Source organism: Thalassophryne amazonica, chromosome 19 (genome assembly GCF_902500255.1).
Source record: "Thalassophryne amazonica chromosome 19, fThaAma1.1, whole genome shotgun sequence".
In the NCBI taxonomy this organism is placed as follows: domain Eukaryota; kingdom Metazoa; phylum Chordata; class Actinopteri; order Batrachoidiformes; family Batrachoididae; genus Thalassophryne; species Thalassophryne amazonica.
The window spans coordinates 46,174,823-46,233,150 of NC_047121.1; the positions used below are offsets into that span (position 1 = coordinate 46,174,823).

General features: G+C 40.4%; 1 protein-coding gene across 1 annotated transcript; it reads left to right on the top strand.

The window, feature by feature from the left end:
• The first annotated feature begins 10,392 nt into the window (after positions 1-10,392).
• spred1 (sprouty related EVH1 domain containing 1) lies at positions 10,393-50,662 on the top strand. The gene is given in 8 exon segments (XM_034195099.1): positions 10,393-10,410; positions 11,846-11,962; positions 11,965-12,004; positions 12,007-12,071; positions 27,244-27,412; positions 34,784-34,830; positions 48,846-49,001; positions 49,122-50,662. Coding segments are annotated over 8 exon segments (1,308 nt in total). The 3' UTR covers positions 49,818-50,662.
• The last annotated feature ends 7,666 nt before the right edge of the window (positions 50,663-58,328 follow it).

Here is a 58,328-nt window from a genome sequence, read left to right on the forward strand (position 1 = left end):
CACCTCCCTGTGAGTGTCATGGTTGCTGGCATGTGTGTGATGGTAGGTCTGAGGGGTCAGGCCCTGGTCATTGTGCCGTGGTCATGGCTGAGCGACACCACCGCCTGCCTTCTGTTCACACCAGGGACCCCTGACTGAGTGACAGCCCCTCCTGCACCCATCACTCTCATCCTGTATTGGGGCAATAGCGGGGTGCAGCAGCGCTAGTATTCTATTAGTTATACTGTTCATAAATGCATTGTTCAGATGTGACAGGAGATCATGTATAAGGATGCATCTTATTTCTATGTTGTAATCAGAAAGGATCCAGTTGGGACATTACTAAGGGGAAGATGGTCATGGCAGTTGTCCATGACTTTGAGTCAGCCCTGCAAAATGTCATCTGCACATTGCAATATGATCAGCTTTTATTCAGTGAAAGACCCATACGTTTTAACATTTCTTTTATGCAGTCCTCATATAATTTTTAATGACATCATTTTCAGATGTTTACAATTGGTAAGTTGCAGTAACATTAGGCACGATATCAGAAATTGTCCTCGAAGTTCAGTTGGCACAGTGGTTGGCTGGCTGTAAATAGACAAATATGGACAACATCAACTCTCAGGTTTTATAAAAGTTTCTTGATTTGTTTTCCCCCCAGTATGAAATACAACAGGATATAGAGATCAGTATGTCCATTTTTGCTTGTTTGCGCGATATCTTATGAACCAGTTCACCAATTTCATTCATATTTAGTGTAAGGTTATACTTGGGTGATCCCCCAACACCAGTTTATTACAGTGACCTTGGGGCCAATTTTAAGGTCACAGCGAGATATTCAAGATATTGTCATTGCCACCCTTGTTAGTGTGATATCTCAAGAACTAGGTGATCAATTTCATTCATATGTAGCATAAGGGTGTACTTGGGTGATCCCTGATACCAGTCAGTTATGATGACCTTGGGGCCAGTTTCAAGGTCATGGCGAGATATTCAAGATATTGTCATTGTCACCCTTGTTATTGTGACATCTCAAGAACCATTTTACCAATGTCATTAATTTTTAGCATAAGGGTGAACTTTGGTGATCCCCTGACACTTTGTATTATTGATTTGTGGGGACCGGGGGATATGTCATCTTCTGATGACTTTTGTGAGGAGTAGGGCTACACGATTTGGAGAAAAAGTAATACTGTGATTATTGTGGGAAACATTGCGATAGCAGTTTGGTAAACGTGTGCTCTTGTACTATATTGCTGCAGTCAGATCCATAAGAATTTTACCAGTGGCACATGTTTTGTCATTTTACTCTGTACACCACCACATTAGAGTTAGAATGAAACATTCATGGTGTGCTTTATAAGTGTCGTCTATCAGCTTTAATCCCAAGAATTTAACAAAAGTATCACGTTAACCATTTAGGAGCTACAGCTGTTTTTCTGGAGCCATGATATGGCATCCTTCACGTGTGTGTGTGTGTGTGTGGTGTGTGTGTGTGTGTGTGTGTGTGTGTGTGTGTGTGTGTGTGTGTGTGTGTGTGTGTGTGTGTGTGAAAGACATTAAATGCCGCAGTAAGAAATTCATCATTCTTCACCAAACATATATTGAAGGCTGCAATATCCCATGGAGGAGGGAAAATAAATCTGCATTGTAATGGTGCCTCCATATAGACCACAGCAGCATATACTCAGTGCCGTCCGTGATTATTTATTTATTTATTCAAATCAGACCCTTTGGCGGTTATATAATTGCAGAGTCTGATATTGAGATGTGATTAATAATAATTAATAATTTTGGCATCATGGATATGATGAGATTTGAATAGGGTTGGGGTGACTAATAAAAATCATTAGTCAACTAGTTGGGTACGATTAGTCATTGACGAATCAACAAATTTGCAATAAATTAAAAAAGTAAAATGAACTCTATGTGCTGTTGGGCCATAATCTGGAAGTGGAAAGAACATCATTTCATTTCACCAAAAACTGGCCACGACCAGGTTCTCCTTGCAAGATTTCAGACAGAGGAGTGAAAAGAATTATCAGAGGAGGTGTCAAAGAGCCAAGGATCACTTCAGAAAGACCTGGAATTAGCAGATGCAATTGTTTCAAAGTAATGCACTCAACCACCATGGCCTGTATGCATGTTCACCACACAAGACTCCAATGCTGAAGAAAAAACATGTTGAAGCTCATTTAACCCTCTGGGGCCTACGCCGTCGTATACAATGGCTAATACCAAGCTTTACTAAATTATACATAACCTTTAATGATATGAGATAGAAACTTAATCTTTTTGTTTTTTTTTTTTTGTTTGTTTTTTTTTGCTGAAATGTTAACTCCGCAGACTTTCGAGCCAGATATCGTCTATCTTTGTACTCCTCATAGCTGTGTAATGACGTACACAATGTAAGTGTCCAATTGGAATTGGTTTTCACGTCACATGGTTTTCCAAAATCCAATCGTAGGGCAGATTCACCTCGTGAAAAGCCAAAGATCGTTTTTCAGGAGTGATATGTTACTAGTTGGCCCGTTTGAATAGCCCCCTGGGTGCTCCAATGAGTACATACTATTGGGCTCCAAATGTGCCCTGCGCCATTACACACTGCAATCACTGAAAGCAGACGGAGAGCCTCTGATGACAATTTCACGTGCTCAAACAAAGAGTGTGTAACTATCAGGATTGGTCCACTAGTTTGCATGCGAATGTTACTGGATAACTCTTTTGCTTTTACCATGAAGGCAAAAAAAACAAAACAACATGCATAGACCATTTTGTATATATTGTTCAAAATGTGCATTTGTGTTTATTGTTTGAACCTTTTTGTTGTACAGTCTTTCACACAAGACCTCAAATTACCTTTATAAAGTGTCAAAACAGTTGTTTATTATAGTTTGCTGTGTATTTTGAATAAATGTGTGTGGAAAATTATTTTCCCCTTTACTTTTCCTTTCTTATTTTTGATTGTAAACCTTTATTACACTTATAAAACACAACAAAAGCATATATATTATGAAAGCACAGGTTGTCCTGAAAAAGGAGACATAAAACTTGATTGTGGGATGCAGGAAGAGCTGTTAACAGCAATAATAAAACATGCCCTCGGACCCCAGAGGGTTAAAGTTTGCTGTACAACATTTAGACAAGCCTGTGAAATACTGGGAGAATATAATCTGATCAGATGAGACCAAAACTGAGTTTTTTGGATGAAATAATACACACCATAAATGGCACTGCACATCAGCGCAAAACACCATACCAACAGTGAAGTTTGGAGGTGGGAACATCGTGGTGTGGGGCTGTTTTTCAGCATATGGCACTGGCAAACTTCATACAACAGAAACAAGGATGAATGGAAAAATGTGCAGAGACATTCTTGATTAAAAAAATAAAAATACCAGGATGATGAAGATGAATGAGGGTGGACATTTCAGCAAGGCAGTGGTCCCAAACAAAACAGCTAAGGAAACTCTCAATGGTTTTAGAGAATGAAAATAAAGCTGCTAGAATAGTCCAGCCAATCACCTGATTTGAATCCAATAGAAAATCTATGGGAAAGAACGAAAGATCAGAGTTCATAGAAGAGTTCCACAGAACCGTCAAGTTTGAAGACTGTTTGTGTGGAAGAATGGGCAAAAATTACACCCGAGCAATACATGTGACTAGTTCCTCCATACAGGAGGTGTCTTGAAGCTCTCATTTCCAACCAAGGCTTTTGTACAAAATATTAAATAAATTTCAATAAGCGTGTTCAATATTTTTGTTGGGAAAGTGTAGTGACACGGACCCACAACAGGGGGCGCAAATGAACGGTCAATAGATGAGCCAAAATATAACAATTTAATGTTGTGAATGTGCACAAGGAACATACAGACAATCTCAGAATATCATAACAGTCAATACACAAAGGTGACGTGTGGGCAGGCTCGAGGATAAAAGACGTCTGTCCTGAGAAGAGCCGGAACCACACAATTTCCGCCGCCGCAGAACCTGGTGAATACTGGAGCCGCCAAGTCCCGAATTCCCAGGTGATCACCGTCCCGACTGTCGGATCTGGTACTGCTGCCGAAGAACAAAGACAGTCAAGTGTGGGTGTGTGTACACCCAGTAACAACAACGGTGGGAATGCCACCTCACCTCTCACTCAATAACTTGCAGAGTACTGAAGATTCCTCAGGGAAAGAGTGCCTTCTAACGCTCTCTCAGCTTCCACTGACAGTGGTACCGGTACTCCTGCAAACACTCACAATATACAAACAATATTGCAAAACGGCTGAGGATATTACCTCCAATGAAGTATGATATCTCGGCAACGAGGTGGAGATGACGTCTGGTCTTTATGGAGTGAGATGATGTTGAGTAGATGGGTGGACAGCTGTCAAGAGGTAATGAGCGACAGCTGTCACCCCCCGGCTGTGTCCATGGCTGGCAGCGCCCTCGCGTGCCCTGAATCCAGCACTTCAGGCAGGGCGCCCACTGGTGGTGGGCCAGCAGTACCTCCTCTTCTGGCGGCCCACACACAACAATTTTTCCCTGTTTCATTCCATTTTATTACACATAACTTAATTTCTGTACTTAATTGTTTTGGTTTCTTTGCATCTTTAGAATACTTGGATTGTTATAGACACTAGACACTTGGTGAAAATGTCATGTCAGTAGCACCTTTAGGAATATATTTACTGAGAAAAACGGTCAGGTGTTCAATACTTACTTTACCCTGTGTGTGTGTGTGTGTGTGTGTGTGTGTGTGTGTGTGTGTGTGTGTGTGTGTGTGTGTGTGTGTGTGTGTGTGTGTGTGTGTGTGTGTGTGTGTGTGTGTGTACTTAAAAATATAATCGCCTAACCCTAACACTTTAGTTTGTGATAGCATTTTTTTATGAGCTGAACTCAAAGATCTAAAACATTTTCTGTATACACAAAAGAACTATTTCTCTCAAGTATTTTTCACAAATCTGTCTAAACCTTTGACCACCATTTGCCTCACACAGTGCAACACATCTCCTTCGCGTAGAGTTGATCAGCAGCCAGACACAACTGAATGTGAGCATTTGTTCACTCAAGTCAGTTACGACGACGAACTTCAGTCAGGTTGAGACCCCATTGAGGAGGATGAGCATGCAAATGAGCTTCCCTGAGATGGTTTTTGATAATTTGTGCAGAAATTCTTTGGTTCTGCAAGCCGATTGTTGCAGCAGCTGTCTAGGTGGCTGGTCTCAGACGATCTTGATGGTGAACATGCTGGATGTGGAGGTCCTGGGCTGGTGTGGTTACATGTGATCTGTGATTGTGAGGCCAGTTGGATGTACTGCCAAATTCTCTGAAATGCCTTTAGAGACAGTTTATGGTCAATTCATGGACAACAGCTCAGGTGGACATTCCTACAGTCAGCATGCCAACTGCACGCTCCCTCAAAACGTATGACATCTGTGGCACTGTGCTGTGTGAGAAAACTGAACATTTGAGAGTGGCCTTTTATTGTGGCCAACCTAAGGCACACCTGGGCAATAATTGTACTGTCTAATCAGCATTTTGATATGCCACACCTGTAAGGTGGGATGGATTGAAGTGCTCACTAACACAGATTTAGACAGATTTGTGAACAGTATTTGAGGGAAATAGGTCTTTTGTCTATATAAAAAATGTTTTAGATGTTTGAGTTCAGCTCATGAAAAATGGGAGCAAAAACAAAAGTAGGGAGGTAATTTAGCAATCAGCTTGTCCGTCTGGCCAGGAGTCTTTTTCAGGCAATTCCTCCTAAACTGGTGGTGGAATTCAATGTCTCTCCACCATATGAAGAAAAAATTTTGTTGGGGTCTTTAATACAGAGGTTGACAATTTCTAAATCGGGTATATCATCAAAAAGATTATTTATACCACTGATATGTAACTCATGCAAGCAACAAACTATGGTCAGGCCTATCATAATGCAGATTTTGGTGCCCTTTTTTTTTTTTTTTTTTTTTTTTGAGCACTAAGAAACCAAATCAATAACCAATGGACTAACAATTAAACCAAATGTGAAATACAAGCTTAGGAAAATAGTAAGCTTTCCGGAATGAGTGAAAGGGTCACAGGATTGTCAGTACTTAAAACAAAAAAAAAAAAAAAAAAAAAAAAAAAATACCTATATTTTTATGCCTCTATATACACTCACAAAAATATAAACGCAACACTTTTGGTTTTGCTCCCATTTTGTATGAGATGAACTCAAGAGATCTAAAACTTTTCCACATACACAATATCACCATGTCCCTCAAATATGGTTCACAACCAGTCTAAATCGTGATGAGTGAGGACACTTCTTCCTTTGCTGCGATAATCCATCCCACTCACAGGTGTGCCATATCAAGATGCTGATTAACACCATGATTAGTGCACAGGTGTGCCTTAGACTGCCCACAATAAAGGCCACTCTGAAGTTGCAGTTTTTTATCACACAGCAAAAATGCCACAGATGTCGCAGAGATTTGAGGGAGCCTGGAATGGCATGCTGACAGCAGGAATGTCAACCAGAGCTGTTGCTCGTGTATTGAATGTTCATTTCTCTACCTAAGCCGTCTCCAAAGGCGTTTTCAGAGAATTTGGCAGTAATCCAACCAGCCTCACAACCGCAGACCACGTGTAACCACACCAGCCCAGGACCTCCCAATCCAGCATGTTCACCTCCAGATCGTCTGAGACCAGGCCACTCGGACAGCTGCTGAAAACAATCGGTTTGCATAACCAAAGAATTTCTGCACAAACGTCAGGAAACCGTCTCAGGAAGCTCATCTGCATGCTCGTCGTCCTCATCGGGGGGTCTCGACCTGACTCCAGTTCGTTGTCGTAACCGACTTGAGTGGGGCAAATGCTCACATTCGCTGGCGTTTGGCACGTGGAGAGGTGTTCCTTCACGGATGATGCGAAGGAGATTGTGTTGCACTGTATGAGGCAAATGGTGGTCACACCAGATACTGACTGGTTATCCCCCCAATAAAACAAAACTTCACCTTTCAGAGTGGCCTTTTTATTGTGTGGCAGTCTAGGCACACCTGTGCCTAATCATGGTGTCTAATCAGCATCTTGGTATGGCAAACCTGTGAGGTGGGATGGATATCTCAGCAAAGGAGAGGTGCTCACTATCACAGATTTCGACGGTTTTGACAATATTTGAGGGGAAATGGTGTGATATTGTGTATGTGTGAAAAAGTTTAGATCTTTGAGTTCATCTCATACAAAATGGGAGCAAAACCAAAAGTGTTGCGTTTATATTTTTGTTGAGTATATTACAGTGCAATCAAAACCAGATCAGACAAACTTTGTTTCACAACAGTTTTAGGGATGGGTATTGATAAGATTTATCCTATCGATCCGATTCCTTATCGATTCCCTTATCGATACCCTCGTGAATTTTGTACTAAAAGTAGCTTTACCAGGTTTTTCTATGGATTTCATTAAGTCTTAAAGTAAATAAATATGAAATTGGTCACTGTATCCTTGATCTCTCGACATAAGTAAAATAAACAAAACGGTGTTTCGCTTTGAAGTTATTAATTCAGACTGGATTCTATCGGTTCTAACTTGACTCGTCGGAGAGCCGTGCAACGTTTGGAGCTGTGTGAACAGAACGGAGGACGATTCTCGTTTCCTTCTCGCAACAAGACAGGAGTCCCAGTTAGTAACTTTAATCCGCCACAAAAGTGACACATGATTGACATATTCAGGGATGAAAGTGGTGAAAAAACAAGAAAAGCTGAAACCCAAAATTACCCCCCCAACACCACCCGCACGAAAATGTTTCAATTCTAGAAGCTCTGAATGCAATCTGGGACTATTCCAGATAGATAAACTGGAGTGAGTGCAGCATCCATTTAGTGAGGGGGAAAAAAAAAAAAAACTTTCCTTATTCAAATTCATTTCCAGTAGTATTTTGTTCTTACTAGATGCAGCAGTTTTCTAGTTGGCAGGTAGTTCTGGAGGAAATCACTGAAGAAATGAACACGTTGAAAATATGGTTTGGACCGAAACAAACCTGTCATTAAACTTAAATAAGACAGGGATAAATGGAGGTGTGAGTCATTAGGTGTTCACAGGAAAACACTTATTTACTTTCGTATGTATTTATTTATTTTTTATGTATGTTCATTGTTAGTTGCTTTATATTTTCTGTGTGTTTCTATTCAGGTTCTTTTTGTCTCTTTCTCTAAAATTGTTATAATAAGTATATATTGTATATAATAATCATAGATTATTAATATATAAACAAAAATAAATTTAAGAAATATTACAATTTGAAAACCAAATGCACCGAATGTGATGACCTAGCTGCAACTGCTTAATGCTAACTTTTAACATTGAAAATGCTATAGACATGCTAAAGCGTTAGCATCGCTCCTGTTTTTAAGTTATAAAATACATCTATCAACTGTTCAGAAGACTCATAACAGGTCAGTTTAACATAGAAAAGGTAAATAATACTCACAGACGTATGCTCTTTAGGGTTTTAGCGGGGGAAAATTAAGTGAAAGAAGAAAGAATAAACGAAGCAATAGATCGAAGCATTGTTCAATCTGCAAACCACTGCTCAATTGGTTTCAAGGTTCAAAGCAAAGCCGCGCTGCAAAAAAACTTGATTACGGACCCGCTGCAGGTCTGTAATCAGTGTAGAGAAAGATCATTTTCCTGACAAACACCACCCCCAAAACAACGGCCACTCTGAAGGAACGATAACAGAACGTTAAGCACAAAGCTTATGATGTCGGTGGATCAAATAATTTCTTAATGATACCCGAAAGGAAGGCCGGTTCTCGATACCCATCCCTACAAACAGTTGCATGTTTCATAAAATTTGCATGATGGATTTTGATTCAAATTGGTCCGGATCATTGTTGAATTTTTTTCAGCCCTTAACGTCAATTTGGGTTTGTGTTTTTGTTTTGTTTTGTTTTTTGCTATGTGTTCACAAGGTCAGTAAAAAACAAATATAAGCTGTTTTCTTTGGTCCAGAAGCAGGTGTCAAAGTCCTGTTTGTGTGTATAGGATTTACCTGTGTGTTTGAAGAGTTGTTCATCATGCGGAAGTTTGTTTATTAGTATTTAAAGTCATCAATCTTAAGAGGGCTCTTTAGCTGCAGGGTGAGTTGACAATGGATAGAGACAGGGCGGGGGTTGAGACAAAGGAAAAAGCTAAACTTCAGGATTATGCTCACTGGCTCTTACATTAATTACTACCAGTAATCTGGGCATAAAGTTGGCTCAGGGGGGGAAGGTAGAGACCAAAGGTTGCCTTTGTTTAGTTAGGTCAAGATTTAGAAAGGAAGGGCAATATAAGGAAAGCACAGCCATTTGCAGAAGCTAGCCTACTACACAGTGTGTCATGATTTTATCATTAATTTCAATACTACAACAATTGTAGAAGGCCAGTAACTTACATTTCAGAAGGTACACTTGAGTCTGTGTGGGTTGCTGAAAGTTTGGTATTGAAACATTCCTCCTACAAGTTATGTAATTTTTATATGGTACTTCAACACTACAGGACCTAATGAGTTTTGTTTGCTTGCTTGTTTTTTCTTTTTTTTGTGGGGTCAAAAGAGGAAGAGAGCTTTTACAATTTGCTAAGAGAAAATTGCAAATCCTACATCTGTTATAGAAGTAATTATACACAGTCTCTGAGGTCCATTGGTGCCGTTGCTTATCTGATTCTTTAGTGTGGACACTGAGTCTGTGACTCCCCCTGGATGTGATGCTAGTCTTGTTAGGGTTAGGGTCAAGACCAAGGTCTTGACTGATGGTCTACAGTTACTATGGTGGCCAAGAGATCTTGGTTCAGATCCGCATCAGACTGCAAAGTCTGGATCCCCTTGGACAAGATCCTTAATCACCAAGTTGCTCTTAGTGTGCAGTTGAGTGCTTTGCATGGCAGGACCCTGATAATAGTGTGTGAATAAGTTACTTATGGGTGATTTTTTTTTTCTTACAAAAATTGTAAGCTATGTACCTGTCAAAAAAAAAAAAAAAATGAGGCCTGACATATTGTCATGATCAGATTTTTGTTTGTAATATGTTTACACAAAATGCAATGTAAAAACTTCAGGCTAATATTCAGATGTAGTCAATCCTAAAACCAGTTTGTTAAATATTTCAGGTCATGTTATTCCAGCATTTTCACTTTTAACACATTAAATCTGTCAATTAATATTTACACAGGTTGACCAGTTTGCTAATTATGATGTTTCATCAAAAAGATTTATGACCACGATATTGTAAATGCAAAGTATGGCAGAGTGTGAGGATCATTCTGTGAGCTTGATCACAGACCTTTTACTTTGTTTGTTTGTCTATCCTTATTCTTGGCTACATTGCTCTCCCTTAAGCACAATTTAAAGTTTAGCCACTTGACACAGATGAAACATTTACCCAAAAATTTGTGACCATGATTTCATCTCCATTGGTCAGTCCGCACATTGACCAGTTTCAGCAAGTGTGTGCGTGACACAACATCCTGCAGCCACGTTCCTACACTCTGACCAATTATGTCAGATTTTCCACAGTCTTAATATGTTAGCCAGAAGGGATGTGCAAAACGTAGCCCTCAGTACACCCTGACCTTTGTCGGTTCCGGTGGCACAGTACCGTGTCTCTTATCTAATCATGGAAACATCTAAAGTAGGGTCAGAAAGCCACTGAAGAGGTGTAGATTTTGAAAGAAACTGGATGAACGAGACGCAAATATAAATAGACATTACTTTGACATTACAGATTATAGGCAGCGTACTGTAACCATGACACGGACAGCTGTCACAATACACTAGTTTGTCCACGTATACACTTCCACCACCCGAGTCCAAAATACAGCAAGTGGCCTTGAACCGATATACATAACTGACTTTACTGTTGCACTCCTGTGTCCTTTGTTGGTTTTTTCGATTTTGTATATTTCCTTTATTGAATGGTTAAAAGCTGACCAGAAACAGAGAGAACGAGATATCTCACCCACAGTATTCATTCTCAAAAAGTCAATACTTACAGTATTTTAGTTTGGAATGATGGACTACTATTGTGTAAAATACAGTGTCAATTACAAAACACAAAACTATTATCACAATATACCAAGTATTTTTATTTATTATTATTTTTTTATTTAACCAGGTTAAGAGATCGAGACCCCTTTTGCAAGGGAGACCTGGACAATTATAGAGTTTCCATTTCACCTAATCTGCATGTCTTTAATCCTCTTCAGCCCAGGCAAAATTATAATCTTTTTTTTACACATTTTACAAACTTCATGTCCTGACAGTAGCAAGGCTCCCATTTTGACTTAAATGGGAATTGGTCAGTAATTCATGCAGATACAGTTTGTCCACAGTTGGTTCTGTGATGAATGATATGTGCACAACTTAATCATCGGTCTTATCAGACAGTTTCACCATGCAGCAAAGTACAGAAGAGTTGGGAGGGAGAGGATTAAATATGTAGTAAGTACAAAGTTTTTAGCATAGCAGAGCAACAGAGGCCGAAAACGTAGTTTGGACAGATGGTGTCCTTATCATTGGCTGGCTGATGTGGGTCAAAACTTCTGTCTGTTTCACCATTATGTGGACTGACATTTCATATAAAGCTGTGTAATTAAATTACGCATGTCTTTACCGAAGATACAAGATGGAAACATACTTGAAGGAAATGCAATTAAACATTGTGCATCATTGTCAGCATAGATAAGTCGGATAGCAAATACGCTTCTTAATTTATATGTTGGTTTTATTTTTCCGTTCCACCCATCCTCTGCCTCCTTCCTTTCTCTCCAAAAACCCTCCCCAGTGACAGTTCATGGGCGGCCGTGTGAGAGCAGTGGTTCAGTGAAAACCCTTGTTCGGATGGACTCCTAGGCGGTGGGTGGCTTTCCCCTCGGGGGAGGAGGCCTTAGCTGTATCACCGTCTACAAGGTCAGAGCCGGGCGGATGACAGCAGCAGTACCACACAGTGGAGGCAGCGGAGGAAGCAGCAGAGCAACCTCAGCCCGTGTAGCACCAGTCCTAGTCCCAGCCCATTCCCAGTCCCACCCCCACTGCTGTGGAGTTCCACATCAAGGGAGAGAGACTTAAAGACAAATTGGTAAGGACATGTATAGCATATGTGTGAGTCCTGTCAAATTGTAATGCATCGGTTACACAAAATGAAGGCTTATTCACGTGCCACGCATAATTGCATTTAACTTGCTTGTTAGTGTCCGCATTGTGAACGATTTAGCCATTCCTTTTCTCTCACATTCTATGTACTTTATTTTGTACAAATTAGAGATGATGCATTCTCTGCAATGAGATCACCCTGACCTCCTATTGCTAGCCCACTCTTTCTTCGTCTCACTCACACAGGAAGTAGTTGTTTGGCTTTCTTCCATGGAGCAGGTATCTGAAAATAGGAGCGAATTGCGTGATGCTGTGATGCATGGTGACATCATCAGGCAGAAGGGCAGATTAGGCAGGAGAAGAGAATGTGAGATGAGGATTGTAGGAAACATGCATGAAGCTTGGCAGGGACTGTAAGACTATAAGAGGGGTTGGGTAATCTGGTTTTCCACAAGTCTTGCATGAGTCGTATTCCACAGCATTTTTATGTATACATGTCCTGTTAATTTTTTTTATTTGTTTAATATCAAAAAAGCACAACATGCCTGAACATAACACACCAGGAAAATCTGTTTTACGTCGTGATTCTAAACGTGAGACTGAACGGCAGCTGTGTTTGTTGTATAGCCAGTGGTGTGCAAATATTATTGTGCTGTAATGGTAAATGGTAAATGGACTGCATTTATATAGCGCTTTTCCATCTGAATCAGATGCTCAAAGCGCTTTAATCTAATAATCTTGTTCAATTAAGGGATAGCTGCATTTGTGCCTTGTAACATATTTAATTGCACCTCTGTTCTTGCATTTTCATTGTTTTGGTTCAACGTCAAGTGGAAAAATGAGCATTTAACAAATTGGAAACTCTTATCCCTACTGATCATATCCTCAGTTCATGTTTGTTTTGAATGTCACAAAATGTCTTTTAAAATTACGGTCCATGCAACATGTTTCTGCATGTTCCCTGACCAGCCAGCTCCCCATAGCATTAAAGGTGTAGTCCCTTTGATTTTCAAATTTGGCAAATTTTTCTTGTTGAAATCTAGTTATTATAACGTACTTTACTTTGGTGCCATATTGCAAAATTACAGCTATATTTGTTGCTGATAAAGTATGGTTTTGGAGGGATTCCACTAGCAGATATACCAAGTTTACGCCAGGAAACTGAAAGGCATGCACAGGTTTGAAGTTCATGCTTCATTTGAAGGAAACTGGTAAGTCGGATTTCAGAGTTACAAAATAGGAAAAAACGCATGTAATACAGCTTTACAGAACAGACTTTGTATCCCTATTGGCTCATTTGTGACAAGCCGATTAAAAACATTGTAATTGTAAAGTTAGTTTTGTCAACTGACACAGTGTGATCTGTGTCCAGCAAAACAAATATTCTGATTTCTTCCCAACAGGATCTCTGGTAACCCATGTTTACTAGGTTGTGTCAGCTGAATGGCATTGTTTGCCAGCACACCCTTTAAGGGTCAGAAAACGTCCCCCCACATCATATGATGGCACCACCAATGAAACCATTTGATGAGGTCTTTTTGGCTAGGGTGTAACCCATGGGAGTCAAAATTTTGTATTGTTTCAAGACCAGCGAAGGTTGGTCACATTGGCAAATTTGATGTAAGATTGTGAGTCATTTATTGTGAATACTAAGGAACAAAATTACAAGGAAATGCTGAAAAAAAAATCATGAAATGACTCAAGTGGTAAAAAAATAAAAAGGACTACAACCCTATAATCCTGCAACGTTGAAGTTGAGAAGTGGGCTATGTCCCACTCATGGGTGGTCTTGACCATGTTTTTCTTTCCCTCTCAATCTGATTCAAAGTCCTATGAGATTGAGTATTTCCTACATAGAAACCTTGTAAAATATAACATAACACTTTTGAAATTTAAAGTAGTTTCCTGCAAATTTCTTAGTTTATTGGACTTTGAACGAGAATTTTTCCCAGTTGGTTCGTTCTGAACAGAAACGGTATTTTAACATTTCTGGTTTTGGGTTGCACAACTAAATTGATGTTCCTAAACCAGTTGGAACAAAAAAACTATTGTTCCCGAACCAGTTAATAACATTACATGTCAACTGTGGGACACTGAAAAGAGTGTATATGCCAGACGTGTATGCGGCGCTGTAAGGCTCCCATGAAAAAACGGAGAAGACAGCACTGCGTGCTGGAAACTGGGTAAAATAAAGCCTTTTAAAAGAAAGAGGATCCATGCTAATCACCTGAAATAGACTTATTGCATATTTAAGGTGAAGCAGTGTGTTTGTGCATTTTTAAAAGACATGGAGCTGTGTTGCCCTCGGGGGTACCAAAATAATGACTGGTTTTAATATTTGAAACATTCATACACAGTAAACATAAAGTCTTAATCTGACCTGTTGCATTGTTTCAGTTGGATTCATCACCACAGCCTGACGATAACATCAGGTGATGCCTGGTAAATACTTTAATTCCTTGTCGTGAAAATTACTGAAGAAATGCAGCGTTTTTAAAGAAGTCCCTTGTCACATCACTCCATTCAGGCATCCATTGCCTCAAAAATAAATTCCATTAATGATTCGTCAAGACAACAACAACAAAAAAAGCAAAATAATACCAATAAGCTCAGTGTTTTTAAAGAAGTCCCTCGATGTTTGTGTGCTTCAGGTGAATTACTCAGTGTGAAACACAGGACCGACAACAACCAAAATAAATTAAGTCAAGGATCGGAAGTGAACCTCACTAGGTCACTGTAAACAGAAACCTTTTCAAGAATAAAAAAACTATTAACCGGTTACCATTATTTTAAAATAACGATTCTGTTCCAGAACATAAAATATATATATATATAGCTTCTGATTTTGTTTTCATTCCTAACAAAATTCCAAAAGTTTCTGGTTTTCTTTTTTTTTTTTTAAAGTCGCATGGCAGCAATTACTGTATTTTACAGAATATAAGTTGTGTTTATTTATTTATTAGTTTTGGAGGCCCTGCGACTTAAACTCCGGTGTGACTTATACAACCCCTGGCAATAATTATGGAATCACCGGCCTCGGAGGATGTTCATTCAGTTGTTTAATTTGTAGAAAAAAAAGCAGATCACAGACATGACACAAAACTAAAGTCATTTCAAATGACAACTTTCTGGCTTTAAGAAACACTATAAGAAATCAAGAAAAAAAATTGTGGCAGTCAGTAACGGTTACTTTTTTAGACCAAGCAGAGGGAAAAAAATATGGACTCACTCAATTCTGGGGAATAAATTATGGAATCACCCTGTAAATTTTCATCCCCAAAACAAACACCTGCATCATATCAGATCTGCTCCTTAGTCTGCATCTAAAAAGGAGTGATCACACCTTGGAGAGCTGTTGCACCAAGTGGACTGACATGAATCATGGCTCCAACACGATAGATGTCAATTGAAACAAATGAGAGGATTATCAAACTCTTAAAAAAGGGTAAATCATCACGCAATGTTGCAAAAGATGTTGGTTGTTCACAGTCAGCTGTGTCTAAACTCTGGACCAAATACAAACAACATGGGAAGGTTGGTTAAAGGCAAACATACTGGTAGACCAAGGAGACATCAAAAGCGTCAAGACAGAGAACGTTAAAGCATATGTCTCAAAAATCGAAAATGCACCAACAAACAAATGAACGAATGGGAGGAAACTGGAGTCAACGTCTGTGACCGAACTGTAATGCTGCGTTCACAAACCGGGCGAGATCAGACGCTACAATTTGCGTGGGGTCGCCAGGTGACGGACGCGCCTCCTTCGCCCGGTGTGTTGCTCTGCTTGGGTGGACTTTCGCTGCGAAAATTTGCCCCGGTGCGTCATCAAATAGGAGGAGCTTCCATTCCGCTCGCCGGCTCCGGTTGTCAGTCAATGTAACATGACAGACCTTGAGCACACAGAGCGAGTTGCTGTGGAAAGCTCCCAATACAGAGAGTATCATTATTGTGCTGCAGGAGCTGGGTCTGGGTGACGGCTGCTTTCAGCGTCCTTCCACCTTCTGCGGGAACCCAGTTTGAGGATCAGCTGTCCCGTTCGCATTGCGCACATGTAAACAATTAAAAAAAGAAAAAAAAGAAACTCCGTTGCTTGCTGCAGCTGGGCTCTTCCCCCAAAAAATTCTGTCATAATTGTGTTTAGAAACCAGTCACCATTTGCTTTATTATACAGCTGTGTAGTTAATAAGTAAAATAATCTCCAGGACGATTCGCGCGCGCGCACGTAAAAAAAAAAGAAAAGGAAAAAGCTCCGCTCCCGCTGCTGCAAGTAGGGCTGCTGCTCGCTCCAAAAACTCTGTCATAATTGTGTTTAGAAACCAGTCACCATTTGTTTTATTATACATCTGTGTAGTTAATTAATAAAATATTCTCTACAGACGATTCGCTCGCGCGCACGTAAAAAAAAAAAAAGAAAAGGAAAAAGCTCCGCTCCCGCTGCTGCAAGTAGGGCTGCTGCTTGCTCCAACATCTCTGTCATAATTGTGTTAGAACCAGTCACCATTTGCTTTATTATACAGTTTTGTAGTTAATAAGTAAAATAATCTCCAGGACGATTCGCGCGTGCGCGCACGTAAAATAAAATAAAAAGAAACTCTGCTCCTTGCTGCTGTGGTGCTGCTGTTCGCTCAAAAACTCTGTCATGATTGTGAAATAAGGACAAAAGAGACATAAGTCCTGCTCACAGGCTGCTAACAGATACAGGACATGTTCACATCTTCAGTCAAACTCCAGACATCTCCACTTCACTACATATTCAGTTCCTGATTGGTCATCGCGGCGCGACGAGACGAAAAAGTTCAGATTTTTAACTTGGGGAGGAGGGCAACGCGATGTGACGCGACGCAATATTGCGCCACAAACGCGCAAAACGCTCAAAATCGCTTCACTCGCATTGCTTCACTTGCGTCCATCGCGTCACGCTGCGCGGTTTGGCGCCAAAAGGCGTCCTACATAGGGATTACATGGCAACCTGTGGCTGCAGTCGCTCTCGCGTCGCGCCCGGTGTGAATGCGGCATAAGAAACCGCCTAAAGGAAATGGGAATTTACCATACAGAAAAGCTAAACGAAAGCCATCATTAACACCTAAACAGAAAAAAACAAGGTTACAATGGGCTAAGGAAAAGCAATCGTGGACTGTGATGACTGGATGAAAGTTATATTCAGTGATGAATCTCGAATCTGCATTGGGCAAGGTGATGATGCTGGAACTTTTGTTTGGTGCCGTTCCAATGAGATTTATAAAGATGACTGCCTGAAGAGAACATGTAAATTTCCACAGTCATTGATGATATGGGGCTGCATGTCAGGTAAAGGCACTGGGGAGATGGCTGTCATTACATCATCAATAAATGCACAAGTTTACGTTGATATTTTGGGCACTTTTCTTATCCCATCAGTTGAAAGGATGTTGGGGATGATGAAATCATTTTTCAAGATGATAATGCATCTTGCCATAGCGCAAAAACTGTGAAAACATTCCTTTCAGAAAGACACATAGGGTCAATGTCATGGCCTACAAATAGTCCGGATCTTAATCCAATTGAAAATCTTTGGTGGAAGTTGAAGAAAATGGTCCATGACAAGGCTCCAACCTGCAAAGCTGATCTGGCAACAGCAATCAGAGAAAATTGGAGCCAGATTGATGAAGAGTACTGTTTGTCACTCATTAAGTCCATGCCTCAGAGACGCAAGCTGTTATAAAAGCCAGAGGTGGTGCAACAAAATAGTAGTGATGTGTTGGAGCGTTCTTTTGTTTTTCATGATTCCATAATTTTTTCCTCAGAATTGAGTGATTCCATATTTTTTTCCCTCTGCTTGGTCTAAAAAAGTAACCGTTACTGACTGCCACAATTTTTTTTCCTGATTTTGTTATAGTGTTTCTTAAGCCAGAAAGTTGCCATTTGAAATGACTTTAGTTTTGTGTCATGTCTGTGATCTGCTTTTTTTCTACAAAATTAAAACACTGAATGAACATCTTCCAAGGCCGGTGATTCCATAATTTTGCCAGGGGTTGTAGTATGACTCATCTGAAGTCGATCTGATTTGTGATCAGTAACATTTCACTCCGACAGAGAAGGATCTTTACAACGCTTAAAGTTACTGAAATTTAAATGCTGTTTTAAACCACAGAAGTATGTTGGTGTGGTTTGATGTGCTTTTAACACAGAAATTGAACTAAAACAGTCAGTTAAAGCGACTCTGCTGTCACTCAGTGACATGGCCCTCTCCCTGAGATGGCGTTATTTTGATTTGTGAACAGAAACAGGCTCTGCGACACAGATTGCTCACCGCTGCCTGCAGATCTGTGTGAAAGAGCAGAGATGAGTTGAAACACGTTGTTATACATGCTGAATAAGCAAAAGGATATGGATTTTTTCTGTTATGATCCCCCAATAAAAGAAGCCACTATGTACAATTTGTCATCAGAGCAATAGTTTTTGAGTTATGCGAACAGACACACTGGGTCATTCTCAAGAACAAACCATAAATTGTTCTTGTAATCTGTATGGCATTTCCTGCAGTTGCTGTAATGCTGGTGACTTTCTTGACACATGCATTCTGTGTCCTATTTCTACCAGTGATGACATCAGGTGCAAAACAGATCCAGTAGATGCACTGGGATAATCCTGGGCCTGTGTAATGAGAGTGTAAATCTGCAAGCAGGGAGAGAGTGAGAGGGAGGGAGAACCATCTGTCAAAACACAGAGGAGGAGACCATGATGCACAGAGTGCAGTAGTTCTTTGCTACCTCCTTGATACTAGCGGCTCCTTTCAACTAAATCACCTTTTTAATCGTCTTTACAGAAATGATCGCTTTCTGTGTTTTACCGCTTATGTCAACATTTGTTTTCGCGTTGCTATCCAAGTGTGTTTGGCACAAGAAAGGGTGTGACGGAAACGCTGTTATCCAGACAGGGCTCAGAGACCCAACAAGTGCTCTGGATGTGGTAGAAACACCACAATCCCCACGCAGAGTCCCTGTCCCCATCCACCACAACACACACCCAGGCATATGTATGTCTGCTGGGATACCACCCAGTGTCAGGAGAACCGGCGTCAACCACAGTGCCACCGACTGTCTGAGGGCATCGGAGGAAGGGAGAGAACGTTCAGAGACTGAGTGATGAGTGCAAGTAAACACAGCAACACACAAAGCCACATAAGGATACGTTGATGCACGGTGTTGTACATCACAGTTTTGAGGGATAATGAAAGACCATAATTAAGTTGTGTGAATTATGTTGAAAGCAGAAAAAAATAAGGCCCCAGAGAGTTTACAAATGTTTGAAAATCTGTTTGGTTTGAGCACTGATATTTAACGTAGAAAGGTATATTTTTGGTCATCTTTATGTAATTCAGTGTTTTGGTTAAAGCCAGAAACAGACCAGAAAACACACGTCTCTCTCACTCACACACATGCACACCCTCCCTGACAGGAAACTGCCATCAGAGAACTAGAGATGGATGGAGAAGGAAAAAAAAAAACAGAAATGCTGTTTATTATGAAAAGAAATGGCATTGTTTTTGATCATAAGAAAAAGAAAAATCTAAGATATGGCAGGAATTGGGGAAAGATGTGTGTAGTGAAAGAGCAGGGGGACAGGTGGAATCAGATGGAGACAGGAGAAGAGAGGTGGAGGGGATGTGTCTATAAGCGCAGTGATGCGGCACAGAGTGTACTGGTGATGACTCAGCTGGGTCTCCATATAGCTACCAATCACTTTGCTTCTCTTTGCCTCCCTCCTCTCGCTCACTCTGATTCTCTGACTCTTAAAAGCTACGCATCTAATTGGTTGACGATTACTTACCATACTGGCTTTTGGATTATGACAAATCTTTGGCTAAGCTGTCTTCCCTTCCAGCTGTGAAGATAGTATACTAGTTCAAACCAACTCAAACTATTGCTGCCTAATGGCTAAACCCATTCGATTTGGCTGTTTTCACTGATAACCTTGTTTTCACTCATTTGCTGTTGTAAACTGTGATTTATTAGCTGTATAATGTATAGATCATATTAATAGATGCCATTCAAAAATTCAGCATTATTCTGACCTGATTGTCATGTATGCTTTGTATCTATAGTCTTGATTTTTAACTTTTCCAGCTATTCTTCTCCTACACTAGTAATAACCATAGATATTGTACAGCAAAAAATAGGTGAATGAGTGACTTTGTGGATTAATCTATCCCAGCTAGCTTGTGTAAGCAAATGCTCAAATGCAATATTCACCTTGTAACTCGCCAAATTAAGAGCACATGAGGATGAATTACGATACGATACGATACGATACACTTTATTGTCCCCTCAGGGAAATTTGTCTTGGACTCATGCTAGGTGCCTTACAAGAAAAGAGAAAACAAACATACAGATAAAACACACCACCTCCATAACAAATTAACATGACAGGACTAGACTTTGTTTTATTGTGATGCACCAGATCACGTTCAACAACTTTCTTTTACTTATGTAATATCGCATGCACGCCACCTGCTGGATGGTTGGAGGATTCTGGGTGAATTATGGCAAATTGGGAACAGCTGTGATTGCATATATGTTCTGGAATAATGGACAAAATATGCGACAGAACAGCAATTAAAATCAGAATTAAGAACACAAAACACAGTAGCACACATAGCACAGCCCCTGGAATTGGGTGCCTGTCCTAAATGGGGCTTTATTACATCACAAACTGTTTTGAAATACTTCACTTGATTTGCCCCCTCTGGTGTTGGAACCTAACAAAACAAGTGATGAATGCTATAGCCAGCACAGGATCTGTATGTGCACTAGTACATTTCCTTTGTAAATGCATTTATTATTCCCTCTTTTTAGATTTTTCTTTGTGCCATTATGCTGTCTGTTCACTACTCTGTCCATTTGTCTGTTTTCCTCTCTTCCTCTGCATGTCCAGGAGTTCATTTCTTTTCTATCTGCTGTCCTCGTGTGACTCCTCTGGTTCTCTGAACACAATGTGGAATGTGTGTTGGGTGTCACCCTTCCATGCAACTGCAATAGGCTTCCTCCCTCTTCTGCCTTGCTGTGCGCGTCACCTTACCCGCTCCGGCTCCATTCAGTCTCGCCCCCCATCACCACCCCAGAGGCACAGTGGACCCGAACCCACTTGCCATCCCATCCTACTTCCTTGCGGGGGCCCCCCCCCCCCCCCCCCGATTCTGGTTAAACACACACAGCCGCAGGTTTTGCATTTGAAGACGTTTTCACATATTGAGATGACTCAGGCACTTGCATTCAAAAATGGATTTAAATTAGAGCTGCAACCACATTATATTATTTGTTGTTGTTATTATTATAATATCATCTGCCAGTTGTTTTCTTGATGGAATGAAGTTATATTTTGCTCTGTGGTACACAGTGAAGGCAGGTGGTTATAAACTCCTGCTTTACAGCAGCAAGTTTGAAGGTTCACTTCTACCAAAGCTCCGTTGCTTTCTTGTTTGAAGTTTGCGAAGTTTTCCCTGTAGCCAGGAAGTGGATAGGATAGTTTGACCAACCTGGAAGTTGGCTGAAATACTGGAGTACACATTGGAACACAACACGAATGTTAACAGTGCCTATTTTATTTTTGCACATTGACTGGATTACCCTCTGGGACATCGTGAGGATTCGCTGTATCTGTAAAGACATTGCTGCACGTCGTAGCCAACCTATACACATGTACCGCCAGTGTTGTGCGGCACAGGGGCAGAACCTCTGACTTTTTCCTGGTGATTACTGGCATTCATCAAGGATGATTTTCTGGTTCCTACACTGTTCAGTGCTTGAATGGAGTGGGTGTTGGGTAGGGTTGTGGAAACCAGAGGACTCGGTGCCTTTGTTGGTCAGGAAGGGTCTACTGACATTGAATGGTTGGGTGATGCTGTGATCTTTGCGATTGCAACGCTTGAGAAGCTGCATGAGGAATCGGGTTGTCTGAGTTTGTGATTGTCCTGGAATCAAGACTAAGACCATGTCTGTGTTCCTCCGCACACTGTGAAGCTCCGGCTGTCCATATGCAAAACTATCTCCATCCATACTACAACAGTGTACATCTCTTTTTTTCATTTGTTGTTCTCTAGCACAAAGCTCGTTAAATGAGGTTGATCAGTATCACATGTGACAGGAGGTGGGTTGACACTCTCAGAGAGATTCAGAATGCCTCGTGGTGTTTACTGATTCTTTATGAAGCTGTTTTTGGACATTGCAAATCGCAGACTGCAGTTGCCACCAGGGTGATAAATTGATATACAAGCAGATGTTAAGTTTTAAAACATGCTTGTTTATGGAGCTTAGGATGCATTTGTTCAGGTTATCATATTTTAAACAATCAATGAAAGCCTTTATTCTATTTTATTCTATTCTGCATTGTGTGTAAACACTAACCTGCTGTGGTTTCATTTTGATGAAATACACAAATGTCACTTGATCAATAGCCTAGTAATAAGGTCATGAAAATATAAGACAAGAGTAAAACTGCATTGAGTTGTCCAGATTTCTGTATAACTGACAACCTAAAAATGAATAAATAAAAGTGTAACAGCAATAAAACATTTATTTATGTTCTTGTTCTCATCTTTTCATAGTTAAACGTGGTTTATAATCACATGTGGCAGTGATGGAAAACATTGTAAATGCTGACTTTCTGGAAAGTAAAATAAGTACGGTAAATATCAAGCTACACTGCTAAATATTTCTCTTTTTCATGATTGGCAACATTTAGTCATCAGAAAATATGTAGTCGGAAACTCACGATGTTTAACATTCTGTGTTAGTGACACAAGAAAAACACACAGGTAAACAATATTTCAGCTTCATTTACAGTCTGGCATGAGAAAGCATCTGTACATTTTCAGTAAAACAAAACAAAAAAAACTTTTTAAAAATGTTTCTTACCAAAACGAAAGCAGCTACAAGCCTGGTAGAAAAATAAAAACTAATAATATAATAAAAAGAATTAATAGGATGACATAAAATCACATTAAATTAAAATATTTACTGAATTTTAAGTTATATGCTCATTTAATTCTATTGCCATTCGTTCATTTCAGATGTTTTGTTCTGTGATGTAATAAAGCACACATTTTGAAAAATTATATAAAAACAAAACTAAACATTGTGTCAGAAAAGACATTAGCACAGTAATGTAGATTGGGAGTTGAAACACTAACATTTCTCCGTGTCCTGTTTCATTTAACAAGGTTAAAAGGTGTACTGTGTACATGTTTGTGGAATTATACTGAAAATTATTTACTGTGCTAAACATGCAGTTTTATTTATTTATTAGTTTGTCAGAATTCTTCAGTAGTAGAATTATTTTTGTAGTTTGATCTTCAGTTTTCTATGCTGAAGTAGAAGCTCCTGCTTATCCTGAGTCTGAGAGGAGACATGCTGTGTTGTATAACGCAGCACGTAAACTATGCAGCTGTAAATTATTGTCTCATCTTGTATTTAAAAAGTCCTCGTTCCACCCAACATGTCATTTTTTTCAGCTGCTACATGTCTTCCTTTAAAAATGTCCATATTGACAGTTCCTGGGGAATAGTGCCATATGCTATGAGTCGGTGCTTGTTGGTTTTTTACTGTTATCCATAGACAACATTTGCACTGTGGTCAAACCAGCGCCGGTACTCACGCAGTGGCTCACACAGATTGCCATGCTCACACATTCAGCCAACATGAAGCCACTCGTGCATGTTAGAGTAGAAAACCACAAAACTGTAATGGTCGTCTCTGATTTCATTTAATCTGCCGAGAGGAAGGCCGCAAGGCGGCTTTCTTGCCCTGATTAATAATAGGCTTTGGAAACACATCTCTCTCTGCCACACTTTGCCTGGCATGCTCTAAAACATACTTGTGTACCCCCCCCCCCCCCATTACCGCATGCCGCTGCCACTGTTCTCCAACTTTATCATCATGTGTAACGAAAACCTCAACATTTAAAGATGTTTTACAAATCACCCAAAAACAGAACGAGAAATTATTGGTCTTGGGCTTCCCCTGCCTCCCCTACACATTTTTAAAGGAATCCTGGAGTTATATGTTGTTCCAGACGCAGGCACATTCTCTCAGTTTTTCTTTCTCCTACTCATATGGTGGTATCATGATTAAATGTTGCATTTAATCATGATACCAAAGAGCATAGGGTGAGGAGCAAAATGATGGATTTACATGCCCTCCTCCCCCGAACAGCCTCTGTCCCCTGTCCTTTAAATCATGCAGTTTCAACTCTAGATGCTAAAAGGTCACAGCTTAATACATTCCCAAATTGTGCTGCATGCCATTCTTTAACAAAAATGTATTCAGGTATTTAAAGGTTTGTTTGTTTTTTTCTTTTCTTTTCTTTTTGATTGAAAAATCAGTTATGAAATGAGCATACGGTGCATCCAGAAAGTGTTCACAGCACTGCATTTTTTTCTACATTTTATGTTACAGCCTTATTCCAAAATGGGTGAAATTCATTTTTCCCCCTCAAACTTCTACACGTAATACCCCATAATGACAGTGTGGAAAAAAGTTTTAGTTTTTTTATTTTTTATTTTTTTTTTTGCACATTTATTTAAAAAAAATCTAATAAATCACATGTACATAATTATTCACAGCCTTTGCCATGAAGCTTAGAATTGAGCTCAGGTGCATCCTGTTTCCACTGATCATCCTTGAGATGTTTCTTCAGCTTAACTGGAGTCCACCTGTGGTAAAGTCAGTTGATTGGACAAGATTTGGAAAGATACACACCTGTGTACATATAAGGTTCCATAGTTGACAGTGCATGTCAGAGCACAGACCAAGCTTGAAGTCAAACGAATTGTCTGTAGACCTCTGAGACAGAATTGTCTCGAACCACAAATCTGGGGAAGGGCACAGAAACATTTCTGCTGCTTTGAAGGTCTAAATGAACACAGTGTTCTCCATCATCCATAAATGGAAGACGTTTGGATCTACCAGGACTCTTTCTAGAGCTTGCCGCCCATCTAAACTAAGCAATCGGTGGAGAAGGGCCTTAGTCAGGGAGGTGACCAAGAACCCGATGGCCACTCTGTCAGAGCTCCAGCATTCCTTTGTGAAGAGAGGAGAACCTTCCAGAAGGACAACCATCTCTGCAGCAATCCACCAATCAGGACTGTGTGGTAGAGTGGCCACACGGAAGCCATTCCTTAGTAAAACGCACATGGCAGCCTGCCTGGAGTTTGCCAAAAGGAACCTGAAGGACTCTCAGACCATGAGAAACAAAATTTTCTGGTCTGATGAGACAAAGATTGAACTTTACTGGAGTGAATGCCAGCCATCACATTTGGAGGAAACCAGGCACTATCCCTACAGTGAAGCGTGGTGGCGGCATCATGCTATAGGGATGATTTCAGGGGCAGGAACTGGGAAACTAGTCAGGATTAAAGACAAGATGAATACAGGAATGTATTGCAACATCCTGGATGAAAACCTGCTCCAGAGCACTTTTGACCTCAGACTGGGGTGGCTGTTCGTGTTTCAGCAGGACAATGACCCTAAGCACACAGCCAAGATGTCAAAGGAGTGGCTTCAGGACAACTCTGTGAATGTCCTTGAGTGGTCCAGCCAGAGCCCAGACCTGAATCCGATTGAACATCTCTGGAGAGATCTGAAAATGGCTGTGCAATGACACTCCCCATCCAGCTTGATGGAGCTTAACAGGTTCTGCAAACAGGAATGAGCAGAACTGCCCAAAAATGGTACGTCAAGCTTGTGGCATCATATTCAAGAAGACTTGAGGCTGTAATTGCTGCCAAAGGTGCATCAACAAAGTATTGAGCAAAACACTTATGTACATGTTACCTCTTAGTTTTGTTTGTTTGTTTTTTAATACATTTGCAAAAATTTCAAATAAACTTATTCATGTTGTCATTATGGGGTGTTGTGAGTAGAATTTTGAGGGGAAAAAATGTATTTACTCCATTTTGGAATTAGGCTGTAACAAAAAATGTTGAAAAAGTAAAGCACTGTGAATACTTTCCGGATGCACTGTATGACTGTACACCAATGATTGTAAGTTAAAATTGCTTGAGATCTGTTGCATAGATTGTGTTCTCCATTGGGGACCACTTGGGCAGCAACAATCTGGTGGGTGGGGCATAGTGGAAGACGTTCTGTGCCATGACATCTATTTTTCACTTCATGCCCCTGCTTGTCGTGTTGTCTATCATTATTTGGTAGGTCACTTCCTCCCAGTTGCAGATACTGGCAGAGAACCAATGTATTACAGCCAAATAAATAAATAAATAAATAAATAAAAAGGGGGACTTTTGTCCACTTTGAGTGGATAAAATATTAAATGTTAGTTTCTTTTGGCCACTCCCATTATTGCTCAGGGCTGCCACATGCAGATCTGGTATGGACTATATATTGATTTGGTACATTTCATGCAGGATGACCTAGAACTCCAGGGTCATAAGTAGCCTTGAGCTGGGGGCCATTCTGCTCATGCTTAATACCTAATGCAGTTACACAAACGGACCACTGATTTGGATGAGCCTCAGACTCTGAGCGCCACAAAGACCCAACCATATTTCTGTAAACTGTAACCAAATATTTACTGAGGCCCCCATCATTTGGGGACAAGTGTACACGCTGGTCCCCATACAGTGGTACAAGCAGTGCCACCGTTTGGGACCTTGACATGAGTTGCTACTCAGGTTAACAGGTGCTATAGACATATATAGTTATGCTTCCAAAGAGTGCCTGTGGATCACTTCAGTTTATTAGTCTAAGATTGTTTGTCACTGACTTACTTTACAAAAACATGAAGCTTGGAGCTCAGAGGCCCAATGGAGAAAGAAAATCTTGAAATTGCAACCAATAGTAAATTTAAGGCATTCTGGTGGCTGTCAGTTTGAAGTGTCTGTTGTCCATGTTATACCTATTTGCAGCTGGCATGGTGACCTATTTACAGTAACCATTTGCATAATTAGCCACTAATATTAGCCCATATGAATTTTGGTGACGATATGACCATTTTTTTTAAAGAATTCCAATGATGTTAATAGGCATGATAACAGAACAGGTTCTACAGGTATTCTTTGGTCAGTGTTTAGGAGACCAGTGACCATTTGTAGAATAAAAATAGATGACTACTCATGTTTTCCTGTATTATCATTCTTTCAGCTATGGCTGTGTGTATGTTGTCAGGTGGTGCTGGAGTGTGTCCTGCAGAAAGACCTTGTATACAACAAAGTCACACCCATCTTCCACCACTGGAGGATCAATGACAAGAAGTTCGGTTTGACCTTCCAAAGCCCCGCCGATGCCCGCGCCTTTGACCGTGGTGTACGTCGGGCCATTGAGGACATCAACCAAGGTGGGTAAAAATTGTATGCAAAGTAAACTGCATAAGTGATAGAGGTGCCCACATTTCTTTTCTTGACAATTAGAGCAGTATTTTCTAGGTGACAAGGTCTGTCTTCAACAAGATGCATAGCGTTGATTAGTGTTGATGACATCTCCCATTTCTACCTGTTTAGTCACTGAAGCTTGACCCCTTCCGCCTGTTCAATACCAGCTGCCCAGATAAAGTCGGCACTTTCTACAGAGACAGAGCAATGCTGTACCCCCACAGTGAGGATTAATAACAATGGGGGCCTCAGTAAAGATGGGGTTACAGTTTAGAGAAGTACGTTTGGGCCTTTGTAGTGCTCAGACTCGGTTATTAAAGTTGGGCAGAGTTGAATGCTGACTTGAGCGAGCAGCTTTAGATCCTGATAAGCATTATTTTTCAGTACAGTGCCAAAGGTTGCAAAGTCGTCCAATTAACAGGGGAAATCGCCAGCTCAGCAATCTGCAATCGAGCCCCATGCTACACAAGACGTCGGCTGGCTGGGGGAGGTATAATCTCTTTTAGTTTCCAGACCCAGCAACCCTGGGGAGCGGAAGAGGAGGTACAACAGAACATAATGTAAAGGCTTATCACCACTGGGCAACGGCGACTTACTGCCTGCAACTATTTAGCTCAGATTTGAACTTTCTGGGCACAATTCCACACACAGTTTAGCCTAGTTATATGGGATAAACATCTGCAGCAACACTCTGTTCTTGTCAGTTGGAAATGAAGAAGGAGAACAAAGAATCGTGATTTGCTCTAAATAGAAAGTGGTATTAATGAGAAGATGACAGTGCTCTGTTGGAGACGCCTCTGCAAAGCCCAGATTTGGCATAGGGGCTTGTTGGTTCAGGATGATGGTATCAAGATGTTCACTTGACAGGATTCTCTGGAAAAAAAAAAAAGGTTGAACGTCTTGGATAGCTGTGCATTTAACATAACATCATTTAACATCACCTGGAGGCCTGAGAGATTCTGTCTGCTGCTAAATGCTTCAGCTCCTTCTGTGAATGTCAGCTACACTAGGTGATGGTGAGTTTTATCTCCATAATGCCTCCACACATGCTCTCTTTCCTTTTTTCTTTTATGTTTTTCCCCTTCTGGCTTCTTCTGTATTCTGTCTCTGTTGTGTAACGCGCAAGCAGGCAGGTTCTTCTGTATTCCTGTTGCGTCTTTCTGCTGCTGGACTGTGTGGGGGAGAAAGCGAACACGCGTGAGAATATGCTTTGCCTGTGTGTTTGCGCGCGTGCACGTATGTGTATCAGTCTTGCAGTCCTCTGTTGCCGTGGCAACGGCGGGCACATGGCTCAGGCAGCTTCTCCGCCCAGCACTGCCAGAGTTGTGCTGCAGGAAGCCTCCTTCTCTCCATTGGAGGAGAAATGCATGCAAAACACATTTCTGAGAGAGATTCACAGACAGATGGACGGGCCTGGACAGACAGCAGAGTGTGTTCAACGCAAACGCAGTGAATTCCTCCGTCCTGTCCTTGGCGTGTGCAGCGTTACGACGTTGCCTCGCTGAATGTAGAATGGCTGACTGATGCTTCGCTGCTTCAAGTGAGGCTCCAGTGATCCTAATTAAAGGAACCTAAGTTTTAAAAAGAACCTTTTGATGCCCCAGGTACAAATAGTTTCCTCTTCATCCAGATGACAGCACCTCATTCCCCTTTTCCTACATCAATGTCAAACCCTGTTTTCTCTGCCGTCAGATTTCTGTTACAACTCGTTCTTAATTATGGCAGTTCTGGCTGCTGGAGAAATCAAGCAGTTGTCTTCGTTGTCCTGTTTCCCTTCTTTGTTTTTTCCACTTCTGTGCGGGGTCGATGTGTCTGGTAGTTGTTCCCCTTGTAGCTCAACTCCACTCGGCCCCTTTGCTTTAAACTCTGTTTTAACCTTTCACCTCTACTTTGACCTTCCTCTTATTTTTGTCATCACACCCTTGCATGGCTGTAATTGCTACGAGTCACGTCAGCATTTTGGAAGCAAAATGTTACAACAAATTTTGAAACATAATTGGTGGCTTTGCGTGAGCTGGAATACTTGTACAAACTTTAAGAATGGGTAGTTGCTAGGTGGTACAAGATAGAACAGATAGACCGGTTCAATTAAATATGACTTTTTTTAGTTAACAATTAGCACTTCAGCAGTCACACTTTTAACCCCTGATGAAAATAGCGTTGTAGGTTTTTCTTAAGCATAGCCATTGTTGTACATTGTGGTGTCTACTTAACCCTTGACTACTCAGCAGTCTCATTAACTCAGTATTTTATCAGTGTTGCAACAGTGTCTTTGAATGGCATAAGCATTCAGTGCATGGTGCAGTGTTCCTGTAGTAGAAATACAACAGAAGATGGATCATCACCTGATGATAATTAGTTTTTTCCCTATGCAGAAACCTAGCCTAATAACATAATTCTGGACAAAATGTATATATAAAATTGCCGGTTGTTTTGTTTATAGGCAAAGTGAGGGTGAATAACATATTGAAGACTTCACTACTCTTGATTAGAAGGATAAAACCAGTCATATTGTTGGTTTGTGAGACCTTGAGGGTTGAGATTTCATCATCGTAATGCAACATTAATGCTATACTCCTGAGTAGTAGTTTTTAGTAGTGTGTAAAAGTCTTAAAAGTGGCGACTTTCCACAGATTTCAAGAGTTTTTTCTCACAGTTATATCAGAATAAGAACTGCAGTAGTTCTGTCCCTTGTGTGGTAAATAAAAGCTTTAACATACTCAGTCATTTACTTGAAACATAAGTCAGAGTCCAGTATAAGCAGACGAGGTGTGCGGAAAGGGAAATGGCACATGGCATTTTAGCCGGGGTTGGGGTTGCATTATTCTGGGCATGCATATTACATTATCTTTGAGGTGCCCCACTGACACAAAGCAGCTTTCATTTCCCCATTAGGCTGCAGTCAGAGAGAAGCAGAAGTTGTGTGCGATTCTCATGTGAGGGGAGAAAAAAAATTATATTGAAACTCTATTAGCTCAGACATGTTTAGATAGGCAGGGGTATTATCCAGTGACAGCACCTTCATTGCCTTTGATAAATATAACAAGTAATGTAGCTGAGAACGACAGCAGAAATACCTTATTGGTTATGTGCACTTGCTCAGGGTCACAGATGAATGGTTTCACTTGTGCTTTGTGACGTTTTGCTCCCTCGTGAGGCATTTCACTACAGAGGTTATTTCGTCATTATGATGCCTGTAATCCTAGTAACTGGATTCTGAAGTCATTTTCTTGCCAGATTAGTCGTGTAGAAGTTCTAGTCTACAGATGTATGGAGAAATCTTAAAAAATAAGTCTTTCCTTGCCATTGTCATTTAAATTTTGTCATCTCAGACAAATTTCATCAACGCCAAAATTGCTTCTGTGTATAGCTGTAAATGATGTGACTTGTGTATTCTGTAGAAAAGGTTTGATAGTACATATCACTAATAGCAGTAAATGGATGTTATATTGTAATGTGTGATATTCCTCCATTTATTGAAAGTAGGGATAACCAAGCTAAACTCATGCTAACACTGATGCTACCATCTTGCAAAGTTTAATAATTTGAAACCATTGCTATGTTGAGGCATACCCTGTATGGGCAGTGCAAGGATTCAGCCTTTCTCTGATCATGCTGTAACAACATGCCAAGTAGATCTTTGAAAGCCATGGTGTAACCAAGCTTTGGCACCTAATTGTGTTTTTAAAAAATGCTGGATTGTGACACTAATCTGTTTTCAAAAGACAGATTTCCACAATAATTTACATCCAGACAGACCACATTATTTGTTTTATTTTCTATACTTGCTTATTGCAGTCAAGGGTGACAGGGGGTCTGGAGCCTATCCCAGCAGTCACAGGGTGTGAGGCAGGGTACTCCCTGGACAGGACGCCACTCTATCACAGGGCCACATATAGACAGACAAACAGACAGTGGTAGGCACAGATAACCAAAAAATTAACTTCAATAACAGATAATCAGATAACAGAAAAGTTATCTTTGATAAAGATAAACCGATGAACCACCCAAAAATGTATTGGAAGTTACAGATAACCGATAAATTCCAGTATTGTCTCTGGTACATTTGCAACTGCTAACAAGTTGAATTTGAGTTTTAACACCACGATCGCTTTTGGAAGCATAAAAAGCGACAAAAGACCTAAACAATGAGTCAGCACTACTATGTTTGAACATGCTGCCTCCTTCTGGAAGCTACACGGCTACAGCACTGCAGCACCCTGAGAGCAGCCACAAAGCCAGCTCTCTACCAATTACAATGCTCCGGTCAGGCGGAGGTCTTGAAAAAATAAAGGCATCCTGACTTATGGTTTTGTGTGAATACTGATAGAATAACTCCATTAATGTCAATTCTGTCATTTGTACAAAGGAAAAATATAACATATATCTTTTAATGTTGAATAATGCACTAATTCTGAGGTTTTGTAACAAACACAGACAGATCGCAAAGGATTCTGGGTAAAAGTGCCTCTGCTAAACACTGATTGGTTCAGTCATTCATTATGTAAACCAACACGTTAATGTGACGTGTGCGTGTGTTGGTGTTTACAGATAAATGTGGTTTTGTAAAATATTCCATTTTTTATTTGTAAAAACAGGCATTTTTATGGAGCCCTGGAAGTGTCAACGCAAAATGTTTTGCATGTGGAGAGAATGTGCGCATGTTTTATGATGTTGTAAAACGTGCACTCAATATTGTGTTGACACATAAATGTTGGCTTTGCACTGTGCGAGTTTTGGCCCTTTTTCAGATGTGTGTGAGAAATTTTTAGACCGAGTTTCAGGTTAATTGCGCGTCCTGCATCATGTAGTGTACATGGAGTAACAAGCTGCATTCAACATCTCACGACCACCTCCTGATCGCTGATCGTATGGTCAAATGAAAATCAAACCTGTTTGATATTATTCTGTATCCTGCTCCTGAAGAGCTACAAGCATCCAACCACTCGCACTGTGCATGTGTAAACACCGCAGAGCTGTCTTGTAATGTTTTTTGCTGTTGTTGTTGTTGTTGTTTTGTTTTTAAACTTAATTTGTAATAAATAAAAAAAAAGCCATTTGCAAAGCCAGAAAGTTGATTTGACAACCATCTGATATAACCGGGGTACAAATAAATAGAACACTGCCATCTACTGGTGCCCAGACACTTAGTACTTAGGGCGAATACTGCCATGAACACTACTGGCCAGTAGACGGCAGTAGAGGCCTTAAAAATGTGCCAAAACAAAATTCCAGATAATCCATGTCTGCTACATTGATTTAAGATGCGTGGAATTTAATAAACACAAATACAATAACGTCTATAAACCCAGAGAATATATTCACGAGAGTTTTAGGCACTAGAGTTTAATGCTGCTGTCCGTGGAGCCTGAACAGAGTGTCTGAAATGCATTTGTCCTGTCGTGAACATACTGAGATTACCCATAATGCACTGCTGGGCACAGCATGTGCTCACAAAACCATAAAATTAGCACATTACTTTAAAACTAAAACATATATCTGATGTTTTCACTTTATAAAACTTCAGGTATGACAGTAATTTTAAATAACTTGTCCAAAATTAGTTTGGTTAAAATTTGAACCATAAGTTAAAAATGTATGCCTCTGGATGACTTGGGTGATATTGCCAGCCTATCAGTATGGTGTTAAAGAAAATGATTTTTTTTTTTGTGACCAGTTCTTCTTTGTCTGCAGAGGGTAGAGTGGTTTCTCCTGAAACTAGCTCGCTTCTGTTTGCAGAGAGTAGAACTATACATCTCTTAGGAAACTTTCAACAGATAGGTCTCAACTGATTTTAAATTTGAAAAATGTTTGCTGCTGTTCAGCTTGGTTTACTACGTTATTGGACGACAATTCATCGGAAGATAATTAGTCCGATAATGTTTTTTAAAGTTATCTAAAAAGATAATCCGATAATGAAAACATTATCTTAGATAATTATCTTTTATCGGATTATCGGAAGTGTGCCCACCACTGCAAACAGACAGCTCTTACACCCACGCACGCATACCTACAGCCAGTTTAAAGTCATTCACATAACCCGCATGTCTTTGGAAGTGAGAAGAAGCCGGAGCACCTGGAGGGAACTCGCACAAACAGAAATGACCAGATGGGAAACGGTCCCATAACCTTCCTGCTGTGAGGCAACAGTGCTAACCAGTAATCCACTGTGCCGCCCACAAACCCCATTAAGGTCATACAATTTAATTTCAGACTCAATACTTTGGAAGCAGGGTTTTAGTAATGGCCATCAACGTACTTTATGTGAATTATACATTTATGGACAGACATTGGCTTAAAGACTTTCAAATTGTTTCCTCCACTTATTCCATTTTATCAAACAGTGAAAATTAAGACAGTTACATGGTCACTATGTAGAAAAGACCAACTGAACTGGTTTAACTTTATATGCTAGCATGAGGCCGTTGTTCTCAGGGGTGTGACCTGTTTGTTCCTACAGTTAAGAAAAATTCACGAGGCGGTAGAGCTTTGGTTGAAGTGTTTATGTCTGTACTTAAAATGGTGCAGACATAAGATGGTTTTGTTTATTTTATTTTATTAAATGGGATGGCTTTTGATTGGGATGCCAGTTCCTGTCTTGTTCTTGCTCGTGGCTGTTTCCTTTTTTAATTGATTTGTTCAAGCTTTCACTTTTTAATTTGTGAATTATAAAGCACTTTGAAGCTTCTTGTGTAAAAGCACTTTGTCAATAAAGTTATCATCATCATCATTATTATTATTTTTGTTTGTTTTTTACATGTTAGTAGCATCACTTAAGTAATGTTATGGTGTTTTCATTCATTTTGGGGGTTGATGTATGCCAAAACATACAGAGTTGTGAATTTTCCTTTTTGTTTTTTCTTTCTTTTTTGGTCTAATTTTATGTTTTGACATGACAGGATGTGGTGTTTAGAAAGTATGCACCACATTTTTTTCTGTATTATTAGCTCTTTAATTTGTGAATTTTTGTGTTGTGTTGTGTACTTTTTATTATTACCATTTCTTCTTTTCTTGTTAGTTTATTTTGTTTAGTGCTTTGATTCCTGGGAAAGTCCAGTATATATTGTCATGATTGTGATTAATAACAAGTCTGTGACGTTTGGTATATAAGTTGCACCAGAGTATGAGTTGCAGGACCTACCAAATTATTAACAAAAAATTAAAAACATGACTAATATTGCAGAAAATATGGTCTGATGATGTCCTATTTGAAAGTTTTGCCTTTAGCATCAAATTATGTTGCACTTTACTGTCAAGCGTGTCCGTCTCTGAATAATTCAAACACCTGATCACACCACTAATCTTTTCATGTTGGATTCTTTTTTTGTCTTTTCCAGGTTGTCGATCATTTGGGGATGGGGATGCTCCAGAGGATGGACTACAGGTAAAGGAGATGAAAGATTAGTTGTCAGATTCTTCTTTGTTGTTTACATTTGCTGGTACATGCTGGTTTTGCTGAGTTCAAACATTCTAGATTCCTTCCACCGTTAGCGTAGCCAAACTTATTTAGGCTGCAGACATCGTATCCATATCCATGATTTTCAGAAGTGAAATCTTTACATTACTTTATATACAACCCCTGGCAATAATTATGGAATCACCGGCCTCGGAGGATGTTCATTCAGTTGTTTAATTTTGTAGAAAAAAAGCAGATCACAGACATGACACAAAACTAAAGTCATTTCAAATGGCAACTTTCTGGCTTTAAGAAACACTATAAGAAATCAGGAAAAATAATTGTGGCAGTCAGTAACGGTTACTTTTTTAGACCAAGCAGAGGGAAAAACATATGGACTCACTCAATTCTGAGGAATAAATTATGGAATCACCCTGTAAATTTTCATCCCCAAAACTAACACCTGCATCAAATCAGATCCGCTCGTTAGTCTGCATCTAAAAAGGAGTGATCACACCTTGGAGAGCTCTTGCACCAAGTGGACTGACATGAATCATGGCTCCAACACGAGAGATGTCAATTGAAACAAAGGAGAGGATTATCAAACTCTTAAAAGAGGGTAAATCATCACGCAATGTTGCAAAAGATGTTGGTTGTTCACAGTCAGCTGTGTCTAAACTCAGGACCAAATACAAACAACATGGGGAGGTTGTTAAAGGCAAACATACTGGTAGACCAAGGAAGACATCAAAGCATCAAGACAGAAAACTTAAAGCAATATGTCTCAAAAATCGAAAATGCACAACAAAACAAATGAAGAACGAATGGGAGGAAACTGGAGTCAATCATTCAATTTATCAATCTTTTTTTTTTTTTATATAGCGCCAAATCACAACAAACAGTTGCCCCAAGGCGCTTTATATTGTAAGGCAAGGCCATACAATAATTATGTAAAACCCCAACGGTCAAAACGACCCCCTGTGAGCAAGCACTTGGCTACAGTGGGAAGGAAAAACTCCCTTTTAACAGGAAGAAACCTCCAGCAGAACCAGGCTCAGGGAGGGGCAGTCTTCTGCTGGGACTGGTTGGGGCTGAGGGAGAGAACCAGGAAAAAGACATGCTGTGGAGGGGAGCAAAGATCGATCACTAATGATTAAATGCAGAGTGGTGCATACAGAGCAAAAAGAGAAAGAAACAGTGCATCATGGGAACCCCCCAGCAGTCTACGTCTATAGCAGCATAACTAAGGGATGGTTCAGGGTCACCTGATCCAGCCCTAACTATAAGCTTTAGCAAAAAGGAAAGTTTTAAGCCTAATCAAGTCAATGTCTGTGACCGAACTGTAAGAAACCGCCTAAAGGAAATGGGATTTACATACAGAAAAGCTAATCGAAAGTCATCATTAACACCTAAACAGAAAAAAACAAGGTTACAATGGGCTAAGGAAAAGCAGTCGTGGACTGTGGATGACTGGATGAAAGTCATATTCAGTGATGAATCTCGAATCTGCATTGGGCAAGGTGATGATGCTGGAACTTTTGTTTGGTGCCGTTCCAATGAGCTTTATAAAGATGACTGTCTGAAGAGAACATGTAAATTTCCACAGTCATTGATGATATGGGGCTGCATGTCAGGTAAAGGCACTGGGGAGATCAATAAATGCACAGGTTTATGTTAATATTTTGGACACTTTTCTTATCCCATCAATTGAAAGGATGTTTGGGGATGATGAAATCATTTTTCAAGATTATAATGCATCTTGCCGTAGAGCAAAAACTGTGAAAACATCCCTTGCAAAAAGACACATAGGGTCAGTGTCATGGCTTGCAAAAAGTCCGGATCTTAATCCAATTGAAAATCTTTGGTGGAAGTTGAAGAAAATGGTCCATGACAAGGCTCCAGCCTACAAAGCTGATCTGGCAACAGCAATCAAATCAAAATCAAATCAAATCAATTTTATTTATATAGCGCCAAATCACAACAAACACTTGCCCCAAGGCGCATTATATTGGTGTTATATTGACTCAGCATTTCAAATGGCAAAACTCTTTGCAGGCCAGACCTGATCAATGAGATTCTTCAAAGCCTATTTAAACTACAACAGAATATTTCAGTATGTTTCATGTGAGTTCCACCTGATTCTGAAACTCAATCAATCAATCAATTTTATTTATATAGCGCCAAATCACAACAAACAGTTGCCCCAAGGCACTTTATATTGTAAGGCAAGGCCATACAATAATTACGTAAAAACCCCAGCGGTCAAAACGACCCCCTGTGAGCAAGCACTTGGCGACAGTGGGAAGGAAAAACTCCCTTTTAACAGGAAGAAACCTCCAGCAGAACCAGGCTCACGGAGGGGCAGTCTTCTGCTAGGACTGGTTGGGGCTGAGGGAGAGAACCAGGAAAAAGACATGCTGTGGAGGGGAGCAGAGATCAATCACTAATGATTAAATGCAGAGTGGTGCATACAGAGCAAAAAGAGAAAGAAACACTCAGTGCATCATGGGAACCCCCCAGCAGTCTAAGTCTATAGCAGCATAACTGAGGGATGGTTCAGGGTCACCTGATCCAGCCCTAACTATAAGCTTTAGCAAAAAGGAACGTTTTAAGCCTAATCTTAAAAGTAGAGAGGGTGTCTGTCTCCCTGATCTGAATTGGGAGCTGGTTCCACAGGAGAGGAGCCTGAAAGCTGAAGGCTCTGCCTCCCATTCTACTCTTACAAACCCTAGGAACTACAGGTAAGCCTGCAGTCTGAGAGCGAAGCGCTCTTTTGGGGTGATATGGTACTATGAGGTCCCTAAGATAAGATGGGACCTGATTATTCAAAACCTTATAAGTAAGAAGAAGAATTTTAAATTCTATTCTAGAATTAACAGGAAGCCAATGAAGAGAGGCCAATATGGGTGAGATAAGCTCTCTCCTTCTAGTCCCTGTTAGCACTCTAGCTGCAGCATTTTGAATTAACTGAAGGCTTTTCAGGGAACTTTTAGGACAACCTGATAATAATAAATTACAATAGTCCAGCCTAGAGGAAATAAATGCATGAATTAGTTTTTCAGCATCACTCTGAGACAAGACCTTTCTAATTTTAGAGATATTGCGCAAATGCAAAAAAGCAGTCCTACATATTTGTTTAATATGCGCATTGAATGACATATCCTGATCAAAAATGACTCCAAGATTTCTCACAGTATTACTAGAGGTCAGGGTAATGCCATCCAGAGTAAGGATCTGGTTAGACACCATGTTTCTAAGATTTGTGGGGCCAAGTACAATAACTTCAGTTTTATCTGAGTTTAAAAGCAGGAAATTAGAGGTCATCTATGTCTTTATGTCTGTAAGACAATCCTGCAGTTTAACTAATTGGTGTGTGTCCTCTGGCTTCATGGATAGATAAAGCTGGGTATCATCTGCGTAACAATGAAAATTTAAGCAATGCCGTCTAATAATACTGCCTAAGGGAAACATGTATAAAGTGAATAAAATTGGTCCTAGCACAGAACCTTGTGGAACTCCATAATTAACCTTAGTCTGTGAACATGAACAAATTGTAATCTATTAGATAAATATGATTCAAACCACCGCAGTGCCTTTAATACCTATGGCATGCTCTAATCTCTGTAATAAAATTTCATGGTCAACAGTATCAAAAGCAGCACTGAGGTCTAACAGAACAAGCACAGAGATGAGTCCACTGTCTGAGGCCATAAGAAGATCATTTGTAACCTTCACTAATGCTGTTTCTGTACTATGATGAATTCTGAAACCTGACTGAAACTCTTCAAATAGGCCATTCCTCTGCAGATGATCAGTTAGCTGTTTTACAAGTACCCTTTCAAGAATTTTTGAGAGAAAAGGAAGGTTGGAGATTGGCCTATAATTAGCTAAGATAGCTGGGTCAAGTGATGGCTTTTTAAGTAATGGTTTAATTACTGCCACCTTAAAAGCCTGTGGTACATAGCCAACTAATAAAGATAGATTGATCATATTTAAGATCGAAGCATTAATTAATGGTAGGGCTTCCTTGAGCAGCCTGGTAGGAATGGGGTCTAATAGACATGTTGATGGTTTGGAGGAAGTAACTAATGAAAATAACTCATACAGAACAATCGGAGAGAAAGAGTCTAACCAAATACCGGCATCACTGAAAGCAGCCAAAGATAATGATACGTCTGTGGGATGGTTATGAGTAATTTTTTCTCTAATAGTTAAAATTTTCTTAGCAAAGAAAGTCATGAAGTCATTACTAGTTAAAGTTAAAGGAATACTTGGCTCAATAGAGCTCTGACTCTTTGTCAGCCTGGCTACAGTGCTGAAAAGAAACCTGGGGTTGTTCTTATTTTCTTCAGTTAGTGATGAGTAGTAAGATGTCCTAGCTTTACGGAGGGCTTTTTTTTTATAAAGCAACAGACTCTTTTTCCAGGCTAAGTGAAGATCTTCAGATCAATCAGAGAAAGTTGGAGCCAGATTGATGAAGAGTACTGTTTGTCACTCATTAAGTCCATGCCTCAGAGACTGCAAGCTGTTATAAAAGCCAGAGGTGGTGCAACAAAATACTAGTGATGTGTTGGAGCGTTCTTTTGTTTTTCATGATTCCATAATTTTTTCCTCAGAATTGAGTTAGTCCATATTTTTTTCCCTCTGCTTGGTCTACAAAAGTAACCGTTACTGACTGCCACAATTTTTTTTTCCTGATTTCTTATAGTGTTTCTTAAAGCCAGAAAGTTGCCATTTGAAATGACTTTAGTTTTGTGTCATGTCTGTGATCTGCTTTTTTTCTACAAAATTAAACAACTGAATGAACATCCTCCAAGGCCGGTGATTCCATAATTTTTGCCAGGGGTTGTATTACACTAATTTATCAATCAATACACAGATATTGAGTCAAGAATGTTTGTATCATGATGTAGATTATCAAAGGAAGTACACTTGGATCATTTATATCTTGAAAAAATTACTCAAGTGTTTGTTACCATTGAGTAGGAGGCAGGACAAAACTAGACCCTGAACTGTTACACAGTTTTAGACACCTGCCATGGCTGTCTAACAGTTGTTCTTGAGATTTACAGGTGTTTAACCAGTACCAGCCAGACCCTGAGGTAAACCTGGGTGTTGGCCAACATGTGTTTGAGCACATCACCTGTCTCTCTTGTTACAGTTGATGATATAATAACTGTTGCCTCAGGATATAGTTGTTCGGGGGGTAGTTGCTGAAAGTCCTTGGTGTTTCCTTATATGTTGTTCCTCCATTGTTGATACACTGCTAAGCGACATCCTGGTAACAATAGCATATTAACAGTATTTGCTTTATGCCTGGCATATGGTACTTTATTGACTATCTACGTGAGTGAATAATAGTTTTATGCTCTGTAAAAGAGGGAGGCAAGCAGCTATAAAGTTAAGGGCGACACACCCATGTTCATTTGTTTTAGATATCAGGCTTGTTACAGGAATGCAATGTCACCTGTTGTACTTTAGATTCGAAAGTAAGCGTTGAGAGAGATGCATTTGTGGGAGGAAGTGCTTTTCTTTTAATGGCGGCTTACGTTGAACGAGTATATAGAAACTTTGTCGTATTGTAGTACAATACACTTTTCTTGTAATAAATGACAGTAAATCTTTGTAAAAAGTTCTTGCATTTTCTACAAGAGGGCACCACAGTGGTAGAAGTGGTTCGTGCCCTTGCTTCCAAAACAGAAGGTTCGAAGTTCAAGACCACCTGCACCACATTCTCTATATACATCTGGATCTTATGTCCTGGGTGTCTTGATGGCTTGCCTACTCCCAGCCATACCGTACTGTTACCATACTGTTTGTATTTCTTAACTGATTAATTGATTTCTCCATACATCTGTAGACTAGAGTCCAGCACATATTCAGTGATTTGGAAATGTTCATGTATCCAACTCCTGACTTGTCTGACGAAAACTGGCTCTAAAAGTGATTATTCATATTAAAACTAATCTTTATGTTTAGTATGGGTGGTCCTACCATTTTTAGTTGTGGATTTACAGTGCTTCCCAGGGGCTTGTTGTCACCTTTGACCCCTGTCGTTCCTGATGTCTTTGCCTGTATGCATTAGAAAGTTATGAAGAAGAGTTTGCTTTCCTCTTCCTGTGACAGAGTTCCTCTTTAAAGAATCAGCCGAACACACAGGTAATTCAATGGCACCACTGTTGCTAGGCAGCGGTTGGGGGGGGGGGGGTGTAGAAAGGGGTGTACACAAGGTTTAGTCAGTGAGCCACTGAGGGTGTCACCATGGTGATTTGGCATCCAAATGTTGCAGTCGGAGACCTGGGCTACACAGAAAGAGGAGTAGCGAGTGCTGCAGCCAGAGTTAGCAAATTGCTCCTCTGAAATACCAGCACACAGCGCGGTATGACGTTAACATGCTGCTTTGTGCTCCAAACCCGGGCCACAACATCATACTGACAGCTGTTACATAAGGTTGCAACGAATGATTTTCTGATTTTTCCACTATTGATTGACGTGTTGTGCGTGTTGCAACGCTCATAGTCCAAAACCCAGAGGACGGGGTTGCAGAGTGGATGGTTGTTGCAAGAAGGTTGCCGGTTTAAACTCAAGGTGGGGGTGTGTGGAGGTTGTATGTTCCCACAGAAGGGATTGAAGCAGGGAATGTTTGGTAGTTTGGTAAATGAAAGAAAATGATTGTTTATCAAAATAGTTGTTGATAAATTTCCTTTCAGTCAATGAATTGAATAGTTTCATTGTCTTTAGTCTGTTCCTGGTGGGCCCATTTAGAAGCAGTTGCTCTGTCTGGAGGAGCAGTGACCTTGTCAAGCTCACAAGCATCAGTTTCTGCCTCGTGTGTATCGAGGTCACCATCAAACCTAGATTAGATTCTAACATTTTTTCCAAAGTCTCCACGTCTCATAATTTAGAGAAATTTGTGAGAGCCTTGTATTCCAACATTTGTGTGTGTGCATCTGTGTGTCTATCTTTAGACACTTGTGGGAACAAAACTGTGTCCCCATAAGGTAATCATTCATTTGTAGGGTTGAGGTTCAGTTTTCACTTTGAGTAAAGGTTTAGGCACATTGTAGTTTTGCATGTTTCCAGGGAATCTGTATGACACTTGGTGTGTTCTGATGTGACCAAAGCGTACATTTTGTGTCTGCAAGTCCATGACTTTGTGTGTTCAGGACTGTCTTCTCCTCCCACATCCTGCCCACCGAGGCTCAGCACCCACTTATGTGCCCTTCACAAGCAGACCACATTCTTCCTCTCACACCGAGACACACACATACACACGGAGTGTACACACAAGTAACATGATTTACCCATACTGAAAAAGTGATTGTGTAATACAACTCAGCTGTGATGACCCTCGGTCAGGAATTTCATTGTAGCGTTGCAGTTCTTCCGCTGTTACAAACTAAACTTTTTTCTTCTTTCCTTTTCAAATGACACAGGAAAACATTTGTATCTAATTTGGCCATGGCAGTAAGTTTTGTCTCATCAGTTTTTTTGCACAGCTTTGTTGTCCAGTTGATTTTTGTAAAAGCCTCACTCATAGGCCTGTAACCAGGGTTGGCATTAATTCAGATTTCTCTGTAATGTCCAAGCCTCAACCTCCAGCCGTCTAAAATGAGGCACAATGAGGCCACTTGAGGCTGGCTCCAAAAGTGAGCAGATTCTCATAGAAGCCCATGCTAAAATTTCCAACTCTTGAGGAGAAATGAACAGCCTGGTACAAAAACAGTTTTGGCTTCCCCCCCACCACAACTGTACGGGGGGGGAGTTATATTTTATCAGAATTTTTAATAACTCCTTTGTTTAAGATGTTGTAAAGCATAATGTAGACTTTTTTCACTGGGCTACTAATCTTCACCTCCTTATTATGGAGAACATTGGACTTTTACGTATGGCCTCAGCAGATGGTTTCCCCATCAAATCTGGTCTGCTTGAGGTTTCTTCCAATAATCAAAAAGACACAGAGGAATTTTTTCTTCACCACTGCAGCCAATGTGCTGCCTCGTGGGGCGACTAAGGTTTGGATCTTATTCATGTATACCGCCTCGACATGACGGATGCTCTGATTTGTTGTTGTATAACTGCATACTCTGTTAAGGTCAATGCCAACAAATATGTCAAGAGTGCTGTTGCTGTTGTTGAGATGGTACAAAACTAGTAAAAATCTATGGACAGCTGCGGCGTTCTTTCAATATGTTCAGCAATTTTTTATTTATTTTTTGTCTGAAATCCCTGAAGGCAGAGATTTGCAAAAAGAAATTCTTATAACTTACAGAAGTTACTAGTGAGGTAGACCCTAAATATACAAGTCCAAGATGAATCAATATGTCAACCCTGGTTCCTCCAGAGGAAACTTGCAGAGCATCACTTTAGATCAGGAAGGAAGCTCTTAGGATGTTACTGTACCATGCATTTCAAAAGCATTTTATATATTTATGCCATAGGTATTAAAGGCACTGCGCTGCGGTGGTTTGAATCATATTTATCTAATAGATTACAATTTGTTCATGTAAATGGGGAATCTTCTTCACAGACTAAGGTTAATTACGGAGTTCCACAAGGTTCTGTGCTAGGACCAATTTTATTCACTTTATACATGCTTCCCTTAGGCAGTATTATTAGACAGCATTGCTTAAATTTTCATTGTTACGCAGATGATACTCAGCTTTATCTATCCATGAAGCCAGAGGACACACACCAATTAGCTAAACTGCAGGATTGTCTTACAGACATAAAGACATAGATGACCTCTAATTTCCTGCTTTTAAACTCAGATAAAACCGAAGTTATTGTACTTGGCCCCACAAATGTTAGAAACATGGTGTCTAACCAGATCCTTACTCTGGATGGCATTACCCTGACCTCTAGTAATTCTGTGAGAAATCTTGGAGTCATTTTTGATCAGGATATGTCATTCAATGCGCATATTAAACAAATATGTAGGACTGCTTTTTTGCATTTGCGCAATATCTCTAAAATTAGAAAGGTCTTGTCTCAGAGTGATGCTGAAAAACTAATTCATGCATTTATTTCCTCTAGGCTGGACTATTGTAATTCATTATTATCAGGTTGTCCTAAAAGTTCCCTGAAAAGCCTTCAGTTAATTCAAAATGCTGCAGCTAGAGTACTGGCAGGGACTAGAAGGAGAGAGCATATCTCACCCATATTGGCCTCTCTTCATTGGCTTCCTGTTAATTCTAGAATAGAATTTAAAATTCTTCTTCTTACTTATAAGGTTTTGAATAATCAGGTCCCATCTTATCTTATGGACCTCATAGTACCATATCACCCCAATAGAGCGCTTCGCTCTCAGACTGCAGGCTTACTTGTAGTTCCTAGGGTTTGTAAGAGTAGAATGGGAGGCAGAGCCTTCAGCTTTCAGTCTCCGCTCCTGTGGAACCAGCTCCCAATTCAGATCAGGGAGACAGACACCCTCTCTACATTTAAGATTAGGCTTAAAACTTTCCTTTTTTCTAAAGCTTATAGTTAGGGCTGGATCAGTTGACCCTGAACCATCCCTTAGTTATGCTGCTATAGACTTAGACTGCTGGGGGGTTCCCATGATGCACTGAGTGTTTCTTTCTCTTTTTGCTCTGTATGCACCACTCTGCATTTAATCATTGGTGATTGATCTCTGCTCCCCTCCACAGTATGTCTTTTTCCTGGTTCTCTCCCTCAGCCCCAACCAGTCCCAGCAGAAGACTGCCCCTCCCTGAGCCTGGTTCTGCTGGAGGTTTCTTCCTGTTAAAAGGGAGTTTTTCCTTCCCACTGTCGCCACTGGGTCGTTTTGACAATTGGGGTTTTTCTGTAATTATTGTATGGCTTTGCCTTGCAATATGAAGCGCCTTAGGGCAACTGTTTGTTGTGATTTGGCGCTATGTAAATGAAATTGATTTGATTTGATATTTGTGTTAGATTTCCTACACTATGAGTTTGCTGAGAAGCTACAAAATGCAGCTACTCAGCACCCCTACTGGTGTGGAGGGGCATAAGAAGAACTTTGTTCTTACCTACAGATGTGTAAGAAGGGCTTTTTTTCATCTCTTTGAAGTATTCTAGTGCCGAGGTCCATTTCTCAACTGAAGAAATGGACCATCTCAGCTGTTTAGCTACATGATTTGTAATGAATCTTCACATAATTTAAATAAACTTTTCTTCTTCAGTCTTGTGTCTCCAGTGCAGAGACGTGCACAAATGCATAGAAGCTTAATTCGGGGGTTATAGTTTGCGAGTCTGTCCTGAGCCTCTTGTGTTGCTGATGTCGGAAGTGCACGTATCCCTGGTTGGTGTGCAGCCAGGTTGCCTCTGGCTCCCACTACCTCCAGCCCTCTGTGCTGTCCTCCCTCACCCAGCCACATCTGCAGGGCCAGATCAGCTCCATATCGGCCCCCACGCATGCCTTTGAATGGTGAGGCTTAGGCAAGCACTTTAAAAGGAAGCACAAATCTGTTTCCCATTTGCACCCCCCCCCCCCCCCCCCCCCCACACACACACACACACACACACCTCCGAGCCTCGTTCCTTTCTCTGTTTCTCTCACATACACACTCAGCTGTCATCTGGCTTTTTAAGTTCTGTACTGCATTTCCCCAGCTGGAGCTGGTTTATGACATTCCCTCGGCAGACTCTTTGGCCTCCGTCTCTCTCGCAGACTTCTGCAGATGAACACAACACAAACTCATTTTTTCCTGTTCTGTTCTTTCTCCTCTCTCTCCTCTCTGTCTCCTGTTCCTCACATTCCTCTGCAGACGCTGGATGTCTGTTACACCGTCCGGCATGTTCGGAGGGGAAGAAAGAGCAAAGTTTGACAGACAGACACACACACACACACACTATGTTAGCAGTCTAGAGGGGAGAGTGAGTTTGGGGGGGGGTAAAAAAAAAAAAAGAAAAAAGCCAAAGGAAGCATCTCTTAGCAACCACAGGACAGTAATTACTGTAGCAGCAGCTGAGAGCAAACCAGATTTCCGCTGTGCGTTAAAGCACTGGCGTGGGTTACTGTACACACTGCACTGACTAACCAGAGCCAGCAGCCTCCTCCACACACACACACACACACACACACACACACACACACACACACACACACACACACACACACACACACACACACACACACACACAAAGACACAGAGAGCGGGTGGGAGAAGAGAACAAGGAGGACTAACCCTGCCTAGTTGAGGTTCATGGGTGTGTTGGGATGAAGGGTACCTGTCCAACGAGTACAACGTGCTTGTACACCCAGTGAAATGACCATGCGTGCGCATGAGCGACGGCTCTGCAGCACATCTTCACAAAGGGTCTCCAAGACACTGGATGCTCACAAAAACAGTTCTGGGAGTCGAGGCACACATGGTAGGCAGAAAGACCAGCACGAGGCTCACAATGCAGCAGCCGACTTTTTCCTCCGTCTCTCGTCACCTCAGCACACGCCAATCATGAAATGGGCACGTCGGCGCTCAATTATTGAACTATTACTTTGGATGTGTGGAAATATTTGCTGTATGTATTTTAAGCTGCGTTTGATGCCGACAGGCAGAGTGGTGTTCGCAGTGTGCTATTTATAGACATCTCACTGTTTGATCTCAGCCGTGAGCATCTCTTCTTGTGTTTCTGTGATTGTTGGGCTTATGTGCGTACTCTGTTTTTGTTTGATACCGTCCATGTCTGCTTTTTGTGGTGCAGGCGTCCCTGTCTTTGTGGAGGGGATTGTTTATAGAGTTTACATCAATTAGATGTTTGTGTGAGCACACGTTCGGCTGATGGGAACTCTGAGTTCTTAACAGAAGGACCTTGAGTCATCACACAGCACAGTCATGGGGCTGAGTGTGGGCACCGGACGCACCCTGGTGGCTGTAAGAAAAACATTCCCTGACACAATTCAGGGCCTTCTTTCAGAATCAGAATAGCTTTTATTCACCAAGTATCCCACACAATACAAGGAATTTGACTTTCTCAGAAGTTGAAAACTCTTGAAAAGTTTGCAATGATAGTCGCCACTTATTAATTTTAAAAAAGTGAATTAAAATACGCACCTCTCAATTTTTTTTCATGTTAAATGTGGAAACAATTACAGTTATTTTGAACAAGTGTTAGTTTATCAATGATGCAGTAAGTAAGTGGAATGAGTTCATCTGGTTTCTGAGTTTAAATTTAAACATTCAAAATAACTGAAGCTGTATTTAAAGAATTTAAACCGGTTTCAAGCTTAATGTTGTACTTTAGTCAAGTATTTTGTATTTTAATATTCTGTGTGGGTGTGTTTTCACTGGAAACGATGAGTGTCACTGTCAGATTCTTTATTGATGAGTTGAAATCTTGAGGGGGAAAAAACAAGTTGTCAGAAACATTTTGACGAAGAAGACAACAAAAATCCATGTAAAATATTTTTGTCTTTATCAAAATTGATTAAATTCCTCATTGGACTGTTCATCTCCATCCTGGACTGAATGATTGTCTGTTGATTTTGGAGATCTGTTCAGGACTTTGTCATGAGGAGTTTTGTTGACACCAACCCAACAAAAAGAAACATCCTGCCATCACATATTGACGATAATTGTCCTTTGGAGTCTTCATGGTTTCAAGTTGCTTTTTCAAAGCTTCTTCCTTGTCCTCCATCTCCTTCTTAAATGTCTCCTCACGGTCTTCCAGCTTGTGTTGGAAATCTTCAGTCGTGGCTTCAAGCTCCTTTTTGTGTTTCTCCTCTTGGGCCAGCAGCTCTTTTTGAAACTGCTCCTTCTGGGTTGCCAGCTCTTTTCGGAGATAATCGTCTTTGTTCTTCATCTCTTCCTGGTGGCTCTGTTCTTTCATTTTCAGACATTTGTCCTTGGCGTCCAACATTTTTTTATATTCATACTTTGTATGTTTCAGCTCCTGGATGAAATGACTCTCGATGTCTTTCAGCTCATATCTGAGTTCCCTCACTTGTGCTTTTTCTTTCAGCAGAGCTTCCTTGTCGATCTTTGCCTGCTCTGAAAACATCTGCTGCATGTTCCTGAGCTCCTCATAGCTCTGCTCCAAACACTGTCAGCTGGAGCATCATCTCGTTAGCCTCCTCTACCTCAGTCAACTCCTTGTGCATCATCTCTTCCTGATGCTGTGTAAAAAACAAAGAAAAAAAAACAACCAGTGATTATGAAGCACAGACACTCTGATAAACCAGTATAAACAAAAAGGAAAATCATGAGAAAAACTTGCCATTTTGTTGACTATCTGAGTCCTTTAGGTTGATGGATTTACTCATGATTTGTTGAATGTGTTAGAATGAAGTCAGGTGTTTCTCTTCTAAACCAACTTCCAGCCCAAAGCAGGAAGCTGGAGTGGAAGCTTTTGCAAACTTTCAAAACAACTCCAATAGATAGTAGCATATATGTATTATTTTCATTATTAATGCAGCTCATTTGTAAGTTATTGTTTTTGAATATTTGAATGTTAGGTAGTCCAAGATATGTATATATATAATTTGTGTATTTGATAAGTGTTCCTTGGTCTGAAACAATTTGATAGACTGATCTAAAGTGACTTGTGTGTCAGGTAAAAGGCGAAAATGGAGCAGTAACTGTCTTTTAATGCCCACAAAATGATGGTAATAATAATAATAATAATAAGAAGAAGAAGAAGAAGAAGAAGTAGTTGAAAAAGAGGAAATTGATGATTTTAGCACATGCTGGATGTTGCAGATGAATGATGAAATGTGGTGGCGTTATCCTTGTGATTTCAACATTACCTTTTGTATTTTTTATTTATTTGTTTATTTATTCTAAACGAAAATAGTTTGCTGGGAAACCCATGTTGAGTTTTTATTGAATTTGTCAGTTGTCTCTTGAGTCATCAGTTAAGGTGCATATTTTTTGTTTTTGAGCTTTTTGTTGTTGTTGTTGTTGTTGTGGATGATTCTGCTTCGGAGAAATTTTGTATAAAACACGGAACAGGAGAAATTTGTGACATACATTTCCATCATCCCTTTGGCACAGTTAACTAAGTCAGACTCTGTTTTGTTACTGCAGGTGTGTAACGAGCTGCCTTCTATTTGCACCCCAATGAAAGAGCCCTTCTCGCCCCTGAGCAATGTCGTCTCCACCAAGCCATTCAGGGGCTGCTACGTACGCGCTCAACCCTTCGATGAGTTTTCCTCCGGGAATCGCCGCTACCTGCCTCCACAGGTCTGCCAACAGTCGCATCATAAACATCAGTGTGTCTCAAAATTCACTTTTCGTTGCTAATCAATTTTAATTCTTTATACTCAAATAATCCAACAGATCTTCAATTTCCTTCTCTTAAAGGTCTCAAAGTCAACTCGCCATGTCAGTTTTCATATGGATGAAGAGGAAATCGTTCGCATCGATCCACGCAAAGACGTGCTCATCCGTGGCTATGAGGACTACCGCCACCCTGTCATGTGGAAACACGAGACTGAGCGTGAAGACCTGGACTTCCCCGCCACATTCCACAAACTGGACAGTAAGAAGTGTGAATACCTTTTCCCCGATGGCACTATTGGGGAACCCCACTCTGGCCCTGGTATTGGAATTGGAACAGGCATGGGGCTGGGCCTGGGTAAGGACACAGCCATCAAGACTCAGCCCTCGCCCCTGCTGAAATCCAAGAAGGGACGGCGGCGACGAGAGGACGGGGAGCGTTCACGCTGCATCTATTGTCGGGAGATGTTCAACCACGAAGACAACTGGCGGGGGCAGTGCCAAGATGCCCCCGACCCCATCAAGCAGTGCATCTACAAAGTCAGCTGCATGCTGTGCGCAGAGAGCATGCTGTACCACTGCATGTCCGATTCCGAGGGTGACTTCTCAGACCCCTGCTCGTGCGACACGTCCGACGAGCAGTTCTGCCTGCGCTGGCTGTCCCTGGTGGCGCTCTCCTTCATTGCGCCCTGCATGTGCTGCTACTTGCCTCTCCGTGCCTGCCACCATTGTGGTGAGGCCTGCCGTTGCTGCGGGGGCAAGCACAAAGCGGCGGGGTGACGCATCGGCAGACGCTGGGACACCCTCAAAGCTAGCTAACACAGGAAGTGAATAAAAGCGGAGAATTAAACGCCGGCATCCTTTTTTCATTCCCCTCTCAGATGGGGGCAGTATGTTGTTGGTCCCCCAGCTCTGAGGCCTTTTGGAGATTTGTGTTTGTGTTTGTCGCCGACAAGCAACGAGCAGAGGACAAATCATAAGCTTTGTGGGAGCTCCGAGCGTCGAGTTCAGGAGCTTCGCCTGAAGAGAAGAAGAGGAGATCAACATTAACAGACTTAGAGATGTTACTAAACACACCTGTACATGCACGCACACACACACACACACACACACACACATACACACACCTCTCAAATCCACACTCAGGCGTTGATGAAGCCAGGCCACACTCATTGGAACTACAAGAAATGTGTAACTTTATGAAGGAAATTCATGTCCTTGTACAGAGTAACAGCTTAAAGACAAAAAAAGTGCATACAGTAGAATTATTTACTATTTGTGTATGCAGCAAAAAGGGATATACATCCAACACCCCCCCCCACCAATTTGCAGTTTGCAAACAGTTGTCTTTACTTTGTGGCTTAAACATTTGCTGACAACAGAATTACTAGCCAGAGAACGTGCACTATAAATGTTATTGCCCCGTCCCTTCCAAATTCTTATGGTACATTTATCACCATATTTCATGTAATTTTAACATTTGATCAGTGTTTCCCTGGTGGTAAAAAAAAAAAAAAAGCCAAATCCTTTGCATTATTTTATTTTTTTCATGAAATGTTGGAAATCCATCAAAAATAAATGTTTTTGAAGATACCTACTGGTTTAGGCTTTACATCAATATGGAAGTTCTAATATTTGCCTCCCTGAGGTGATTGCATTCCAGCACGAAGGGACTAATTTCAGTGATTAGAAGGGAAACTGGATTCCCTCAAAATAAATATCACACAGGGCATTAGAAAGTCTTGAACACTTAAAATTTAAACCGATACAGTAAAGTTTCAGATACTTAGGTTATATAGTTCATTACCTACTGTTGTAGTGCAGTTTGTGTGTGTGTGGTTTTTTTGTTGTTGTTTTTTTTTATTTTATTTTACTGCTCATTCTCTAATTATTTTCAATCACAGGCTGAAATGTTGCTCAACCAGCAAGTTTTGTTTTGGTGAGTAAGCAGTTGTATCGCTCCCTGGCTAATTGATGAGGCACTTAACCCTCCAGTTTTAGGATTAGTTGTTTGTACATAAATTCTCTAACCTCTAAGCCCTCCAACTTGATGTGGGGAAAATCACCCCAAAAGCACTGCTTTCCAAAATTTGGTTGCAACACCCTCTCTAAAATGCCCATTTTTGGCCCATGACTCAGTTTTGCATCCTGTGTCAGCGTAAAACACTGCATGTGCTGTCATCGTCGTCACTCCTCAAATGTTCGTCCATGGGAACTCCTTCCACACGTCTTCGTTTTCGAGGCCAGAAGTGAATGAGTGCAGCGAGTGTTGTAAAGCATATAGCTTTGTGTGTGAGAGTGTGTGTGTGTGTGTGTGTGTGTGTGTGTGTGTGTGTGTGTGTGTGTGTGTGTGTGTGTGTGTGTGTGTGTGTGTGTGTGTGTGTGTGTGTGTGTGTGTGTGTGTGTGTGTGTGTGTGTGTGTGTGTGTGTGTGTGTGTGTGTGTGTGTGCCCAAAGGTCTTGGTATGCACTGATGAGCTGGTATCATGTGACTTCACCTTGTAACACTTCTGGCCAGCGTCCTGATTAAACAGATGGTGAAAATGTTATATCATTTGAGGAAAGTGTCAAGCTGGTGTTTGCTACCCAACAAGAGGCAGTCTGAGCAGTGTGGATATAGCTTGCTCACAAGGTTCCAGTCAAAGACAAGGTTTTGACCCCCTTGAGGCTGAGGCTAGGCAGTAAAATGGGAATCGTACAACGGTGGAGGTTGACGTAACAAAAAACCCTGAAAGAACTTAGATTTTTATATCCAAAATGTGGTATATTTTGAAAGTAACTTAAAGAAAAGCAGTGGATTCCAGTAGAAGTGGTATTCTGTAATGTACAGGTTGTTTAGGTACCGAAGTTATATTTTTAAAATGGCAAAATTCCATCCATGCCCTGAATTCTCTTGAGATAACCGAGTCTTTCAACCTCCCAGTACCAAGGACTGGGAAAATTGGCCGAACATCAAGGTGCTAGAACACTGATGGTCACCCAAGCAATTATTAACAATTCACACTAAACTCCAGGAAGAGTAACAACTTTTTTCATTTCATTGTTCTAAAGTGTGAACCTCTTCAAACTGAGACGTGTTTTAAACAAACTGCTAATCATGATATGTAGTAAAACATCAAATCATTGTTTTCAGTTATCAATACTTTCTCGCCTCCTGTCACACATTGTTAAAAAGACATGTTGCAGCACCTCGGTTTCTACGCAACTGTATGACAGGAGAGATATGAGCATCTCGCCCCTATGTTTTGGCACCAACGCGGCGTTTACTTTCTATGCAACCTTTTTAATGTGGAAAACAGATCGACCTCTCTGCAGACTGAGTCGGGACGGAGACACTTTAGGTAGATAACCAAGCTCCAAACACGTGTAAATACTTAACTCTATATTTAAGTACTGATAATAATCCCAGCTCTTTTTGTCTTTGAGATTTTAAAGATAGAACTGTATTTATCGTTGCTGTCAGCATATACTGTAGCTTCAAATGACAGCATTATGTACATAGGTCACATTTTAGTATTATTTCACATTGAAAAGTAGAGGGCGTTTGAGACGGAAATGGCTATTGAGCTTGTAATAGAGTTTCTCTCTAGTTTTGTATGGCGGGCGGAAGGCTAGCGCTAACACGGTACACTAGTGGCAGTCCACTTGTTTAAAAGTTTGATATATAAATATGTATCCACACATAAAGCTGCTAGATACAATCACTAATTTTATTATGTTGACAGAGGAAAATCAGCTATGACTGTTATACCCTAATTCTCTTAACGGCATATAACCACGACGGCGAGAAGTGTTGCCAAATGTGTGCCCGCGAGCATGTATGTGTACATACTGTGAGTACGGGGTCGGTATGTAACCAAACGTTTGACTGGTTTGTCATTGTCCCACTGTAATTGGTTGGCCCTGCGTTATTGCAAGCCGAAGCGAGGTTCGACTGAGCCTGATGAAAACTTGCTGGCTGAGAAGCAAAATGTAGGACCGTGCATTTTACATGAAGCGTAGAGAGCGCCAAAGTAACACTTCTCATTCTGCATTAACCAGCACAGTGCAACTTCCTGTCACGTACTGTATTATATATGCAACATGTGTCTGTCCGCTTATATATGAGACTTCAGTTTTAATCACTTTGCTGCTAGTCTTTTCTCCTCTTTCAATCTTGGAAATTGTGCATATCTTTGGGAATGCATACAAGTGTACATTCTTGACATTGTGTAGACTTAAAAAAGAAAAAGAAGAAAAAAGCTATATAAACCTTTTTTCCTCTACAGTGTATTGTTTTAAACAGTAACTTCACAGCAGTCAAGTGGTTTATGTTTCAATTCTCCGATGCTTTGGTGCACTGATGATTATATGTAAGCTTTTTTCACCTTACGGCGCTTGATGTAACATTTATGTGATTAGTTCTAAATAGTGGAAGACATTTGTGTTTTTGAAACATTGCAGTATAAATGGTACTACTCCTAACTATTCTGTAAACACTGCCTGTTTTATTTTTTTTGTTTTTGGTTTTCTTTCCTTCCTCTTTGAGCGGATTTCTTTCCCTTGCATCTTTTTACATTTTCTTAGTGCCATTGGCTTTTCTCATCCTGACAACCTCAAAAAAGTGCCTCATGTCCATCCTAGTTTCCATTTTACAACTTTGACATCTCCTCTTCTGGTTAAGTTGGTTTCTCCACATCTGGAGTGCACCCCTGAAAGTATTCACAACGCTTCACTTTTTCCACATTTTGTTATGTCACAGACTTGTTACAGAGTCAATTAAATTTTCCTCTCAAAATGCTACCCCATAATGACAACATGAAAAATGTTTTTAGAAAATTTTGCTAATTTATTCAAAATAAAAAAAAAAAAAAAAAAAAACTAAGAAATCACATGTACATAAATATTCACACCTTATGCTCAATACTTTGTCGATGCACCTTTGGCAGCAGTTACAGCCTCAAGTCTTCTTGAATATGATGCCACAAGCATGAGGGGGAAAAAAGAATTTCATCCATTTTGGAATAAGGCTGCAAAATAACAAAATGTGAAAAAAAAGTGAAGTGCTTTGAATACTTTCCAGATGCACTGTAGGTGTTTCTGTCATGGTTCGAGAATACCAAGTATATGATGTAAAATTTATAGTCCCAATAACTCATGTCATAGTTGTATTTTCTTTATACAGATGTAGCTCATTACTTTTCATAAATATATAATGTAAATATACATACATATGTTTGTAACTGTTTTTATGTTACATCGTACACTTGTAATTTGACATATCAAATAACATTATCATAATAAAATGGTGAGTTTTAATCTTTTTCTGCATGTGCTTCATTGTGTTTCTGAAGATACAATCACATTCACAGGAAAACACAAGATTTGAAATGGACTCTAAAATGCGCAGTGTCCAAAGCGAGCTGTTCCCAGGAGTAAAACAAGTCTCTGTGAAACCGTTGGTGTTCAAGCACAGTGGTTCTCCATGTATGATGTATGCAGTTAGTGATGACGGCATCCGGGATGTGCCAAATCAACATGCAGATCCAGATCGGATTAGCTGTTGTGACCACATCAAAAAGGAAGAACCTAAAAGAACTCACTCATTTGTTTTAGGTGGTCTTGTAAGAAAATCGGGCTGTATTTACTGAGGGTTCTATTTAGTGCTAAATAGAGACTATTCATATGTTACACCTACAAAGGAAACAAATTTTATTGTTGGCTTGGTCTTTAATTTGTCTTTTGTCTGATTTGCCAACCTAAACGTCTTTAAGTTTCTAACTGGCTTTTTACCCAAGGCCATCAAATATGGCCATCGGGTATTGCGAAAGCTTCACGTCTGTCCGTCTGTCTGTGCTCAGCATAAGTCCAGTCCTATTACTACCAGGGTCTTCAAACTCACAGTGGCCATTCTTGGGACATGTTCTAAGATGGGACATGTTCTAAATGAACATGTACATATTACTGCACTTTACATGGAAAATAGTACTGCGCGTGGGGCATTTTGTGACGAATATCTCTAGTTGATATTGAAAATGTGTGTGATATGTTGTGGCAGGATGGTCTCATCAAACTTGATGCCAAGGGAATAGGTGGGAGAATGTTTAACTGGGTTATGGATTTCTTTGAAGAACAAAACCACGAAGTAAGAGTTGAAGTAGCCCATTTCAGGATTTATCTAATAGACAATGGAGTTCCACAATGAAGTGTGTGCATTCCTTTACTGTTTAACATAATGATTAATGATATTTTGTCAGAGGTAGATATAGTCTTGGAAGGTCTTTGTCTGCAGAAGATGGTGCCTTGTGTATTAAGGGTTGAAATACTGCATTTATTGGTAAAACGTTTCAGGCGGCTATCAGTGGAGAGATGGGGCAAGAAATGGGGTTTCCATTTTTCTGTGGATAAAACACAGGCCATATCTTTCTCCAAAAAGCATAATAATTCACCAATTCCAATTAATCTTAATGAGCAGTCATTAAAGCAAGTTCAAACAGTGCAGTTTTTTGGTGTCTATGTATTATTGACCTTTGGAGATCACATCCAGAGAGTTGTCACAAGATGTAAAAAGGCAACAAATATAATGAGGTGTTTGGCAGAAAGTAGATGGGAGCTAGAATCAAGTCTCTGAAGCTAATCTATACTGTCACAATAAAATCTGCCTTAGATTATGCATGTAATGTGTACAGATCAGCTGCAAAATCTCATCTACAAGAGCTTGATGTGATACAAGCTCAGGCCCTCCGTGTATGTTGTAGAGCTTTCAAGATGTCATAAATCCCAGCTCTTCAGATAGAGGTTACAGATTTACCTTTAACCTTGAGGCATCTCCAATTAAATATGGGCTATTAGACAAATTTACAGGATCACATCCTACCAAAACTCATTGGGAGCATGGTAAAATTAAGTCTAAAAGTTTTGCTTGAGTAGGACATAGTCATACTGGACTCATCTAAGTTAATGCTTAGTTGTGTGGTACCATTGTCTGATGTTCTCCCTTGGTTTTTTGCTATGGCCCACGTAGACTTTGAGATGGAGAAACTGTCAAAGAAAAGTAATAAGTACAGTTGGATGGAAAGTCTAGTTCAGCAGTACCTGATATGATTCAAATATTTACAGATGGATCCAAAGATCCACTCACAGGAAAGACAGGGGCAGTGGTTTATTTTCCCCAATTTTATAAATCGATCATTAAAACACTACCAGATCGTTTAGTTGTCTTTTCTGTGGAACTGCTAGCAACTTTGCTCACACTGTGGTGAGTAGAGGAGGTGAAGTTCAGTCACCATGTCATGATCTGTTCAGATTCAATGGCAGCATGACTCAGTATTTCAAATGGCAAAACTCTTTGCAGGCCAGACCTGATCAATGAGATTCTTCAAAGCCTATTTAAACTACAACAGAATATTTCAGTATGTTTCATGTGAGTTCCACCTGATTCTGAAACTCAATCAATCAATCAATTTTATTTATATAGCGCCAAATCACAACAAACAGTTGCCCCAAGGCGCTTTATATTGTAAGGCAAGGCCATACAATAATTACGTAAAAACCCCAACGGTCAAAACGACCCCCTGTGAGCAAGCATGTGGCGACAGTGGGAAGGAAAAACTCCCTTTTAATAGGAAGAAACCTCCAGCAGAACCAGGCTCAGGGAGGGGCAGTCTTCTGCTAGGACTGGTTGGGGCTGAGTGAGAGAACCAGGAAAAAGACATGCTGTGGAAGAGAGCAGAGATCAATCACTAATGATTAAATGCAGAGTGGTGCATACAGAGCAAAAAAAGAAACACTCAGTGCATCATGGGAACCCCCCAGCAGTCTAAGTCTATAGCAGCATAACTAAGGGATGGTTCAGGGTCACCTGATCCAGCCCTAACTATAAGCTTTAGCAAAAAGGAAAGTTTTAAGCCTAATCTTAAAAGTAGAGAGGGTGTCTGTCTCCCTGATCTGAATTGGGAGCTGGTTCCACAGGAGAGAAGCCTGAAAGCTGAAGGCTCTGCCTCCCATTCTACTCTTACAAACCCTAGGAACTACAAGTAAGCCTGCAGTCTGAGAGCGAAGCGCTCTATTGGGGTGATATGGTACTATGAGGTCCCTAAGATGGGACCTGATTATTCAAAACCTTATAAGTAAGAAGAAGAATTTTAAATTCTAGAATTAACAGGAAGCCAATGAAGAGAGGCCAATATGGGTGAGATATGCTCTCTCCTTCTAGTCCCCGTTAGTACTCTAGCTGCAGCATTTTGAATTAACTGAAGGCTTTTCAGGGAACTTTTAGGACAACCTGATAATAATGAATTACAATAGTCCAGCCTAGAGGAAATAAATGCATGAATTAGTTTTTCAGCATCACTCTGAGACAAGACCTTTCTAATTTTAGAGATATTGCGTAAATGCAAAAAAGCAGTCCTACATATTTGTTTAATATGCGCATTGAATGACATATCCTGATCAAAAATGACTCCAAGATTTCTCACAGTATTACTAGAGATCAGGGTAATGCCATCCAGAGTAAGGATCTGGTTAGACACCATGTTTCTAAGATTTGTGGGGCCAAGTACAATAACTTCAGTTTTATCTGAGTTTAAAAGCAGGAAATTAGAGGTCATCCATGTCTTTATGTCTGTAAGACAATCCTGCAGTTTAACTAATTGGTGTGTGTCCTCTGGCTTCATGGATAGATAAAGCTGGGTATCATCTGCGTAACAATGAAAATTTAAGCAATGCTGTCTAATAATACTGCCTAAGGGAAGCATGTATAAAGTGAATAAAATTGGTCCTAGCACAGAACCTTGTGGAACTCCATAATTAACCTTAGTCTGTGAAGAAGATTCCCCATTTACATGAACAAATTGTAATCTATTAGATAAATATGATTCAAACCACTGCAGCGCAGTGCCTTTAATACCTATGGCATGCTCTAATCTCTGTAATAAAATTTTATGGTCAACAGTATCAAAAGCAGCACTGAGGTCTAACAGAACAAGCACAGAGATGAGTCCACTGTCTGAGGCCATAAGAAGATCATTTGTAACCTTCACTAATGCTGTTTCTGTACTATGATGAATTCTAAAACCTGACTGAAACTCTTCAAATAGACCATTCCTCTGCAGATGATCAGTTAGCTGTTTTACAACTACCCTTTCAAGAATTTTTGAGACAAAAGGAAGGTTGGAGATTGGCCTATAATTAGCTAAGATAGCTGGGTCAAGTGATGGCTTTTTAAGTGATGGTTTAATTACTGCCACCTTAAAAGCCTGTGGTACATAGCCAACTAATAAAGATAGATTGATCATATTTAAGATCGATGCAT